The 72,089-nt window shown below is 36.3% G+C and overlaps 1 pseudogene across 1 annotated transcript; it reads right to left on the minus strand.

The window, feature by feature from the left end:
* Nucleotides 1-27,223: 27,223 nt before the first annotated feature.
* On the minus strand, nucleotides 27,224-53,692 carry LOC149191535 (putative protein phosphatase 2C 3; annotated as a pseudogene). Its single transcript, XR_016254278.1, has 10 exons — nucleotides 52,941-53,692; nucleotides 52,670-52,811; nucleotides 52,454-52,517; nucleotides 29,952-30,123; nucleotides 29,681-29,834; nucleotides 29,466-29,529; nucleotides 28,876-28,983; nucleotides 28,630-28,755; nucleotides 28,317-28,543; nucleotides 27,224-27,723 (listed from the first exon to the last, which is right to left on the minus strand). The product of XR_016254278.1 is annotated as a putative protein phosphatase 2C 3 (transcript).
* Nucleotides 53,693-72,089: the final 18,397 nt, after the last annotated feature.

Below are 72,089 nucleotides of genomic sequence, written 5' to 3' on the forward strand. Positions count from 1 at the left end.
ATAAGTTCAGTGAAATTATTTGTGCCTGACCCCAAACCCAATTGTATGCGAAAGGTATGGTTTTCAGATTGGTGCAACAATATACCCCCTCCACATCCCTATTCCTGAGCAGCGCCATCAAAATAGGCCCATGATATATTGTGGTTGATGACTTCGGTAGTCACTATTCGAACAAGGGATGTATTATCATCATCCGGAATGTCATGGTATTCAAATAATATGTGGGAAATAGAAATAGGCTAGTTTATAGCTTTCTCTTTGAATATATATCTGTTTCGGTTCAGCCATATGGACCAGCATATAATCAAAGGAATACAGTGATGCTTTTTGTTTGAGGTCCCCGATTGCCAATGGTTCCAAGCTTCCACAATGTTTTTCAAGTACCATCGAGCACTTATAGATAGGGATGAGAGTACCTATGTCCGCAATTCAATAACCAATCCACAATGGAGGAATAAATGGTTGTTTGATTCTTCAACCTCTTTTCATGATACACATCTAGAGGGATCGTGATATGACCTGTGCATGAGATTAGTACCTGTAGGTGTTTTGTTCTTCAAGACGTTCCACATGAGTAATCTGGTGTGAGGTGGGGCTTTAAGCTTCCATGTGTGTTGCCACAAATCAATGAGTACAGGTGGTGTAAGTGTGGCTTGTATGACAGGGTAACCTTCATTGGGTGTATATATTCCATGCCCAGCATGAGCCCAAATAAGTTCATTTTCCCCCCTATTTGATGCGAACATGGGATTCTAATAGGGCCTTTAATTATTCATCCCATGCCTGGTGCCATTGAGCTGGGACGCCTACATCCCCAGTCGATTTCCATTCTTATGCGAAAATGGTGGAGTTCTCCAGGTCTGCAATGGAAGCAAGCCTATGTATCTCATTTTGTTTGAGGTGTTGAATGAGATCATGGGGGAACTGATGCAAATTTCCACTGTCGGTCCACAGATCAATGCCAATCCACACTGATTAACCATCACAAATGTGCGAGATTAAACCATTTCTAACAATAGGTAGAGCATGGAGAACAACTCTCCAAATTGAATAAATTCTCATTTTATGCCAAGTAGGAAGATGGGTCCATTCCATGATCTGTAATGGCCAGATGTATTTGTAATGCACTACCTCTGTCCATAGATTTTTGGATGTGAGTATAAGCTAGCCCATTTTAGTAGCAAGTGCATGGGCGAAAGCTGATAGATCTTTTAATCCCCATCCCCCCCACTTCTTTGGTAGAGCGATTTGGGTCCATCCCACCCAAGCAAATGGTTTCCCTTCCTTATGTCTGTTCCAAAGGAATCTGCAACATAATTTTTTAATCTGAGCTATGATTCCCTTAGGGATCCATGATAATGACATCCAATACACCGGTGTAGCCTCTAGTACCGATTTGATGAGTACCAGTCTCCTTGCCCTTGAAAGAAATCTATGGCTCCAGTTCTACAGCCTCCTTTCTATCTTGGCTACCAGCCATGACCAATCCGCAATCTTGTACCCATGAGGTTTAATTCGGAAGCCAAGATATTTAAGTCCAGCCTCCCATTGAAGTATATGATAGGGGAACTTCTGAGAGGCTGTCTGCATTTCCTGAATTGAGCAAGTAGAGAAAGTAATAGTGGATTTCATCTTGTTGGGCTCCATACCTGTAGCAGCTGAAAAAAGTAACATGATATCATGGAAAGCAGTGGAGTCTTGGATACCTCCATTTAGAAAAATAATCACATCATCCACAAAAAGGAGGTGGGTAATGGTATAGTGATCAGTGATATTTAGACCAAGTATCTGCCCCTCCCTTCTAGCTTGGTGCATGAGTCGATTGAGCCCTTCCATAGGAGAGGGGACAGAGGGAATCCCTGCCTCATCCCATGCTCTGCATGAAAGAAATAGGAGGCAAAGCCATTTATGAGAACACTAAAAGATGCATTTGTAATGCAGCTCATGGTCCAGGTGATAAATGATAATGGGAAACCCAAGTGAGTAAGCAGCATTCTGATGTATAGCCAGCTAACCCTGTCGAATGCCTTAGATAAGTCAATCTTGAGAATGGTCCCTTTGAGCTTCTTCATCTTGATAGAGTGGAGGGCCTCTTGAGCAATGCCAACTGCTTCATGAATTTGATGATTTTGTAGGAAATCAAATTTCTTAGGAAGAATATGATTAGACAGAATGGGCTTAATACGGTTGGCGATAATCTTCGCAATGATTTTGTATAGGCATTTGCAAAGAGAGATGGGCGTGAAGTCATCAAAAGAGTTGGGAGAATCCACCTTGGGAATAAGGGTGATAAAGGTGGAGTTGATAAACTCATACATACGATTATTAAGTCTACATTCCTTCACCAGATTGAGAAGATCTTGTCCAATGATATAAAAAAAGGCAATATAGAATTCAATTGTCCACCCATCCGGCCCAGGGCTCTTATCTTTTTTAAACCATTTAATAGTTCCCTCTAATTCACCCATGGAAACAAGTTTGACAAGATCCTTAGAGTCTTCTTGATCCACATAACGAGGGAATAACCATACTATGTGGAAAATTTCATCTAATAATGCCCTATGAGGGGCCTTGAACAACTTCCAGAAATGTGAATTCCCTGGGTGGGCCAGTTGGTGAAAAGTCATCACAAATTGTCTATCTTCAATTGGAATTTTCCAAATAGTATTGTTGGCCCTTCGTCCTTTGGAAAAATTTTGGAAAAAATTGGTATTATCATCTCTAGCCTTTAACCAAATGGCCCTACTCCTTAGGCACTAGGTTTCCTCACGGTCTTTTAGAATCTTGGCTCTATGTGACTCTAAATTAGTAAGGTGAGTTTTTGCAGCATTTGATATAAACCCTCTACCATGCTTATCTAGAAGATCCGCCATCTATTTTTCAATGTTAGTGAGGGTTGCTTCATCTTTGTCTCTTGTTTCCTTGACCCATTTGATAGTAAGGCTCTTGATCTCAAGTAAATTATGACAGAAGCCCTCAGCTATAGATCTCCCCCTAGTTGGAGGGTGGGAATTCCATAAATCCATGATCAACTTGATGTAGTCGGGGTTCAATAGACAAGAGGAGTTGAATTTGAAAGGGCCCAGAGAGCCCAAGGTAGATAGGAGAGTGGTCAGAGATTCCACCCATACCAACCCACTGATGATAATTAGGAAGAGCCTGTAACAAATGTTCGTTTATGAGAAACCAAACCAGTCGCATGACTAATGCAGCATCTCTAGTCCTTCGGTTACACCAAGTAGGCATCAATTTGTGCATGGAAACATCGATCAAATGGTGTTGCTCCATTAGATGAGCCATGGTGTCCGAAAGTGGATCAATCTGAGCATTACTACCCCATGATTCCCCATATCCAATAGAGTAATTCAAATCCCCTCCTATGATAAGATTGTTATAATTGACAAGGGATAAATTAAGCAGATGAGACTAGAATTCAGCCCGATTGAGGTAGGGGGCGTAGATATTTAATATTCTGATCTCCATCCCTAATTTAGAGGAGAAGATGTCCATTCCAATCAATCCAGCTCCACCCCAGGTGGAGATAATCTTAATGGTGCACAGATTTACACCTAAGGCAATACCTCCAGATCTTCTGATGGCATCATGAGCATGGAAAGTCCAGCCCGGCTTCAGGGAATCAAGAATAGGGATGATCAAGTTAGCATTGGAAAGGGTTTCTTGTAGATAAAGGATATCGATGGACACAAATTCCAACAACCTTCTGAGGGAATATTTTTTGGCAGGGCTTGCCAGGCCCCTACAATTGAAGGATAACCATTTCATGATAGAAACTGATTAAGGGTATTCGATGCTCTAAGAACCCTATCGAGTGTGGTTTGACTCCCTAAAGCCACATCCACCCCAGCCTGGATGATCGCCTTGGAGATGAAGGAATTTCTGCCTCTGGTGGACTTGGATTATTTACGAGGGGAGATCATCCTGATCCCAGGTAGATCGAGTGGGTGGGATGCTCTTGACCAGAGATTGTATGAGTGTGAATGCCCCGAGGAGGTAGGAATCTCTGGGGGGGTCAGAGGGAAGATTAGGAATGGAAGGCAAAGTGGTGGTGATAGTTGGAGGGTTCAAGTCCAAAGGGCATGATAATGGGGATGATGAGATGCCGGGAATGGATGCAAATGCAACATGATGATGCATAATAGAAACAGTAGAAATAATAGGAGATGTGGTGCAGAGGGGAGAAAAAGTACTCGATGATCAAGCAATCGCAGTTGCAGCCCTGGATCTTGTCATAGGTGGTGAAGGAGGTCTAGGAGCAATCGATACAGGGATCTGATCATCTTTGCAGACAGTGTGACTCAGCCCCTGAGATCGTGAAGTCAACACTTCTGCAATAGATGGTTCTCCTGTGGTTGCTGCATCTGGAGCTTTGGTAGGGGAGCCGATAGGTTTAACCAAAGGGAATTCTTTGAATAGATGCCCCACCTTATGACACCTTTGACAACGAAAGGGCACACCTTCATAATCTAGGAGCTAAATTCGTGTGAATCTTCGCCAACACGGAGTAATATGTTCCTCCAAGCCTTCCATGATATCCAAATAAACCAAAATTCAAGCCATGGACTTGTTTCCGGTAGATTCATAGGACTTGTAAAAATCCAGATATGTTCCAAGAGCATTCCCGATGCGCATAGAAACGTCCTCAGACCAGAAATGTAGGGGGGGGCCAGTAACGTGACCAAAATTGGTCCAGCTTCCACCTGTTCGTGTTCAGGATCGAATAAAGGGCTCCATCGCTTTAGCAAGACGGGATCCATCTTAATATGCCAATATCGTGACAGGACCCAGGTTTTCTATTCCTCCCTTGAAAAACTCAGTGTGAATCATCCTCGAGCCAAGGTGGTTACAGATGGGACTTCCGTAAGGATATACCCCCAAATTTCCATGACCCATTAGCGAAGTTTGCTAGTGGTGTAGGTACACCCTCGAACCCTACCAACCAACACCATGTTAGTTGTGTCCACCACCTCCACCATATGCACATCCACCCCAAAGTTGACCTCCAATTTCTTGCAAGTGGACTCAACACACTTTTATTTTTTGCCAGTCCACGAAGCAGTGGGATGTTCCTGAAAAGGGTCTTGTGAACCTGATGTGTGCTGCCAAGATATAGGGGTGTTGGTGCGATGGTTGATAGCAGGAGTATCAAAGCACCCATATGAGGATGAAGAAAGGTCGGGAGTAGCCAAGGAATGAGGCAGGAAATGTTATGCGGACGCTTGGGAAGGAGAGGCAAAAATAGAGAGGTTTGTCTGGCCGCAGTAGGGTTTGAGGAAGGGGTAGTCAGATGGGGAATGTCTGAAGGCACGGAATCAAAGGTAGGGGACAGAGGTATGCAAGAAATGAGATAGTTTAGGGTTTCCGGCGAAAGGGGAGGGAAGTCGAGTCCCGATGATCCAATGGAGAAATTAGCATATGCAATAGGGTGTGAGGAGGGTCCAAGGTCAAAACGGTAGTGAGAGTAATCCTATGGAGATGGAGATACCATGCTCAGAGATCCATTATCCGTCCACACCAGTGTAGTCTTAGATCTTGTCCAGATGGACCCTTTGGGGTTTGGATCCTACGAATAGTCAACCACATCGACATCCATTGTCGACAATCCGCAGACAACTACAGTGACTGTGCGAGAAAGTAGGGTAGCAAGATGACAGCGCAGGAGATATGGTTACGAGGTTAGGATGTCAATCGTAGCAGTGATATCTGCACAGCGTAAGGCAAGAGAAACAAGCCTATCTATAACGAAAAAGATAAGGTATGCCCTAACCCTTCTCAGCCAAGGTTTTAGAGTTGTGTGACCGTGCCATCACATCAATTGAAGTATTTTATTTATGCTGTCTAATTCAATTCTACTTATAAAGAATTAGAACTTATATTTTTAGATTTATAACTTTTATTTAAGTTAAACTCTTTAGCTTGTAATAATTCATATTTTCAACTCATCTACCACTTTTGTTAAGTCTTCTTGATGTGTTCATATTTTCTTCATACTTTTCTCTACTTTCCTAAGGTGAGAAACCAATTTTAGCTACTAATTTCCTCAATTCTGGAATTTTTACAGGGTTTACTAGTGGCTTTCTAAATTTGGTGAACTGCCAGATTTGGTCGCACTACCAAATATGTCAGCAAACTGACTATGTTCTTCCAAAAAGCTTCCAAATCATTCATGGGCACTATCACAAGTTTAGCACACCACCATTTATGATGGAATCCACCAAATATGGTGCAACATACCTAAGTTGTCGACTCATTCATGTTGGACCCGTGCCCTGGTCACATTACTATATAACCAAGTCTTGGAGGAGACTCATTAACCCTCGACTTTATTTCCCTGGGAATAAAACTTTGTGCTATGATAGAAATCATCAGGTTGCAATCTTATGAGATTGTGTAACCTGTTGGGGCCACCTTTTGATTGGTCTACCACTCCTCGTCATCCATCAGTTGGTATTCCACTATGTCTCGACACTCTCTCATCCTGGAGATAAAATTTGCTACTTGTCTGTAAATCATTGGGGTGCCTAGACTTACATGGACTAGGATGATGGGTTCTCATTGCTGACCTATTTTCCACCTCAAAAAGGATGCCATGTGTCACTTGTTAAGTGGTAGGTGTCACCCATTTTCGGCCCACTAGGCCACCCAAAAAGTCCAAATCTACATGTCATTTGTCACATCCCTATTGGTTCCAGGTGTCTTGTTGACATCATGATGCCACTATGGAACCATTTCACTTCTTGTGACCAATAAAAATATACCATGTGTCTTTTGTTGGTTGGTCCACATGTTGTCAAGGGTATGGAGGCGAGGGGTTCCCAGACTTATGTTTCTAAATGATTTTCCAATAAGTTTTTAAAGTTTGGTATAGGAAATTTCATAGCACATTAAAAAAACATTCTCGTCTCTCTGACATCATCTCCCTAAAGAAAAAACATGAAGCTCCAATGGATCCTACCAAGGATGGATCACCGAAGTGGGCTATTAGTGTTGAAATGTGGTTTTCATTGATGTCAACCCAAGCAGCACTAGAAGATTCCTCACCTTTGTTGACCAAAATGACATGAAAAAGCATGGCTTTTCGATACAATACCATTTTTATTGGATTATCCTTGTCTTATCAATTCCAACAGTATGTGGCACGTCATGAGATTTATCATAGTTTAAGAGATATGCATGTTCAAAGATGAAACCCCCATCTTAAAGGTCAAAACCCCCCAAATAAGGTGACATGGAGGTTTATTATTGGTTCATGGGCTTAGAAGAAATTTAGTAAATTAATGTTGGCTCTAAACTAAGAGATTTGAAATTCGAATTTCATCTTCCTTCCTTCATTAAAGTCGGCCTAAGGTTAACAAGGGTTTTGGCTCCAAAAGAATTTTCATTTTAAAATTAAAATAGCCCCCCAGTTCAAGTCATCCTAAAATCAAATTAGAATATTTTCCCTCTCTTTGGATTTTGGCTAGCCCTCCTATACGTTTCTTTAGCACTGTAAAAGAAGGCCTTCACTCTCCTCAAAGGCATGAATTTGGATGCAAATATTCTGAAATAATGCTCTGTAATAACCCTACATCCAAGTAGAGTCCTGAATATCTTCTTGGAAGGTTGAATATCTGAATGGATTCAGGGTTTATGGCTCACATTCTTGGGATTTAAAACATTTTTTGCAAGTAGCTCTCAATAAATCAACGCCATGAGTCTTTCCATTCTTGAAATTGATCCTAAGCAAGCGCGTTGAAGATAGTTCATACTTCCTATTATGCATCAAGATTGCAAGAGAGAATTATGTGATACATTGTGATTTATTCATATTATCATCTCTTAAATTTGACTTTAGTTTCAGCCCTCTGTACAAATATCTAACTCTTTGATTTCTTCCTATCACGATGGATAAGTTTTGCTTTGACCTCTTTTAGAAATTGTGATCTAACTCCATCTCAAACAACTACATCTGATAAAGTGACTAGGTTCTTGTGATTGGTTTTGGCCTCCAAATCAGTGGCATAAGACTATAGACCTATTTTCATTTCAACCTTCCAAGGAAATTGTCTATATGATCATCTATATTATTATAATTCATCCCTATATAGTGCTTGGTACTATGCATATTTCAGTGATTGCAAACTTTTTGGTGAAACATTTGTAGCCAGAGGATCGAATTCAACTATAGGCATAGTATCGTTATGGTTTGGTGAAAAGGGATTTCTTAGAACACAATGACATCTATCTACATCATAATAAATGCATCTATAGCTTAAGGGATTTATTTGTTTAAATAACCAAACCACTATGCTAAGCCATATTAGTTAGGGTTTCAGATTTGCATAACGTTGTTTTGCGGCTACTCACTGGAGCTGATGAATTGAGAAAAAACCTTTTATTGTCTTTGAATTTTAGATTTGAGTAAGGATTTCATTGTCAATAGCCTGGTTTTGAAATTAGGGTTTTAATATTGTAAAGGTTTCATTATCAACAGTCACATCTTGCAACAGTAGGGGTTTCTGAAGCAACACTTTTGTTTTACAAAGAAGGCAGTATATAGAGTAATAAGAATACAAGTGAAATTTTGATAGAGGAATTAGTAAAGTAATTCTACTAAGAAGCAAGGATGGAAGGTATCATTACACATTATTTGGCAACAAGTTGAAGAAACTACAACAGTGAACCTCTTTCACATAAGAGGTATAGGAATTTTTCACTTAAATCAATAGTTGAAGAAGTCTAGTCTTTTATATTTGAAATGCAAATCAGCAGCAACGGTTTCTTTGTCATTGTTGAAGAATAAATTTTTCATTAAGGTTTTATGTGTCCTATCATTTTGTAGCAGTTGAAGAAGTCTAGTTTTCATTGTTACATCATTTTTCACTACTTTGGTTTGATTGGAAGTGAGGATTTCATTGAATAATCTTATAAATGGTTCATTGTCCCTAGTACAATAGCCCAAAATAGTTGGTCTATTTTATTATCATTTTCATGATGGTTGGGTGGTGCAAGGTAGGTGATTGAAGTCACCTTTGGGTTGTAGCCTGAAAACATTTCAAGGTGACAGGGTGGTGCTAGGGAAAGTTGGAGCTTGCAGGGTGTGGGAGTATCCTATCAGTAGAAATTGATAAAACATGTTGTTGGGGAATTTTCCCATTTGGATCTAGAAAATTGAATGATTTTCTAGAGTACAATGGAGTTGGGGCTCCCCTTTTCAGTTGGAGCTGAAGAATATTTTTTTTACTCAAATTATTAGAGAAGTGTTTGGTGGTTTTTCCCCCAAAAGTGTTTCCACCTAAAAATATTCAGTGAATTATTCATTGTTGTGTTGATGTTTTATGCTTATTGTTAATGATCTGAAAATTTAATAATTTATAATTGATAAGATATATTGATTCACCCCCCTCTCAGTATTTCTAGCAATTGGTATCATAGCATGTTCCTTCACAAGAAGATTAACCAATGGAAGGGAGATCATGGAGTGCACAAAGTCTGGAGTTCCATTGTTTAATGGAAAGAACCATGCACTTTGGAGTGGAAGGATGAAAGCATATGTGCAAGCACGAGGATATAATGTCTGGAAATCTATAAGGACTAGATACATGGAACCCGCAACACCTCTAGTAGATGATGTAGGTAAAAGGTTCTATGACATTAATGTTAAAGGTAGGAGTGTTATTTTGAATTCTTTAAGAGAATCATTATATGTTAAAGTGATCCATTGCAAATCACAAAAATAAGTTTGGGACAAGCTTCAAAATATATATTAAGGGGACAAGAAGGTCAAGGAGGCAAAGATCCAAGCTTATAGAGGAAATTTTGAGTAGCTGAAAATGAATGAAGATGAAAAGAATGCATCTTATTTTATTCAAGCTGACAAAGTAGTGAGCACCATAGAAGGACTAGGAGAACCAATGGAGAAAAAGGTATTTGTTTGGAAGGTACTAAGATCACTTCCAATGAGATTTGATGCTAAAGTTTCAGTGTTAGAAGAAATAGAGGACATAGAAAAAGGTTAGCATGGACAAGTTGCATGGAATACTTACAGCTTATGAAATGAGAACATAGCAATAAATTCCATCCAATAGAGAAGAAACCTTCACAACAACCAAGAAGAGTGGGAAAAACAAACAACAATTAAAACCAAGCTCCAGTTTCTATGACAATGAAATTTCAAATAAAGAGGTTGCTAACTTTGTGAGAAAGTTTAAAAGAGGAACATGTAAATATAAAGGTAAACGCCCCTTAATATGTTTCAATTATGGTGAGATTTATCATTTTGTTGCTAAGTGTCCTCATAGAAACTCATATGATGATAAAGAAGCTCCTAGGAAAGCAAAGAAGAATCAAGGAAACTACAACAAGAAAGGAAAAAAGAAAGGTTTTAAGAAAATATTCTAACCAAAGGAAGACAACTCCATTTCTAAATAAGAGAGTGATAATGACGATAGAAATGACACATGAAGTGTGTTATTCATGGAAAAGGACAACGGGAAGGAAACTCCTAAAGAGGAAGAAGATGATTAAAAAGGGGAGGAGGAGGTTGATTTTGAAAAGGAAATTGTCAGAGTTATAAAGGATCTGAAGGTTGAAAGAGGAAATGTCAAATCACTGGATGTTGAGCTAAAATAATTGAAGAAACACACCACAAGCCTCAATAAGAAGACTAAAGAATAAAAAAAATATCATCATCAATCTTAAGGTACAATCGGAAGAAGCCAAAAAAATTGAATAATCCCTCAAAAGAGAAATGGAAGAAAGAAATAAGGCAAGGGAAGATATAGAAGCAGAGATAGTCTCTCTACAAAAAGAAGCACAAAAAACAATTGTCCAGTAAAACTTTGCGAACAACTCCAAAGCATTGGAAGAACTCATCAGTATTCAAAGGCCATACAGTGACAAGACAAGATTTGGCTACAGGAAAACATTCATGAACGACTCAATCTCCTCAACGATGGAAAATGGATATGAACATAAAACTTATATAGAAATTACTAAAAGGTTTGTAAAGAACAAAGAAAGATTTCCAGTAGAACATAAGTTATAGAATCAACAACCCACATTGAAGAAATCTAAAGAAGAATGTTCTTGGAAAACAACATCACGAAGAAAATATCCCTCACTCAAGTATCAAACCATATTTCTTGGTGTTTTCTATTCTTGCAAAAATTTTGGGCATAAAGTTGTAAACTGGAAGGCCTATGATAGGAACAAAAGCAACTTTGGAAATTACTCCAGGAAGGATTATCTTAGAAAGTTTCAAGTTCATTACAGGAAAAATTATAACAGGTATGGATACTTAAGTAGTGAAGTGAAATTCTATAAATGCAGCAATTTTGGAAATTCGGCTAAATATTTTATGTTAACCACTCCTCCAAGGGAATCACAGAAAAATCAAAATGTCCCTCCAAAGGTTTGGAAGAAGAAAATGAAAATTGCGCACTTGCTCTAAAATCCCAAAGCAAGAAGAATGTATGGCATTTTGACAGTGGTTGCTCGATTCATATTACTGGAGAAAGAAACAAATTCATATCTCTGGAAGAAGGAAGCAGTGGAACAGTCTCTTTTGGAAATGATGGTGCTACAGACGTTATAGGAAAAGGAACAATTAAACTTGGAGGCAAGGAGGCTATAGAAAAATATGTGCTACTCATAGAAGACATGAATCACAGACTACTAAGCATAATTCAAATGTGTGATAAAGGACAAACGTTGCTATTTGACTCAAAGAAATGTGAAATAAGGAGAGAAAAATATGGAAAACTAGTGGCAATTACAACTAAGACTCCAAATGACATATATACATTGGATGAAATTAAAAATGATTTTTGTTTTGGTAAAATAGGATGAAATTTGGCTCTAGCACAAAAGGATGGGACACATAAACTTTGACAACATTTTTATAATCATCAAAAAGAAAGAAGTGAGATAAATGTTGCAGATTTCAAAACCAACCAACACTTATTGCAAGCACTGCAAGCATGGAAAACAGACAAGAGTTGAATTCAAGACCAAGGAACACTCCTCGTCAAAACCATTAGAGTTGGTACACATTGATCTATGTGGACCAATGAAGACCAAAGGACTAAATGGTGAACAATACTTCATGTTGATGATTGACGATTATACCAAGATGACAAGAACTAGTTTTCTGAAAAAGAATTCTAGAGCTTTTGAATGTTTCAGAAATTACAAGATAATGGTTGAGAATGAAATTTATTTGGAGATCAAATAATGGATGGGAATTCAACTTCTATGAGCCAATACAACAATGCATTTTGGGTCTATGTGGTAGATACAATAGTCTACATTCTCAACAGAGGAATTTTTAGAAGAAACTGTGATAAGACTCTATACGAACTATGGAAGGGAATATTAGAAAATGTCAAACACTTCAGAGCCTTTGGAATCAAATGCTACATCAAAAGGGAAGACTAGAAGATTAGAAAAATTTGACTCTTAGGTAGACAAAGGCATTTTTTTTGGGTACTCACTTAAAAGTAAAGCATGCATATGTTATAATATGATACTCAATCAAATAGTTGAAAGCACCAATGAAAATTTTGATGAAGTTCATGGACCAAAGGAAAAACAAGGAAATTAATCCTCAATAGAACTAGAAACAAAAGAAGTAGAACAAGAAAAAGTCAAAGAGAAGGAAGAAAAAACAAATGAGGAAACAACTGTCAACTAGGATGAGATAGGAAATTATCAGCAGGGACCTCCTAAGATTCCCAAAAGATGGTATCAAAAGAACCATCCTTCTAACCAGATCATTGGGGACATCAATGAAGGTATAGGAACTAGAATAAATCGATAGATATACATGCCAGAACAAACACATCTTGCACTTCTATCCACATTTGAGCATAGTAAATTTGAACAAGTCAGTCATGATGAACATTGGATAATAGTCATGAATCAATAACTGGATCAGATTGAAAATAATGACACATGGGAATTAGTTTCACAAACAAAGGACAAAAATGTCATTGGCACCAAATGGGTTTTTAGAAACAAGTTAAATGAGGATCGATAGGTCACCAGGAAGAAGGCAAGATTTGTCTATAAAGGTTATGACCAACTTGAAGGAATAGATTTCAAAGGGACATTTGCACTCGTCACCGGGATGGAAGACATCAAGATGTTCTTGGACTATGCTTGTTTGAGAAGGATCAAGGTGTATTAGATGGGCGTGTTGACCACTATGTGTCAAAGACCCATAGCAGTACACCCCCTTTTTTCGCAAAAGGGATAGCGCTTGATCAACGTGTCCGTGCCATTCGACTATCATCATCAGCCTGATCATGTTATATTGTAAACCCTTTCTGCATTTGTAAATTGTAAATAATCTCAGCAGATCCGTGTCGTGTATGTAATTGCCTATGTAAACCTAATTTTTTTATGATGATCTACATTCCGGAAGGTTTTTTGTCTCACCGATATATGTTCGACAGAGTTTTCCTTCAACCTTACCCTAAAGCAGGAATGGATTTTGTCACCAGAATGTTAGGGGAGTCCTAGTGTGCTAGATCGAGTCTATGTAAAATTGATTTGGGAATAATCCTAACTATTTGGTTAGGTTATTTTATTAAAAATTGCTTGATCTGCTAGATTATATTTGTGTCGTAGAAATGGGTAGTCTGTGAGGGTCTTGTTCAAATGGGTTTCCCCCTTGAGATATAAAAAAAAAAAAAATGTAAAAAATCATGATGTAAAATGTATTGAGGGTTAGAAAAATAATTTATCCCCTCATAGGTCCTAGGTCCTAGGTAAATTTAAATTTTCCAGAGGTAAAATTCGTGGATCCTCCAAAAAATTAAATCTTAACTGGTCTAGGGACTAAGGTTAGTTGATTATTTTGCTAAATTTTATGTCTTAGGTCCCTGGGGTTAAGTCAAAGTCAAAGTTTTGAGGAAATAAATGCAAAATTTTAATTTTTGAATTTATTAAAATTCATTTAATTGAAAAATTCAAAATTTCCTCAATATTTAAAATTTTGACGGATGAGATTAAAAGAAATTTTGATCCTCATCAACGGTCGAGATCACTTTCACAAGGATCACTCGAACTAGTCATTGGGAAATTTATCTTTAAATAGGGGATCAGTTGTCAGTTGAGATCTTTCGATCTTTGAGTCATGTGCTAAGTGAAAGCTCTCTTGTAACTTTTTTTCATGAGCAATAAAGAAAGACTTTGGGGTTAATTTTTGCTGGTGTTACTCTTCTTGGAAATGTTGTAAGACATGTTATTTTCATGCATAGATTTCCTTTCAACCATTGATGATAGCTTTATGAAGAGTGATTTAAGCATAGTTATCTTGTTTGATCACTGGGCTTTGAATGGTAATTTAATTTCTGGGTATAATGGCAAGTATCTCTATTAGATTTGAATTTTATTATTGTTTTCTCGCTCTACGTTAATGGTTGAATTGAGTTGTGCAGGGAAATTTGATTTTTAAGATCATCGGGCGTTCAGGGAAGTTTTCAGTTGGACCAACCAACTCCCGATTAGTATTTTCTGAAGACCCCAGCTTGATTGAATCCCGGGATTATCATAAGAAGTTTCATTGTTGATGCATGAAGGGTTTTTGGCGAAGCACCTCCTTTTAAATTTAGAATTTTGAAATTTTTCTGTGTTAAATTGATAAATCTGGTTTTTTTTAGAGCCTCAGATTATCAGATCTGGGAGCAGTGTTGGAATCATACTCGCCAGATCTGGTAGATCTGCTACTCCTATGCATAAATCTATAATTTTTATTTTTATTTTTTCTGACTTAAGGTTTCTCGGGCTTCATGTTTTTTGGTATATCGAGATTCTTGGTGTTTGTGTTTTCAGGAGCAGGTCAAAGATCTGAAGGTGAAGTTCAACTTTGAAGCCAGATCTAGGCCCTGGAGAGTAAGATTTGGCCTCAGAAACATCTATTGCAGGGGCATTATTTCGGCAATCCAGGGTTTTAAATTATTATTTTTTTTATTTGGAGACGATTTTGCAGTGGTTTCATTAATAAATCTGAGATAATATTAATCTGGAAATTTCTGGGGTTTATAGGGGTGATATTTTCTTTTCCTGTCAACTACCTGGGATCTTCATTTTTCTTTTTTTCTTGAAAATTTAAAAAAAAAAATTGGATCACAACCTTTTTGCTGCCATATACTTGCAAAACCCCTATGGTTTTCAAACCCTCATCTGTTTCCATAGCATATCTGCTTCTTAGGCCTGCAGTGTATAGCTCGGATTCCATTCTTGCAGCAAACCCTCACCGCAGCTGAGCTTCTCCAACTCTCACACAGATATTTCCTTCTGCTCTCTACATACCCTCTACTCAGAAACCGCACATCAAAATGCTCCTCCTCACTACTGAATAGTTCCCTCTGCCATCGTATCCTATCTTCTTCAAATGTTGTCCTAGCAGTCCCACCTTTCTTCCATTCTCCCGCAGCTCTCAACCTCACCTAGATCTACTGATCTCTTCACCCACAGATTTTTCTATTCCACGCATTTTTAGGCTACTCTCACCGTCGCTCCAAAACCTGCACGCACAACAAACAATTCGATTTTTTTTGTTGCTCATATCTCCTTGTTGATCTAGTATTTTTCAACCCTTGTTGCCAAATCCTCTCCACGCGTGGTCCATTTTTCAAGTTGTCTGTCTGCAGCCCTTCTCCCGTCAATCCGCACATCCAACCCTCTCCACGTTGCCTCATCGTACTGCCTTAAACTCCTCACGCAACTGCACACAGACTTGATCACATTCATCCAATCTTCCTTGCGGTTTTCTCACACAGCTGCCCATTCCACGCTCCTTGCCGTCAACTTCACCTATACGCACAACAGCGAAACGATTTTTTTTCTATTTTCATTTTTTTGTCTAATGTTAGGTTCTTAGGTTATGCCTTTTAAATTCTATTTGTTTGGGGGTTTTGGTCAGATACATATTTTAGATTTATGATTTTAGTTGTGCAATTTCCAATTTCTTTTAATTAAAAATATAAGCATTTAAAAAAAAAAACTTTTTTTTTTAAAATCATTAAAAAAAAATCTAAAATACTTCATTAAAAGTCACTAAAAACATAAATCAAAATAAATTTTCACACTTAAATATTTAAAAAAAAAATTGTGGCCTCTGGCCCATTAAAAAAATTTAAAAAATTATTAAGCCAATTCGATATGTTTTGGTCATTTTTTTAAAAATGAAAAACTTTTATTGATCCTTCACCGCATTTAATCTTATTTAGCACATTGAAAAAGATTTCCTACAAGACTAGCTAAATTTGTCAATTTTTAATTCCTTCTTGGTGTCTTTGGTGCTAAGGGTAAAACCTAAAAGTAAATTTTTGTGGTATTAGTATTTGCCATTTCTCTATAGTTAAATGTGCTTAAACTTTTATATCTGAAGATTAACTTTTTGAAAGTGGGAAATAATTCTAGGACCTAAACTGTTTGGCTTTTAAATTTCGTGGTTGATTAAGGTATTTGTATATTTTGAAATTTTATTTCTAAGGCATTGTGCATCTAGTGAAATTGATAGTCATTGCTTGAATTATTTAGTGCTCATTACATGTTGGACGTTTTGCAAATATTTTCAAGCGATTGTTAAAGATTTTTATTTTGGAATTGCAAATAGATTTCATCTTCCTAAGCAACAGTTGATAATCAACTACTTGGATCATTGAATCCATAAGGCACCGGTATTAATCATTTTTCTAAATCTTGTCGAGCCTTAATTAAGTATTCGATTGCCTCGTTTTGTCTCTTGAGCTGATTGATTTCCAGCTGGTTCTCCTTCATCCCGTTTGTCCATAGGGTCTACCCCCCTTAGCTTGTTGTAGGGAGATAGCTTAAATGGAGAGATCGGGGATCAGGGTGACAGCCCCCGATCTGAGCATTTTCACGGTGCCTAGACACTCTGTGCGACAACATTTTTTGGTGTCGTTGCCAGGGATAGAGTTTTTTCTGCCCTTGGTTTCTTCGAAATGCGTCTCATTCCTTTCTTCTCATCCTTTCGTCTCTTACCAGGATAAGTTCCTTGTCCTTGGCTCCTTGCTTTCGAGTTATTCTGAGTTAGACTTTTTTTTCCGAGTGGCGACTCCACCTCATCTATCTTCTGCAAGAGTGTATACTAGAAGACATCCAAGCAATTTGGTTAATCCTGCTCCTGATCCTGAAAGAGCTCTCAGAGTATGATTACACAAACTCTCTTCTCATACCCTTCTTGTTAATCTCAGACAAGAAGCCCTCTTTGATATCCATTTTCTTTTTACTAGCCCAGTCGAGCACGACATCATGGACATATTCACCCCTTGTAACTTTGCTAACATTCAAGGTTATCCCGATGATATTCCAAAGCATGGTATGGATAAATTGCCTATCTTTCAGGGCAATAATGGAGTTAGTGCTAACTCTCATCTAAAATCTTTTATTTCATGGTTGGGTAAGTATGCAAGGGTGACTGATTTTAATCATAAAGATGTAAAAATGACCCTTTTTGTTCTTACCTTGGAGGGGGATGCCTTAGATTGGTTTACGGAAAAGCCTCAAAAGTCATTTGATTCTTTGCAATCGATTGTTAATGCTTTTAAGGAAAATTATGGAGATAAGAGAGAAGGAAGGCATCTCGTAAAAGCCATTAGTATCATTAAAAAAAAAGAAAATGAGACTGTGGAAGAATTTAACAAGAGGTTCAATGATATCATTAAGGAATTAGCTCAAGATTATAAACCTACTGATAAATCTCTTCGGGATTTTTATATTGATGCCTTTAGCCCTGAGCCTTCATATGAGTTAAGATGTGCTAAACTTCTTGATTATAGGGATTGTCAAGCTTTAGCAGTAGAGCTTGAAAAATATATGGCAACATCTGGGAAGTATGAAATCCCAAGTTTTGATAGGGCTTCAACGAAATTGAAATAACCTAAACGAAAAGAGGTTCAAGAACCTGATAATGATCTTGTTCAAAAATTACTGCAAAAAATTGAAAGCATGGAGATTAACCAAACGAAATTAACCTTTAACCATGCTAAGGAAATAACTACTTTGCAGAATAGGTTGGTCCAAACAAAAAGAGCTCAAATGCAGAATTTCCAGCCTAGAAATAATAATAATAATCGAAACAATAATTGGCAGAAGAAAGGTCAATCTAGTGAGCAGAGACCACCTAATCCGCTTGAACATACTAATTTGGTCGATGATGCTCCGCCTTATTGTCAAGCTTGTGATGCTCTTCATGAGGAGGAAACTTGCCCCATAGGTAGAAGGATTTTGGATAATGGAATGTTTGGGGTAGGTAATCAAATAAATTGTGTGGGTAAAGAATTTTCTTTATCTATGAAAGATTGGATGGAAGTTAAGGAAAACAGTTGAGATGTTATGCCTCCCACATCAGCTTTTAGTATAAATAATTTTGAGAATGAAGATGATATGATGGTTAAATTATATGGTGAGAAGCCTTCTCCAGAGCAAATCATGAAAATTGCTAAAGATAAGGGTTTAATTTATCAAAGAAGGGATAAAGATCAAAGTGGGAATCAAATTCCCCCTCGAATTTTTAACCCAGGTTCAAACTCTGGATTAGATGTCGATTTGGGAAGTTGGTTTAATAATGCAAAAATCTGGGTTCCTGTCTCCGAGATTGTGAAAATTCCTTCCCAAAGGGCTAAGTTACTAAAAGTTATTGAAACTCCTCAAGTGAATGTTTCTCAACAGAAAGCTCCAGAAGTTGATTATCAGGATGCTCCTATATATTTGCAAAGTTTAGATTCAGATAATAAGGATCATCAACCTTTCTTTATCACTTTGATGGTTAATGGATATAAATTGAATAATTGTATGCTGGATTCTGGTGCGTCAACTTGTGTCATGACCAAGAGGGTCATGGAACAACTTAATTTAAGAGTTTCTAGGCCTTACTACAATATATGTGCCATGGATTCTAAGAAGATTGAAGTTCACGGTTTGATCAAGGATTTACAAGTTCATTTATCAGTTTATCATGACATTATGATTGTTATGGACATTGTCGTTGTTTATGTGCCTGATGCTTGGGGTATGCTTTTATCAAGAAAATGGGCCTCTGATCTAGGAGGGAGTATTCAAACGAATTATTCATATGCTATGATTCCTTCTCCTAGAGGTGATGGTTTTGTGAGACTTAATAGAGAGCTTGAGAGAAGATTCCATTCTGAAGATCCTAGGATACCTCATAATGAAATAATTAAAGAACAATCTGACATGGGGAATTATGTTATCCTATCTAATTCCATAGTTCTTCCCAATGATAAGGTTGATAAAAAGATTGGGGATCTCAATGATAAAGTTTGGTACATGTATTTTGATGGTGCATCATCTAGACGTGGTAAAGGTGCGGGAATTGTATTAAAATCTCCCCTTGGTCATATTTTCAAGTTTTCCTTTCAATTGGAATTCGAAGCAACCAACAACATTGCTAAATATGAAGCTTGTTGTTGGTTCTTGAGTTGGCAAAGGCTTTAAGAGTTAAGTTGCTTACTATCAAGGGGGATTCTGACTTAATTATCATGCAGATTAAAAATAAATTTAAATGTAAAAATCAAAGGTTAAGGAATTATCGAAATGTTGTATGGGATACTATGGAATACTTTGATGCCCTTGACTTTGAGGCTATCCCAAAAGAGTGGAATAGTTCGGCAAATGAGCTTGCTATCACTACTTCTACTTTGTTTTTATCTGATGAGATAATTAAGGATAAGATAAAAATGGAAGTTATATTTAGGCCTTCTATTCTAGATAACTCAGAGCATTGGTAAGTTTTTGATGACGAGAAACAGGTGATTTGTTTTCTTGATAATTTGGATGAGTTTGAAAATTTTTGGATAGATTCTAAGGAGGATGGATCTGATGATCATGAATATATCATAAATCCTACTCCTAGGAATGTGGTTTCTTTAGAACAACACTTTGATCGTCATGATGCCACAAAGATGAAAGAGGAAAATAAAATAGATCCAGGCAAATACATCAAGGTAAACATTGGTACTTCTAAGGATCCAAAGATCATTAAAATTGGTAAGGGTACTAACATTGAAGAAAGAAAAAAGTTAACCAATTTACATCGTGAATATCGGGATGTTTTAGCATTTTATTATGATTAATTAAAGGGTTATAGGGAAGATTTCATGGAGCATACTATCCCTTTGAAAGATGAAAATGATAAACCCTTTCATCAAAAGCTTAGGCATATTAATCCTAAGTTAGCCCCTTTGGTTCAAAAGGAGTTTTCAAAGATGCTTGCAGTGGGAATTATTACTCAAACGAGGCATTCAACATGGTGTTCCAACCTGGTGATTGTTAGGAAAATGAATGGTACAATAAGACTTTGTGTCGATTTTCGAAACCTTAATCTAGCATGTAAGAAAGATAATTACCATTTGCCAAACATGGAGACTATGTTGCAAAGAGTAACTGGTTCTATAATGATGTCATTGCTAGATGGTTTTTCTAGGTATAATCAGGGATGGGTTAAAAAATAGGATCATCACAAAGCTACATTCACCACACCATGGGGTACTTTTGAATATATTAGAATGCCGTTTGGATTAACTAATGTTGGGGCCACATTTCAAAGGGCTATGGATTATGCCTTCAAAGGTTTAATTGGGAAATTTATTGCAATTTATCAGGATGATCTTACTTTTTTTTTCTAAGGATGGTATTAGTCATATAAGGCATCTTAGGCAAGTTTTTGATAGATGTAGAGAGTACAGGATTTCTTTAAATCCGGCTAAGTCTGTTTTTGGAGTAACTGAAGGGAAATTACTTGGTCACATCATTTCTAAAGATGGAATCAAGTTTGATCCTGAAAGAGTTGAGGCAATCCAAAAGATTCATCTTCCCCATAATCTTAAGTCCCTTCAGTCTTTTCTTGGAAAAACAAATTTTATTAGTTCCAAATTACGCGGAAGTAGCTAAGCCTATTCAAAATCTTCTAAAAAAGACGTAAAATGTTTTTGGAAGGAAGAGGGCAAAAAGGCTTTTCAAGAGATCAAAGGTGCTATTGCAAAAGCCCCTGTTTTAGTCAGTCCTGATTACTCTAAGGATTTCATGATTTTCTCTTTCACTTATGAAGATACCATTGTTGGTGTCTTATTGCAGAAAAATAAGGATGGCCGCGAGCAGCCTATTGCTTTCATGAGTAGAGCGCTTCAAAATTCTGAGTTAAAATACAATACCATGGAAAAGCATGCCTATGCCTTAGTCAAATCTCTTAAGCATTTCAAGACTTATGTGGGTTATTCCAAAATCATTGCTTTTGTCCCACATTCTACGGTTAAAGATATATTAACTCATTGAAACTGATTGCTTAGGGACTCGTGCTAGGTGGGTTACTAAAATACAAGAATATGATTTAGACATTAGACCCACCAAGTTAGTCAAAGGCCAAGGCTTGGCTCAAATGATGACCGAAGGTAATGAAAAAGCTCTTGGTTTGATTTGTCTTAACAATCTATCTTCGCCTGAGTTGAAAAGATTAGGAGAGAATGAGTGGTACAAGGACATTATTTATTACTTGGTAAATCTTACATGTCCTAACCATTTAGTTGCTCATAAGATAAGGGATCTTAGATTAAAAGCCACTAAGTATTGCCTCATGAAGGATGGCCTTGGATGGAGAAACCCTGAGGGCATAGTACTTAGGTGTGTCAATGAAATTGAGTCCAAGAATTTACTTTCTGAGTTTCATTCGGGGTTTTGTGGTGGTCATTATGCTGCTAGATCTACTGCCCACAAAATCTTGAGAGTTGGTTATTATTGGCCTTTGATTTTTCTAATGTGCATAAGTTTGTTAGAAGTTGTCAAGCCTACCAACTGTTCACTGGGAAATAGAAGCTTGTTTCCCTACCCTTAAAACTTGTCGTTGTGGAGGCACCTTTTCAGCATTGGGGTCTGGACTTCATTGGGAAGTTTCATGAAAATTCTAATAATGGCTACTCATGGATTTTGACTGCTACCGATTATTTCACTAAATGGGTTGAAGCCATCCCTGCTAAGAATGCCACTAAAATTTTATTACGGATTTCATTGAAAATAATATCATTACTAGATTTGGTGTCCCCTCTAAGATCACTACTGATAATGCCAAGGCTTTTAGTTCTTCAAAGTTTTTGTCTTTTTGTTTCAAGTATGGCATTGTTTTATCTCATTCATCAAATTACTATCCTCAAGGTAATGGCCTTGCTGAATCAAGTAATAAAAATCTCATAACCATTATCAGATAGTAGGGGATAATAAGAGATCTTGGGATAGCAAAATCAAGTATGCTTTATGGGCATAAAGGATCACTAAAAAAAAAGCTATTGGTAAAAGTCCCTTTGAATTAGTTCATGGCTTGGATGTAACCTTACCTGTGCACCTAAAATTGCCAGCTTATCAACTCCTTCATCATTTTTCCACTAATAAAGATGTTGTTCAACATAAAATTGATCAGATTATGGAGTTGGATGAAACTCGTAGGGAAGATTTTGATAATATATGTAATATTCAATCTAACATTAAGAAAATATTTGATAAATCATCTTGATCTAGATCTTTGTAGGTTGGAGATATGGAACTCCTTTGGGATCGCAAGAATGAAAAACCAAGAAAACATAAGAAATTTGACATTTTGTGGTTGGGACCATACATTATCCGAGACATTGTTGGGCCAAACTCATTCCACTTGAGCAAATTGGATGGTGAACCACTTGACTTACCTATGAATGGCCAAATGCTCAAGCTATTCTTCAAAGATAACATATGATGCCATGGGGCATCCTCTATATTATATTTCTAACCCTACACCTTGTCATTTCAACATTTCATTTTTGTTTTAGGATTAGATTTAATTTTCATGTTACAAGATAGTTAATAAATGAAGAGCTTATATATTTCCTATGCTTAATGTTATATGATGATTTTTGGATGGACGCTACTTATGTTTTGTTGTGTGTTGTGTGGATGTAGATTCTAGATTCTCACATACCTACAGTGCAGCAATGTGTCCCCAAATAGAGCCAAATGTTGACCACTATGTGTCAATGATAGTACACCCCCTTTTTTTCGCAAAAGGGATAGCGCTTCATCAACGTGTCTGTGTCGTTCGACTATCATCATCAGCATGATCATGCTATATTGTAAACCCTTTCTGCATATGTAAATTGTAAATAATCTCACTAGATACGTGTCGTGTATGTAATTTCCTAGGTAAACCTAATTTTTTTATGACGATCTACATTCCAGAAGGTTTTTTGTCTCACTGATCCATGGTCGGTAGAGTTTTCCTTCAGCCTTACCCCAAAGCCAGAATGGATTTTGTCACCAGAATGTTAGGGGACTCCTAGTGTGCTAGATCGAGTCTATGTAAAAGTGATTTGGGAATAATCCTAACTATTTGGTTAGGTTATTTTATTACAAATTACTTGATCTGCTAGGTTATATTTGTGTCGCAGAAATGGGTAGTCTATGAGGGTCTTGTTCCAATGGGTTTCCCCCCTTGAGATGTAAAAACAAAATGTCAAAAATCATGATGTAAAATGTCTTGAGGGTTATAAAAATAATTTATCCCCTCATAGGACCTAGGTCCTAGGTAAATTTAAATTTTGCAGAGGTAAAATTTGTGGATCCTTTAAAAAATTAAATCTTAACTGGTCCAGGGACTAAGGTTAGTTGATTATTTTGCTAAATTTTATGTCTTAGGTCCCTGGGGTTAAGTCAAAGTCAAAGTTTTGAGGAAATAAATGCAAAAATTTAATTTTTGAATTTATTAAAATACATTTAATTGAAAATTTTGAAATTTCCTCAATATTTAAAATTTCGACGGATGAGATTAAAAGAAATTTTGATCATCATCAACGGTCGAGATCACTTTGATAAGGATCACTCGAACTAGTCGTTGGGAAATTTATCTTTAAATAGCGGGTCAGTTGTCAGTTGAGATCATTCGATCTTTGAGTCGTGTGCTAAGTGAAAGCTCTCTTGTAATCTTTTTTCATGAGCAATAAAGAAAGACTTTGGGGTTAATTTTTTGATGGTGTTACTCTTCATGGAAATGTTGTAAGACGTGTTATTTTCATGCATATATTTCCTTTCAGCCATTGATGATATCTTTATGAAGAGAGATTTAAGCACAGGTATCTTGCTTGATCACTGGGCTTTGAATGGTAATTTAATTTCTAGATATAATGGCAGGTATCTCTATTAGATTTGAAATTTATTATCGTTTTCTCGCTCTACGTTAATGGTTGAATTGAGTTGTGTAGGGAACTTTGATTTTTAAGATCATCGGGCATTTGGGGAATTTTTCAGTTGGACCAGCCAACTCCCGATTAGTATTTCTGAAGAGCCCAGCTTGATTGAATCACGGGGTTATCATAAGAAGTTTCATTGTTGATGCATGAAGAGTTTTTGGCGAAGCACCTCCTTTTAAATTTAGAATTTTGAAATTTTTCTGTGTTAAATTGATAAATCTGGTTTTTTTTAGAGCCTCAGATTATCAGATCTAGGAGCGGAGTTGGACTCATACTCGCCAGATTTGGTAGATCCGCTACTCTTGTGCATAAATCTGTAATTTTTATTTTTATTTTTTCTGACTTAGGGTTTTTGGGGTTTCAATTTTTTTGGTATATCGGGATTCTTGGTGTTTGTGTTTTCAAGAGCAGGTCGTAGATCTGAAGGTGAAGTTTGACTTTGAAGCCAGATCTAGGCCCTGGAGGGTAATATCTGACCTTAGAAACATCTCTTGCAGGGGCATTACTTCTGCAATCCAAGGTTTTAAATTTTATTTTTTTATTTGGCGACGATTTTTCGGGGGTTTCATTACTAAATCTGAGATAATATTAATCTGGAAATTTATGGTGTTTATAGGGCTGCTATTTTCTTTTCCTATCAGCTACCTGGGATCTTCATTTTTCTTTGTTGCTTGAAAAATTTTAATTTTTTTTGGATCGCAGCCTTTTTACTACTATATACCTGCAAAACCCCTGCGGTTTTCAAACCCTCATCTGCTACCATAGCATATCTGCTTCTTAGGCCTGCAGTGTATAGCTCGGATTCCATTCTTGCAGCAAACCCTCATCGTAGCTAAGCTTCTCCAACTCTCACGCAAATATTTCCTTCTACTCTCTACGTACCCTCTACTCAGAAACCACACATCAAAACGCTCCTCCTTGCTGCTGAATAGTTCCCGCTGCCATCGTATCCCTTCTTCTTCAAACGTTGTCCTAGCAGTCCCACCTTTTTTCCATTATCCCGCAACTCTCAACCTCACCTAGATCTGTTGATTTCTTCACCCACGAATTTTTCTGTTCCATGCATTTTTAGGTTGCTCTCACCATCACTCCAAAACCTGCACGCACAGCAAACAATTCGATTTTTTTTGTTGCTCATATATCCTTGCTACTCCAGTATTTTTCAACCCTCACTACCAAATCCTCTCCACACATGGTCCATTTGTCAAGTTGCTTGTCTACAGCCCTTCTCCCATCTATCCGCACGTCCAACCCTCTCCGCGTTGCCTCATCGTACTGCCTTAAACTCCTCACGCAACTACACACAGTCTTCATCACGTTCATCCACTCTTCCCTGCGGTTTTCTCACACAGCTACCCATTCCACGCTCCTTGTCGTCAACTTCACCTATACGCACAACAACCAAACGATTTTTTTTCGATTTTAATTTTTTTGTCTAATGTTAGGTTCTTAGGTTATGTCTTTTAAATTCGATTTGTTTGGGGGTTTTGGTCAGATACATATTTTAGGTTTATGAATTTAGTTGTGTAATTTCCAATTTTGTTTTAACTAGCATTTGCACCAGATGTTGCAAGGAAAACGCCGTAAGGCATAAAGTGCGGAAATCCATTATCCATGTAGTGTGTGCATTATTCAACAAAGTGGATCTCTCTAAATTTGTTGCAAACATTTATGTTGTTGCATTGCTAATTTATTTAGAATAATCTACTACCTCCTCTTCTTGGAATATTAAATTTCTTATCACCCCATGATGACAATCTCTCTAATTATTGGCATCACAATTTTTTCCACTTTAGTGGGTTTACCTTCAACCTAAAGAAACATGAATTTGAGTCACTCAATTAAAAAGAAATTGCTAAATTGTTGTTTATCAAGTTTTGAGTAAAAACAATTAATAACTCATATTTACAACCCTTTAAATATTTACAACCTTTTAAGTCTTGTATTTATAACTCATATTTATAACCCTTTAAAATGAAACTAACTATCTATATTTTTATTGATAATAAAAAGCATCTTCTTTATAAAAATGACACTCACATGCTGCTACTATATATTTATCTTATATTTAATATTCAGTGTCCAGCAATTGAATGACAAGATGAAAGCTCAACTTAATTGCACTTTTAAAACGTGACTTAAAAGTTTAATTGGTAATTATTTATTCAATAATTTGTACATTGTTAATTGCAATTTCTCTTGAAACCAATGTTTATATCAAAATTTTAAAAATTAACACTCGAGTTTAGTGCTGATAATTAGTATATTATATGAAATTTTGAAAAATGTACTAATATATTATTGTTGTAAGGCACTACACTCCCAATGGAACTCATATACTGAGTGGATAAAGAAATGATACGTTTTTCAAATAGTGAAATAATTTTCATATACGTGATATTGTGATCTAGATAAATAAAACCAAACTCTTCATTTATCATGTGTCTCAACTCTTTTATATCTCCAGTGTATTTTTCGTACAAATAAGAAGCATTTGTTAATGATGCATCATGTAATATGATCTCCAATCAGTAGAAAAAACTTAATATCAAAGAAAGAAATACAAAGGAAAATGCTTTTAATTTCCACAAATGACTCAATGTTACAAAAGAGATGCTTGCTAATGAACGGGATAAGGTAGCTTGGGAAAAGTGTAGTAACAACTTGTATTTGAAGATTTGGTATATGTTTATTAATTCACTGTTGACCAAATATTTAAAATTTAAAACCAGTGACAGTTTGTACAATAATTATATTAACTTTTTTATAATTTTCAAATTAAAGTACTTTCGGAAAAGATATAACTTTTATTTTTATATTTTACTTTACTTTGGGCACACTTTTGACATGGAACCCAACCTCATTATTAAATGAATGATAGCCATTATACAAATATTGCATTAATCACTTTCATCACCATGTTCTCCCATGTGAATATCTACTTCCAACTTTTGTTGAGGTAAATATTATAATCAAATCAATCTTGTTGATTAAAATAATTGGATACTAAAGTCAATTTATAGTTTAAAAAGTTAACTCTTAACACAATTATTAATAATAACCCAATTGTTTTAGCAAATTATCTTTTCTCTCATCACTACCATCTCCATTGAAAGTCATGTGGAATGGAGTGCATTAGTTTATACTCAACCAATTTACAACAAAACCAGAACTGTGCCTCCAAAGTCTGGAAGTTGAGATCACATGAGATGGTCATAGGACGTGCATTCAGCCTAACCCGAATGATATTTATGTTGTTGTCACTCTTGATGATCGCTTGCCTTCCATTGCATCTTTCTTCAATTTACAGCTTGAACATAGAAAGGGGCCTTCACAAGAGCGCATATTTCCTGAAAAAAAGGATCCAGCATGCACAGAAATGCCCTCACTAGGTGTGATGTCAGTTTGATAGACAGCACAAGCGAACAATCCTGATACTGTCTGCACCGTATATTCTGAGCCCAAACTGCAATGTCAAATACTCAATCATTAGCATGACAGACTTGCAACAAGATTCATTCTACAATATTCTCTACAGCTAGTTTATTTTTCAGTACATCACATAGAAAATCAAGGATTTAATCCTTCGTAGCTGAGACAAAGATATACAAGGACATAACAGAAAAAGGCCTCCTTTGGACTTCTCTTACCTCAGTATAAATAACATACCAAATCCTAAAAGGAAGGAAACACCATTCTATATTAAATGCCTAGAACCAAAAAAACACATAAGAAATAGATTAATGCTTTTACTAAGGCTGAACCGAGTATAAACTAAATCTGTTAATAGGAAAAAGATTATTTAAAAAAAAACCAGATTGAAAAATTGAAAATTCAAAAATGCCAAAATATAAGCAGGCATTACCCATGCATAGCCACAATTCAAATTTGCAACACAATTATCCAATTTTAATAAAAATTTGTAAACATAGATTGTCCACATTCAAGGAGAAGCAACTCAGATATAGTTTATCATGCTTTGTTCTTAATCCAATGATAATTCTGTTTTTACAAAACATAATCGACTGCAAGGATGCTAAGCTGGAAATGGCTATCTACCTTTCAGCGAGCATTGCTGACCCCTCCTCAAAGATTTCCTAGACAATGTCTATATTTTGCTTCTTTTCAACTGACTTAGACGATGAATGAGTGGATTTCCTTCTGAAAAAATTCTTAAATTTGCCTTCCTTCTTAACTGGAGCTAGTGGTGCGGATTTCTCAGGTGGGATCAAATCCACTACAATGCATGTAGTGTCGTCCCTAAGTCCTCTCATCCTCAAAGCCTCCTACAGCTAAATCGATTAGGCTATGATAGCAAATAAACTTAAAGATGGTGAAATTGATCGCTTATCCTTGTCAACAGTATTTGTACCTTAACAATTTGTTTTGTAGCAAGTTCTGCTGGCAAGCCTTAGCAGCAATTTGCAGCCTTCTCAGAGCTCAATGCATCCCAAACACCATCAGTTGCAATGATAAGCCTTCCTCCAGCATTCGATAGCTATTGAAACAAAAAATTACCAGTCTAAATCAAACAGACACATTGTGACCAGGTATTTTTTTCCTCCAGTAAATGGATAAAATCGGTAAAGGATTAGAAGGGAAAAAGATGTTGGTGCACCTTCACTTGTTTTACATGAGGTATAGGTACAATTTACTCGCCCACATCCATATCCCCAATAGACCTAGACAGACAGAGACCTCCCAGCCAACATCTCAATGGTCCAATCTACAAGTACAAAGAAAATGTTCCAAATTACAGTTGTTGAAAAATTTGTTGATAATTCTGGTAAGAGAACATTCCAGTTTAGAAAATGGATTTGAAAGCAAGCATGACCATTAAAAATGAGATAGATAAAATACAAGAGCTTTTATGTCAAGCCTAATGGAGGCCTTGTAGATAAAATTTAAGCACAGTAATTTTTAAATTATTAGTACTTTTACGAAAGAAACTGCAAGTGTAAGTCTAGGATAGGCCATTTTGTAGCAGAATGGTACACCATATGTAAATAACTTTGATGCTTATAAACTCATCAAAGCTAAAACGAACACTTATGACACACTTTAGCGAAGATAAAAACATCCTATTGTGACCAGCAATCATAAATTTGCACAAAAGAAGCACGGTCAAGTTTTACGAGCCTTTATTGTAGTATGTAAATTTACTTCTTTATGTCTATATATCCCACAAAAGATTGTGCAGATTCCTACCTCGGCTCCACCCACAGTGTTCAATCTACCAATCTCACCACCACTGGCCATTATGCGCTCTCTCCTACAATATCATATATCAATACAAATCAAGAGCTTGAAACAATAAACTGGCTAAACAAAGATTGGTTTCTACAATCACCGACCAAAGGAATACAGACACTCGTATAGCAAAAAGGGTCATGGTTTGTTCTGCATCATGGCAATAATCTTACTCTTCAAGATTGGCCCCAAGCCTGTGATCAGCAATTAAAAGAGAAACCAACCCTCTAGGCAATTCAAGAATGCAGCGAGAATCACCTACAGATGCTACCGTGACTGTCCAGCCATCCATTATCACAAAAGTAACGGTGGTTCTCGATGTTTGTTCTGGTAAAACCAACAGATATCAGAACAAGAAGGATAGGAAGTGCCACTGGTAAAGATATACAAGACATGCAGCTAACAAAATATTAATGGCACATCCGCAAGCATATATCTATATACCTTTGACCTGAAATTCTTTGTCGGTTTTGACAAAGCCTGCGACCATGGCTCTTGGCAACACTGATAACCAGTCTTCTCTACTCAAACTTGTTGGCATGGCACTCATAATATCTTTCAGTAGATTTTCCTTTGAATATAGAGCTGTCGCTGATCCATTATGCCCGTCGAAGATCTGAAATGACAAAACAACATTTATCACTCCATTTGCTCATTTCATTTCTTGATTCACACACAATACAATGCAATTTTCAAACATGGGAAAAAAATATGCGCCTAAATGCATTTAAGGGCCCGTTTTCTCTCTTTGTCCTAATAAATCAACAACCGACAAAATTTCGAAGAACAGAAACCTGAAAATTAGACATCGCAAACCAAATTCACAACTTCTTTTACGACCCCCCTCAACCCTTGTGTTTTCCCACGGTGAAATACTATTTAGTTATGCACAAGGTACGAGTTCAAATCTCTTTGCTCGCACAAAGAAACCCCTAAGATTTAAATGGTAAACAATAAATAAAGACCAACAACCGAGGAACCCTGTTAGAGTCGGTCTGGTCAGCCCTCCGTCAAAGATCAAAACTCTTTATGCATTTCATTTTTAGGTGTCCCGCTCCATTCACTCAGCTACATTCTGCTAGGGGCATGCCATAATCTGACGGAGAAGGTCATGCTAGTTATTTCCCTCTTGTCTGGTTCCTGCTGGCTTAAGTCTTTGTGTCAAATAATCAAAAAATCCATAACAGTCAAAGTCTGGTCCTTCAACGGACAAAAGTCATTTCTGGTCATTATGGTCTGGGAATTGATCAGTTTGGTCTTGAAATATGTCCAGTAAAGCCATGCAGGCCAGAATGATGCTCTTGCAAAGTAATGATCCGCAGCTTTCCATCATCTTATTGATAAAAATCGACGGTTCTTCAAAACTCTGTTTTGAAGAAAAGTCCAACAGTGCTATTAGTGACAAAATTTTCAAACAAGGGGTCGACAATCGATTTCTTCAGGTGCAGTCATGGTTTCCGTGGCCAAAGTGCTCTGTCATGCAATCCCTGCGAAAACACTACAACAAAACATGCAATTTGCACCAGATTTAGCACCAGATTCTAGTGCATTTTTTTCTCAATTGGGATGAGCAACCTAGCGCTAAATCTGGCTCTATTGTACAATTTTTAAAGCGTCCTTTTTTGCACCAAATTTTGCATCTTTTTATGCCAAATTTTCCATCATTTTCTGCATCATATTTTGCACCAAGTTTTTCATTTGGTTTTACAACAGGTTTTGCTTCTAGTTTTGTGCCTTTTTTTGCATCTATTTTTGCATCATTTTTTGCTTCCTCTTTTGTGGAATTCTTTGCTTCTATTTTTGTGTCATAATTTGCATCGATTTTTACACCATCTTTGACATCTTATTTAGCGCCTTTTTTTACATCCAATTTGTGCCAATTTTTGCATTTGGTCTTATGCCATCTTTTGCTTCTAATTTTGTACTTACTTTTACATCTATTTTTGTGCCAATTTTTCTGCCTTTTTTTACACCATCTTTTCCATCCAATTTTGCACCATATGTTGAATCTGATTTAGTGCCAAATTTTGCATGCATTTTTGCACCATTTTTTGCATCCACTTTTGCATTTTATTTATCTCCCTTTTTTGCATCCTATTTTGCACCATATTTTGCATTTAATTTTGCATCATTTGTTGCATCCAATTTAGCATCATTTTTAACACCATTGCTTGCATCCAATTTTTCATCCTTTTGAGCATCTAAATTTGCGTCCTATGTTGAACCATATATTGCATCCACCTTTGCATCCCATTTTGTGTCTATTGTTACGTTCACTTTTGAGCCATTTTTTCGTCTACTTTTGCATTTGTTTTTGCACCAAGTTTTGAATGATTTGTTGCATCATTTTACATCCAATGTTGCATCTCAATTTGCATCCAAAATTGAGCCATTTTTATGCCCATTTTTGCACCATTTTTTCTTCTTTTGTGTCCAATTTTGCACCATTTTTTATGTCCAAATTTGCATCCTTTTTAGTATCTAGTTTTTCATCCTTTTTGGCTTCCAAATTTGCATCCTTTTTTCTGCCACATTTTGTGTCCACATTTGCATCTCATTTTGCATCTAGATTTTAGTTGGAATTTTCATCTAGTTATGCATCATCTTTGACATCCTTGGTTTCACCATTTTTTAGTCCCATTTTGCATCTTGTTTTGTGTCTTTTCTTACATCCTTTTTGCACCCTAATTTTACACCATTCTTTGCATCCTCATTTTGGTGTCCATTTTTGCATCCTTGTTTGCACCCAATTCGGTATCCTTTCATATGCCCTATTTTGTTCCCTTCTTTGTGTCTAGTGTTGCACCCTTTTTTAATTTTACTTTAAAAACATTTTTGTGTCATTGTTTGCATATTGTTTTGATGGCTAGTTTAACATCCAATTCTACTCCCAATTTTTCATCCATGGTTAAATCCACTTTTGGCTTCTTGTTTAGAGTTTTACTTTTATTTCCATTTATGACCACCTCTATGGGTTCATTTTACTAAGTTCATTTACATAGTGAAATATATTAAATTTTCTAAATATCATTTTGCTGTAGGATTTAATGCATGGTTAGATGAAAACAAAACCCTCTCAGTTTATCTCAGAAACCTAGGACAAACCAATTAAGAGAAAGGTTGTTCTAAGGCTTAGGATTCTTAGTAGATCAAGATGTAGAGTATAGATTAAGAAAAAGAGAATGAATTCTTGTGAGTCCTCGCATGCAGGTCTTCTTGGATTTTTTCGTATAGCCAAGAAGCGCTCCTAGCTAGCTCCAAAGCTTGGTCCTACACATAAGAGAGAGAATAAAGCAACCTTCACAACATAATATCTTAATAATCAAAACTATAAAAAACATATAAATATTATTGAATAAATAAATATAAACCAAAAACCCATGCATACATTAGTTAAATAGAAGAAGTAAAGAATGAATAGAAACATATGGAAGGAAGAACAACTGATCTATATGAATAAAGGAGTTGGAGGAAAGTTACAACAATCAGATATAGTTGCAACATCACCTCCCCCAACTCATAGCTCCAAAACTCTCCCTCTCAAGACAGATCTCAAGAGCGTGACAATACAAAATTCCCATCATTTTTTCAATGGCCAAGCCTCTAATATATAGGAAGGTGGAGGCTATGAAGATTTCCAAAATTCCTCATTAGTTCAATTTGGGAAAAATCTTTTGGGTGAATAATGTTTCCTCATATAAAAAAGGAATTTTCCACTTTTTAGATGCTTTTGTGCTTAGGAAAAAGCTTCCCCATGCTTTATGGCTCTTTCCCACTTTTGTATGCTTTTATTTTTTAGGAAAAAGCTAAAGATGAGGATAAAGAGATTACATTCCACCATATGTTTCCGAAAGTGACCAAGAATGTCAAATTCAAATTCTAGTTTGCTTATGTTTTAGTTTTTTTTTAAATATATATTTAGTTTTAGTATTTTTTTTTTCTAGAAAAATATATTTAGTTTTTGGTATATTTTTCTATAAGAAAAATTATATTTTGTTTTTATAAAAATGGATTTTAAACATTCCATTCATGCTAAATTTGTGATTTTATGATAGGAGTTGAAATTATATATAGTAAAGTAACTTAATGTCATGTGTCGTGTTGCTGAGATGGGTGTTATACATCTCTTTCTTGCTAAGTTATAGAATGTGCTTGGGTTTTCTTAATGCAATAAAACTAATTATGTTCTTCATGATATCTTGAAATGTTCATCTTGAACCAGGCTAATAAAACAATAAAGTTAAAATAGGTTTTCCTTTGTCCTTTATAGATCTTTGTCCCCATTAATCTTGGTCTTAATAGATTAATTGTCTTGTGGTGGCCTTGAGTGGTCACTTCCATTAGTTGCATGCTTTGTAGTTTTCAGTTAGTGACATTTTTTAGGCTTGATAATATGTTATTTAATTTATCAAAATGTGTTATTGTCCATATTATTGTTAAATATTAATATTAAATATGCTGATTTTTAAGCATGTTTTAGCAAAACTTTCCCAAAATGTTTATAGATTGTATTTTATAATGCAATGATTCTTTGCTTGATGAAATTGTTTTGGATATTTTTTTTAATGATTCATTGATTGTTTAAATTGTTATGGATATTTTTTTTAGTATATTAAATTGTATGTGATAAAGTCAAAAATCACCTCTTTTTTAGATTTTCATTGATCAATTTCCCTTAAGGCCATCAAGTTCACCATTTGGTCCTAGGTTAAGGAAATATAGGAGTCATGAAGTGGAATTGTCCAAGCACTTAAATCTTGATACATGTTTCTTTTTAGTCACTTTATACTTTCTTTCTATGTAAATTTTTGATGAAAATAGTCTTGGAACATGAGGGGCGTCAATAGTAAGCGAAAACAAACTCCTAAAAGAAAAATGGTATGCAAAGCACCCATAAATAATGTTGATATAAGAAGCAAAAATATTAAGTGAGGTTCAACCTCATATAATTAGAAAATGGGGGAGGAATTTCCAAGTAGTAGTGATTGATGCTTAGAGATACTTGGGTGGAATGGTTATTATTTGAAATGATTAAGACATCAAGGTTACCAATATGTTTACCTCTTTTCGCATTATGACAATACAATTTTAGTTAATTGACATTGAGGACTACTACCATGTATCCAATGTCTATGACTCCAATATCACAAATGGAAAACCTCTATTTCTCAATTCTATTTCTAGCACAAGTAATTTATACTCCCCATCTCCATGGATTGTTGGGAGTGACTTCAATATTATAAGTGTCTCGAGGAAAAGAAAGAATGAATCGAAATGTTTAACAAGATATTTTGTAAGCTATACCATTAAAGCCACAAAGTAGTCTCCATTAAAGTTGTCAAGAAATGAGTCTCCAACCCACACATGTGGATCAATGAGATGTAATACATGTGTGTGTGGTTACGAACTCAATACACCTCTATAATAACTCCACAAACTTATGTATTTCACTCTGTCACATAAATTGACAGTAGTGTGACATAAGTAAACCAAGAGTAGACATGAAAGCCTTAGGAAACAAACATTCCTTAGATCCTCAATTAGGTGCTTAAATGATGAAGTGAAAATGCAAGGAGAAAAGAAGAATTCATGATTTAACCATCACATACATGTGATCAAGTGTGACTAGGAGTGTATATATTCATATATTTTCCAAAGAGGGAGTGAATACATGAGTTACCATTTATTGGCCCTTATTTTTCTTTATTTTTCATTTTCTTATATATATGACTTAGGGAATACGGTTTTCATAAGTTTGGCACAACTCATAGATATAAGATTTACATGAATTTTCACTTCAACCTTAGAGTTTAGACTTAGATAAATCGATATAGTGTATGTTTAATGATTTTGGCTTTCACTTTTTTATTGTATTTCATCACAAATACAAAAGGGGAAATATGTTGCCACAAATCTATGAATGCTTAATCATAAAGTCATCATGTGATGAAAACAAATTAATGATGTTATTCTCTACGAAAATGATGGGTATTCTTGAGAAAATCTTATGCTTGTGGATGTTTCCTCCCTGGTTGAGAGGGAGTGAGGGTAGACACCATGTTATCCATGTGTCATGTACTATGGCTAGGATTAACAATCGTAAGCCTAGTAAAGGCACTAGTAGGGATAATGGTGATTTGGATAAACATCTGGGACCAATATTCTTTGAGAATTTGGACATTGACTAGGACTAATCGCCATAAGTCAAGTACATTAATCCAAGATAAGAATAGTCATGAGGATTGACATTTTCTGGTGTCAAATATTATGATAGTGGATTAGGAAATGATCATGTGAGGACATACCTGGTAAACATCTTGGTGGGGTAAGTGCCTTGAAAGGTAGTGGTGTCCAAATTTATGCCTCCCAACATTGTGCTCTGATCTAATGGAGAGATAAACTTGTTAGTCAAGGCCTTACTATTTTGAAAATCTTGGCTATGATGATGTAAATCATCATTGATGCTTATCAATCTAGATCCCTTCTTATATGAATATTTCAACTTGAGAGTACTTTTTTGTCTCATTATGAGTACCTCGCTAGTTTAGAGGGAGGGTCATCATCTTCATTATTGCCATCATCACCACCATCAATGTGATCATTATTGTCATCATTTCATTATCATCATAATCACCATTCATGTCTTCTTCATGATCATCATCATCATCATGATTTTGTATATTGTCGTCAATTGTTCATAATTATAGGTATCATAAGAAATATCACCAACCTTAGGACACATGATATATGAAAGAAAAATAACCACTTTATTTTTTAGAAATGATTGATGATCATCAACATCACTACCATTATCATCGTCATTATAATTGTCATCATCCCCATCATCATAACTAATATAAGTTTTATCATAATTTTTATCATCTTCATCATGAACATCATAATCATCATTCATGCCATTATTTTTCTTGATTATGACCAAGATGAAAATAATGATAATGATGATCAGATGATGATGACTTGGAAGATGACGCCAAAGATAATTATTATGATTTTTACCATGATAACATTTAAAAATTGGGAGGAATGGCCAAGGTCATTAGCATCATCATCATTGTCATTGTAACTCCCATCGTCTTTATCATCATTGTCATTATCATAACAATCGCAATTCATGTCATCGTCATCATCTTCATTATCATCATCGTTATAATTATTGACATTGTCATCAGTTGTTCATAATTTTCAATGTCATAAGAAATATAATCAATGCAAAAGATATGATGTGTGTTGGAAAATGGATGCAAAAGTAAACAAAAAAATGGGGGTAAAAATAGACGTAAATTTGGATGAAGAGTGGACACAACATAAGTAGATGCAGAACAAGACAGAAAAATTGAACAAAAGTGGATGAAAAAGTAGATGCAATAGTTCATACAAACTTGAACACAAAATAGGACTCAAACATGGATGAAAAAGTGGAAGAAAACATGGGTACAATAGTAGGCATAAAACTTAGCATGAATTATGGTGAAACAAATGTGGATACTCCAATGAATGTAAAAAAAAAGGGACACAAACTTGAATGCAAAAAGGAGGAAAACTTGGATGAAAAAAGGGATGTAAACATGGGCCAAACATGGGTGCAATAGTGAACACAAAATTAGTTGCAAAACTAGACAAATCAAAAGTGGATGTAAAAGTAAATTCGAAATGGGATGCAAAAAACATAAACAATATTTGATGCAAACTTGGACACAAAAGAGGATGCAAATATGGATGCAATAGTGGAAGAAAATGTGGGTTGCAATGATAGGCATAATATATGGCACAAATAATAGCACAAAAAAGGTGGATGTAATAATAGACACAAAAAAATATGCAAACTTAGATGCAAGACAAGATGCTATAAGGGATGTAAAAGTGGATGCAAACACGGGTGCAACATGAGAAACAAAATTGGATGCAAAATATGGATGAAATGGAAGTACATGCAAAAGAAGATACAAAATGAGATGCAAAACCCAACACAAAAGTGGATGCAAAAATAGATGAAATATTTTATGAAAAAGAGGATGTGAAGATGGATGCAAAATTGGAAGCAAACGTGGTACAACAGTATGTGCAAAACATGGAACAAAATTTGTCACAACAAAAGTAGATGTAATGATAGATGCAAAAAAAGAAGCAAATGAAGATGAAAAATAGGATGCAAAAAGGGATGTAAAAGTGGGTGTAAACATGGGTGCAACAATGGATGTAAAATAGCTTTTGCAACTTATTTGAAAGAGCAATTTTGTCCCAACAATTAGACTTGTAGCATAAAGAACATGGTTAATACATATGATTCGACCAAAAACTATTTACTACCAAAATTCAACCAAAAAAAATATTACTGCATAAAAATAGAATTAAAAACAAAAAAAATAAAAACAAAAATTTCCCAAATTAAAAATAAATAAATGATAAACTTTTTTTTACCAAAATTTAGTGATTTTTTTAGTGCTAATACTAACATCACCATTACAACAAGATATTTTTTTAGTGCTAATACTGCCATTACAACAAGATATAAGAGGGATATAATGCAAAAAGTTTAATAATAATATGTATGTAGAAGATGGTCTTCAGACTGGTGAATTCATGATAATCAATGGGACTACAGTCAAAATAATTGGATGTTATTTACTTTTTTACATAGATTGTCAAAATAATTGCATAAATCGATTTTTTTTAACCAAAATTTAACAAAAACTTTGCTAGTGCTAACATTAGAACCACCATTACAACAAGATATCTTTCTAGTGTTGACAACACCATTATAGTAAGATACCTCAAGAGAGACAGAAAATTTAAAAAGTATGATAGTAATATGTATCCAGAAGATGGTAGTGAAACTAGTAATTGTTCATTCTCATTATCATAATCATTGTCATCATCATCACCATCATCCTTGTCATCGTTATTGCCATCATTACATTATCATCATAATCACCATTCATGCCATCATCATCAGCTCCATCATCATCATCATTATGGACATTGTTTGCAATTGTTTATAATTATAGACGTTGTAAGAAATATCATCAACCCAAAAAATGTGATCAGTGCTAGAAAAGGGTTGTTTAGGACACATTGATATACGTAAGAGAAATAACAACTCTATTTTTGAGAGATGATCGATGATCATCATCATCACCACCATTATCATCGTCATTGTCATTTTTATCATCCCCATCATCATCATTAATGTAATTTCTATCAACATTGTTGTAATCATCATCATCATTCATGCCATTATTGTTTTTTATGATGACCTAGATGAAAATGATGATGATGACACCAAAGATAATGCTTATGATTATGACAATGACAACATCTAAAATTGGGAAGATTCGCCAAGGTCATTAGCATCGTCATCATCATAATCATTGCCATCATCATCATTAATGTCATTGTAACCACTATCGTCTTTATCATCATAATCACAATTCATGTCATCGCCATCATCTTCATTTTCATCATTGTCAATATTATTGACATTGTCATCAATTGTTCATAATTGTCAATGCCATAAGGAATATCATCAATGTAGAAAATATGATGTGTTGGAAAAGGGATGCAAAAGCGAACATAGAAATGGGGGCAACAATAGAAGTAAAATTGGATGAAAAGTGGATACAACATAAGTAGATGCACAACAACATGAAAAACCTAACACAAAAGTGGATGCAAAAGTAGATGCAGTTGTCAATGCAAACTTGGATGCAAACATGAAAGCAAAAGTGGAAGCAAACATGGGTCCAATGGTAGGTGTAAAACTTGGCACAAACTGTGGTGAAACAAATGTGGATGCAACAACGGACACAAAAGTAGATGCAAAAATGGATGAAACAGAAGTGGATACAATAGGGGATGCAAAAACATACACAATATCTGATGCAAACTTGAACACAAAAGAGGATGCAAATGTGGATGCAAACGTGGAAGCAAATGTGGTTGCAATGGTAGGCGCAAGATATGGTGCAACAAAAGTGGATGTAACAATAGACAAAAAATATGAAAAATAAGATGCAAAAATGGATGTAAAAGTGGAAGCAAACATTGATGCAACAGGCAAAACAAAATTGGATGAAAAAAATGGATACAATGGAAGTAGATGCAAAAGTAGATACAAAACGAGATGCAAAACCCAATGCATAAACCTGACACAAAAGTGGATGCAAAAATAGATGCAATATTTGATGCAAAAGAGGATGTGAACATGGATGCAAAATTGGAAGCAAACGTGGATACAATAGTGAGTGCAAAACATGGTGCAAATTATGGCATAACAAAAGTGGATGTAATGATAGATGAAAAAAAAGAATCAAAGTATGATGCAAATGAAGATGTAAAAAGGGATGCAAAAAGTGAAATTTAAAATGGGTGTAACAGTGGATGCAAAATTGTATGCAAAAGTGGATGCAATAGAAGTCGATGCAAAAGTAGATGCAAAACGAGACACAAAACCCGATGCAAATCCTGGTCCAAAATTGGATACAAAAATGGATGCAAAAATATATGTAGTAGTTGATGAAAACCTAGATGCAAATGAGGATGCAAACGTGGATGCAAAATTATAATCAAAAGTGGGTGCAAAAGGAGGTGCCAAAATTGGATGAAAAAAATGGATACAATGGAAGTAGATGCAAAAGTAGATACAAAACGAGATGCAAAACCCAATGCATAAACCTGACACAAAAGTGGATGCAAAAATAGATGCAATATTTGATGCAAAAGAGGATGTGAACATGGATGCAAAATTGGAAGCAAACGTGGATACAATAGTGAGTGCAAAACATGGTGCAAATTATGGCATAACAAAAGTGGATGTAATGATAGATGAAAAAAAAGAATCAAAGTATGATGCAAATGAAGATGTAAAAAGGGATGCAAAAAGTGAAATTTAAAATGGGTGTAACAGTGGATGCAAAATTGTATGCAAAAGTGGATGCAATAGAAGTCGATGCAAAAGTAGATGCAAAACGAGACACAAAACCCGATGCAAATCCTGGTCCAAAATTGGATACAAAAATGGATGCAAAAATATATGTAGTAGTTGATGAAAACCTAGATGCAAATGAGGATGCAAACGTGGATGCAAAATTATAATCAAAAGTGGGTGCAAAAGGAGGTGCCAAACTAGGCGCCAATTGTGGCACAAAAATATTAGATGCAATAGTGGGTACAATAATAGATGCAAAAGAGGATGTAAATATGGATGCCAAACAATATGGAAAAGTGGATGCAACAAAAGTAGATGCAAAATTATATGCAAAACTAGACACAAAACTCGATGTAAAACGTGGCGCAAAAGTGATGCACAAATGGATGAAAAAATGGATGCAAAAAATGATTTAAAAATGGATGCAAAAAAGGATGCAAAAGTTGATGCAAGTGTAGGTGCAAAAAGTGGATGAAAATGAGGATGCAAAAGTATGTCAAACAAAAATAGATGCCAAAATTGATGCAAAACCTGGAACAAAACCTGGTGCAAAGGATGACACAAAACTTGGCATAAAATTTGGTGCAAAACGTGGTGCAAAACCTATTGCAATACCTGGTGCTAAACTTGGTGTAAGATTTGGTGCAAAACTTGATGCAAATTTTGTGTCAAGTTTTGCACCATATTTGATAAATGGATGCAAGTAGCACCAAAAATGGGCTCTAGATGCAAAAAAAGAATTAAAAAGGGACGCTAATCTCTGGTTTTGTTGTAGTGAAAGTGTCGAAAATTTCATCATTTGAGCCCAAAAATTCAAAGAAAAAGTGAAAATCAGGGTGTATTAGAGTCAGTGAAAAAGGTGTTGAAACAAGACATTAGAAAGGTGGGTTTTTGAAAAAGTTAATTTAAAAATGACCTCCAAGCCTATATACACAAATATCACCATAAAACAAGCTCATTGTGCAAGCAAGGCGTTGGAAGAAGGGTGCAAGGTCGTGAGTTGAAGAATTAGAGCGATTTGGAGCAACTTTGGGTGATCTCAGAGCGTGCGGCGCACACAGGCAGGAGCGCAGCACACTCACCAGGCGCGGCGCACAGAGCTTTCCCACCATTAAAAATCATCACTAGAACGGCGCACAGGGGTAAAACGCCCAGAAACCACCCAATTCACCCTAAATTTTTTGTGGAGCTCATCCAATTGAAAGGTAGGCAACCTACCTCCACTTTTGCATCAAATTTGAAAGGAATAGCATGGTTTTATGATTATAAATCAAATGCAAAATTTTTTATAAAGCAAACAAAAGAAGACATCAAGAAAACCATGATGCTAGGGTTTGTGCTACAGTGATATTGCTGCCAAGGTGTTTTTCCTACCCTTCCCTTATTACTCATTCCCCTATGCCATTTTCCCCATAATCACTACCCTAACACTACTAAAATCATACTCCCTTTCCCCCTCCTCCTATTGCTCAAAAAACCCAAACCCTACCTTGCCAACAACACAAACACTACCATATCAAAATAACCCAAAACTCCTTGTATATCCCTAAATAAAATTTTCCTATAAACCCCTATTCCCATTATATTATCCCCCATCCTAATGCTCCCTCTTTAATTGTCCCCTTGGTGGCAGATTGTCAAAGAAAATACCAGCTTCATTTAATCAAAGGGCAGCCTAAATTCAGTTTACAAAACAGCAATTATGGCATCCGAGGTTTCGTCAGAATATGAGGAGGAGACCCACAGTGATATAGCTTCAGGAGAACAGGCCCCCAGGAGACATCACCGGAGTGGCAAACATGTTAGAGATCAGCCAAACACCCTCACCGAGTTGCAAGCATGCCCTCTTTCTATGTCATGTTTCCAGCACTTAGCATGTTTCGAATTTTGTCAAAGGGTGGCAAATGTCAAAGTTCATCATGAGTTGGCCCATGTTTCTGCACTTCACCTACATGGAGGACAGTCTATCTTGGCTGGGGTCACTTTCACATTGACACCCGAAACCATATCAGTGGCAACACGCATACCAAACATTGGAGAACAGTGGCATAAGAGGAAGAAGGTGGAGAGGCATCATTATGAGCCTTACATTAAGGCCAGCTGTTTGAGCCAACTCATGAGAGTTTTTCCATTCAAATTTTTGAGAGATGAGTATGCTCCGCTCATGAAATTGATCATGAAATACTTCAGTTGTGAGGGGAGGTTTTCTCGCCTTTATGCCTATCACATCAAGTTGCTCATGCACTTTACGAGGGCGCGGATGATGAACCTCCCATTCTTCATTTGCGGGAACATAGAGAGGATGAAAATTTTCATGCAACACAAGACCCCTCGACAGCAGCTCAACAGTGTTTATCACTTTGCTCTTATCTGGATTTTGGTGGACCATCAGTTGGGATTGCAGGGTATTGCTTGGGAGGACTTCATCTCCCGTGACTTCTTCAGCACTCCACAGGTAGTATCAGAGGCAGAGCATGAGATAGGTGGCCCATCTCATCAGTATGAGCGACATGAGACTGCTACTATGCCAGTATACATCACCTATCAGAGAGGCAGTAGACCCTTATTTGCAGCGGCAAAGCGAGTGTTATCTCCACCCAAGGTGGAAGGGCCCTCGCTTCTGACATCGGCATCACATGAGTAGGGCAAGGGTAAGAAGCTAGTGTAGGAGGAAGGGCCAGTAGGTGAACGAGAGACCAAATTCATTCTCCTCCATGATGATGAGACAAATGCAGAACCAACAAATGCAGAGCTTACAGAGATCATCTAGGAGCAGCAATCTGTGTTTGAGTCCTTGTCCTTTGACTTGGAGAGGGCCAAGTGGAACATGAAGTACCTGGAGTAGAGAAACAAGCAGCTTTAGGACCAGCAGGCGATCATGGAGCTGCAAAACATTCGTGAGCATCGCCAAGGTGTTCAAAGAAGAAGGGTTGAGCTCACATCTTTGGAGCAAGAAATCAATGATGATCGGGAGGCCAACCTTGAGAGGGTCAACATGCATTTGGAGAGGTTGCTAGACAAGGCCGACTAGGACCTTTCTCTACTGAGACACATGGCTTTCTGTTACAGGGTGCGAAACATGAGTGCACAAGCCCGAATAAAGAGTTTGAAAGCGAAATTGAGGAAAGCAACAAGAAAGGCAAAAGAGGCATAAGAGCAAGATCAGCTTCAAATCTTGGCTGAGGCTTCCTTGGCCCATCATAACACCCCATAGGGAAACTCCAGCCCAAATTTCAAGAAATTTGGGGAATTTTTGGTCACATGGTAATTTTTTGGGCAAAAAACAGGGATTTTCTCCTTGTAATTCTAGAGCTCCAAATGAGGAATGGTTTGAATTTTGGATTCAGCATGGAAAATCACAACTACTGGTGTCTGAACAAGAAATTTTGGCAAGAAATGAGTCTCCAAAAGGTCAAAAAACACCCAAAAATGGCCTCTCTGCCACTTTTTTGACACACAAGAAGCAGTCTTGGGAGAATGAATATTTGGAGGGACAAATGAGCACCAAATTCAAAAATTCCAGTGGGGTTAGAAAGTATACAGGACAGGATTTCCAACAAGCCCACTTGGGCACATTTTGGACACCTACAAGTGCCCCAAAACAAGCCCCAAAGTAGCGCGGCGCACAAAGAAAATGGCGCGGCACACAGAGGAAAAATTGCCCAATTTGCTTCCGTTTCGCGAAATTTCGGTTCGCGACTTCTCCAATTGGACCCGCTCATCTACGCTTCGGTTTTTTGGCACCAAAGGCAGCATTTAAAGTGTTTTTTCTCCAGATTGGCTTCTATCCAAGTGGCGAAGGAAGGCAAACAGTCACCCAAGCCAAATGTCATGTTTGTAGCACTGCACCTGTAGCTGATGATTGGCTCTCCATCTCCATTTTGAAATGATTTGAGTAACTCCCCAACCCTTGGGTGTTCTATCTCTTCCTTACACATTCTATATATTGTATGCAATTTATTTGCAAAGGGTTGGTTGGCTTGTAACTTCTGAGAGACTGTGGGAAAGAAACTCTGTTTCTTCACTGTGTATTTTTGACAGAGAATTAATGAAAGGCAGCAGCTCTGTTTCATGAGATATTTGTGGTTGTGAGTTTAGAAAATGTGTCTCTTATGTTTTCATATGTATTTCGTTATGTTTCATAATTCAATTCATGCTCATTTCCAGTGAAATTTTCTGAGTGAGATTAGGTAGAATTCAATTTTATTGCTCTGCCTGTGGGAAAATTTCATGTTCAGTGTTCTTCTTCTGTTGAAAAGGATTCATGTTCTTATGCCCTTTTCACACTCCTCAGAAATCTCTCCGTTCCGCTTTATCCCAAACTAAATTGCTACACTTTCCGCCTGCCTTGCCTCACGACATAATCTGTGTCTTTGTATTAAATTCTCTGTTCTTTGCTGACCGTTGGTCCCATACCATCCCAGAAGCTCGGTCATTCATAAAAATTGTTTCTTGTTTCCATTTTCACTTACTAGCCTAAGGTAAATATTTCATTGTAAGTCATCTCAGACCGTTTTCGATTATCTGTTCACTGAGCGTGACACGGAGAGAGCCCTCTCCTGCTCTGATAGGGCTAGCTACTAGACTGAGCATGGTTTGTGGTTACCCTAATTTTTGCCTTCCTTCAGCCTAAGGCAGATTTAGGTTCTAACAGAACCTCAACCATAAGCTGAACAAAACAAAATAAACAGAAAATTTCTAAATAAATTGCCACAAGAGGATAAGCAGAACATACCGCAAAAACAACAAAGGTAGAGGACCCGTCCCCTGGAATTTTCTGGCATTCCAATTTCAATTCCTTTATTTTCTTATTCCTGGTGTTTGTATCCTTCAGAAAATATAGAAAATACTTTCGAGGTCTACAGTTTCATACACGGTCATTCTAAAAGGAATGGAGAAATCAGCCTTACTGGTGATGGCTTCAATTTCAGGGACTTGTGCAATTACCAAGCAAGTGGGATACTTCTGAATAAGCCTGCAGACTATTTGGAATAATAGCAAATGAAAATTCATTATAATATCAAATTCCACCAAGGTTAGTTGATAACAATCTAGCAGAGATAGCCCCAAGGATTAGCTTGGTTAGAAGATGCTTGAGTGCAAATACTCAAGGAGGTCTCGGGATCAAATGTCATTAAATATCTAGTGGTTACCAGCAGTAGCTAAACAGAGGAAAAGTGTGGAATCCATAAGGAACTCATAATATGCAGGCTTGTGATTACCAACAGTAGCTAAACAGGGGAGATTATGGAATCCACAAGAAACTCATAATATGCAAGCGATTGAAGGGCTATCTTTGTAAAAAAAAATATAAAAAAACCATGCAGAAACGAATTGAACGAGATTTCCTGCAGATATACATGAAATGGAAAAAAGAGAACAAGAGAACCCACCATAATAGGCATTTGCTAAGCTTCCATGTGGAATGTAGTCATAAACCAACAGTTTTTCCTCTATACCCCAATAGAAAGCTCGGAGGCGAACAATGTTGGGATGTTTAACCCTACCTATTGCTTTAGCTACTGCTTCAAAATCCTTGTACCTTTCCAAACCACCATCACCAAGTCGCCTTACTGCAAAAGTCAGCCCATCTTCCAGAACTGCCTTATACAATATAGTATAACCACTGGCACCCAATATATATGCAGAGGCTCTGAGTAGCTTATCTAATTCCATGTCAAGATCTCCATTTAATGTCACAAAAGTTCCTTTTTGTTGATCTCCATTATCCGAGACACTTCCATCTGAGCTCTCATCAACTTTTTTAAGGTAGAGCCATCCAACTCTACCCGAACTGGAAGAACAGTCTCCATTGTCGTCCAACTGAATATTCCTGGCATTAGGCCCATCCTCTGACTCCTTCTTTCTTCTTGTTCCCCAGTAACGGTACATAAAAACTACGCAAAGGAGGCTTATCCTTGCAAAATCGCCAACTACAATCATGGTTTTGATAAATTATCATTTGTTGCTGAGATGAACATGTATATATAAATATTCTAACCTGGAAAAAGAGCAGTTTCTTCTTTGTATATGCAAACTATAGCTGAACCAATAAATCTAATTTTTATTATTGATTTGCATCAATTTCTTTTGGTCCAACCAGCAATTAAAATCCATCCCCTGCCACTGCAACAATAATACACCATATATCACCTTCCCATTAAAACTGAGAATGAGCTGCAAGTAAACTGTGAGAACGCGGATGCCTCATAAGCATGGAGTTAAGTTTGATCCCTGAGCTTTGCTACAATCCTCAACTGTAGAAATATTGAAATTTTTAAGAAGACTCTGGCAATGTCAAATACTCAATTATTAGCATGACAGACTTGCAACAAGATGCATTCTACAATATTCTCTACAGCTAGTTTTTATTTCAGTACATCACATGGAAAAGCAAGGATTTAATCCTTCGTATCTAAGACAAAGATATACAAGGCCATAACAGAAAAAGGCCTTCTTTGGACTTCTCTTACCTTAGTATAAATAACATACCAAATCCTAAAAGGAAGGAAACCCCATTCTATATTAAATGCCTAGAACCCAAAAAACACAAAAGAAATAGATTAATGCTTTTACTAAGGCTGAACCGATTATAAACTAAATTTGTTAACAGGAAAAAGATTATTTAAAAAAAAAACAGATTGAAAAATTGAAAGTTCAAAAATGCCAAAATATAAGCAGGCATTACCCATGCATAGCCACAATTCAAATTTGCAACACAATTATCCAATTTTAATAAAAATTTGTAAACATGGATTGTCCATATTCAAGGAGTAGCAACTCAGATACAGTTTATCATGCTTTGTTCTGAATCCAATGATAATTCTGTGTTTACAAAACATAATCTACTGCAAGGATGCTAAGTTGGAAATGGCTATCTACCTTTCAGCGAGCATTGCTGACCCCTCCTCAAAGATTTCCTGGACAATGTCTATATTTTGCTGCTTTTCAACTGACTTAGACGACGAATCAGTGGATTTCCTTCTGAAAAAATTCTTAAATTTTTCCTTCCTTCTTAACTAGAGCTGGTGGTGCGTATTTCTCAGGTGCGATCAAATCCACTACAATGCATGTAGTGTCGTCCCTAAGTCCTCTCATCCTCAAAGCCTCCTACAGCTAAATCAATTAGGCTAGGATAGAAAATAAACTTAAAGATGGTGACATTGATTGCTTATCCTTGTCAATAGTATTTGTACCTTAACAATTTGTTTTGCAACAAGTTCTGCTGGCAAGCCTCGACAGCAATTTGCAGCCTTCTCAGAGCTTCATGCATCCCAAACACCATCAGTTGCAATGATAAGTCTTCCTCCAGCATTCGATAGCTATTGAAACAAAAAATTACCAGTGTAAATCAAACAGACACATTGTGACCAGGATTTTTTTTCCTCCAGTAAATGAATAAAATCGGTAAAGGATTAGAAGGGAAAAAGATGTTGGTGCACCTTCACTTGTTTTACATGAGGTATAGGTACAATGAACTTGCCCACATCCATATCCCCAATAAACCTAGACAGACAGAGACCTCCCGGCCAACATCTCAATGATCCAATCTACAAGTACAAAGAAAATGTTCCAAATTACAGCCGTTGAAAAATTTGTTGATAATTCTGGTAAGAGAACAATTCAGTTTAGAAAATGGCTTTGAAAGCAAGCATGGCCATTAAGCATGAGATGGATAAAATATAAGTATCTTCCCCTCATAAAGCCAGTTTGTTATTTACTTACAGTAGCATCTTGCATTTTAGGCTTGGCCAATAATTCATACGACACGAGTTGCGTCATAGGCCTCTAGTTAGAAACAATGCCCATGTCTTGACTCTTCTACTTTAATAATTAACTTGAAATCCCTTTAAAATAAACTTTCTTGATTTAATTTGTTATTTAAAATAATCTATGAACTTCTATCATACTGTTCTCTTGTTTTACAGAAAACACTATGATGTAGGGGTTGCACAAATGATGTTTGGAAAAAGCCCCCTTGACAAAGATGGAGATGGAAAAAGACTAGGAAGAATAATATTTGATAGTGGTAGCTCCTACACATACTTCACAAATCAACCTTATGGTGCTTTCCTCTCAACTGTAAGTATCACAAATTATCTTTCCCTTGTACTATAAGGACTTTGTCCCGTTCTAATAATGCAATGTTAACATGTTAAAGAAAACCTACCTAGGAAACAGGTGGAGCAAGATTCATCAGACCGATTCCTACCACTCCGTTGGAAAGGGAAAAATAGGTTCAGGTAAATGGCTTAGGTTGAGTTTTGAAATTCAAGTGTGAGTTCAATTTCAACAATTCAATCTCAGGCCTATTTAGAGGAAACATTATAAAAAACTATGGCCAGAGAGTCAAGTGCAAGTCCAGTTTCAAAATTTTAATCTCAGACTTATTTAGAGTACAAATTATAAAAACTATGGTCATTGGAAGGATACTAGTATCCTGAATGCTACCTGAGTTTTGTGAAATGTATCAGCTCTGTTGCAGAGGCGGCACAATATTTCAAGTTGTTAACACTCAAATTTGGAAGTGCCAGAGCAAAACATATGGAAATTTGTCCAGAAGGTTATTTGGTTATCAGTGTAAGCATGCATAAGCTTTGACATACTCTATGACAACTATCTTTTACCACCAGATGAGATTGTAACATAACATTCAAGGATCAACATTATGAGTCTGCCAAAGAATATATTGTTGTAGAAGCTATTTATTGATGAAGCTTAATGATTGTTGTGATAAAGAAAGACTACTGATGAATGAGTTTCAATGCATAGAAGAAAGGTAACATCTACTTGGGAATCATAAATGGTACTGCAATGGGTTATGTGGACACAAATGTTCTTGGAGGTGATGAAACAACATAGTATTTTGCTGCTTTTTGGTTGTGTGTTTGTCAGCCTGATTTTTCTGCAAGCATGGCATGAATGACCTTGGGTGGGCTTGTATCTAGAACAGTTGAGGCACGCTCTTAATCTACATGTTGGTGATGGTATTAAGATAAAGTAACAAAAGTGTGCTACATTTTGCATATATGTCTTTGCAAGGGCACCTTGTTGTTTATGACAATGAGAAAAACCAGATCAGTTGGGCTCACTCAGATTCAGATTTCCAAAAGCTTCCGAAGTTCTGAACCTTCTTCTTTTACCTATGATTCTTATTCTATAGGATTTAGTGCAGTTTTTATTATTTTTCATATGAATTTGTATATGAAATGTATATGGCAAGCTGAGAGCTAGTAACTGACTCTTCCCAAGTACATCATTGATTGCATTTTTTTATTTGTCAAATAAGGGAGTAGTTGCATCTACATTTTTATGAACTTTCATTTTGGGAATCTTTCATCATTTATACTTGGTACTAGTAACTACATCACTACTTCCTCTTTTTTGTGCCCTGCTAGTCTCTCTGCTCAAAACGCTGCCAGTAATGCCCATGTTTTGGAGTTGAATACAGAGAAACTTATTCCCTTTCTTGTCTTTACCTCCTAAATATACTGAAACGGAAGAGATTGGTGAGGTTGCTTAGATGATGTCATTGTACCCATATTTGATGATGTTTAATATAATCTTGGCTCCACAAAAACACTTATGACACCAAGAATCATTTAAGTATTAGAGATATTGATTATATTTCCTAACTCGAATTTTTTCTTTCCTTGTGGGACTGACAGATTGTGAACCTCATTAACCACAAAAGAAGTAATCAGAAATGAAAAACCTAAAATCTTTGAGTTGCAATCAAAATACATTCTATAATGTATATGAAAAGAAGGCACAGAAACTTTGTACAATTAATTACTTAATAAAGCACCGAAAAGTACACTTCAAAAAAACAAATTGCATTCAACAGCCCATTAATAGTTAATAGTCTTCTCCAATAAAAGGATATAGAAACAAAAAGCAGACTTGAATCACATTTAACAGCGCCCATGAAGAGCAAATAATCTCCTCCAGAAGAAATATATAGCATTAGAAACCTGGAAAGTTACCCAAGCAACCTTAAAGCTGAAAAAAACAGACAACTCTTAAAATTTCTTAATTTGCTTCAAGGGCAGCACTCTTCACTAGCAAGGTTCGGCAAACAAATCCCAAATTTAAATAAGTTTGACTTGAGGATTGGGCCTTTCTTTTCAAAATGCATCCTAAACTTGACCAGAAAATGTTTAGAAAACTTTTCCTAGAAAAACAAGGGAAATGTTTCAAGATTTAGACACTCCAATATGAGAAAAATGGTTCCCCTGCATGATTCTTGATGGCAATGTCAAATACTCAATTATTAGCATGACAGACTTGCAACAAGATGCATTCTACAATATTCTCTACAGCTAGTTTCTATTTCAGTACATCACATGGAAAAGCAAGGATTTAATCCTTCGTAGCTGAGACAAAGATATACAAGGCCATAACAGAAAAAGGCCTCCTTTGGACTTCTCTTACCTCAGTATAAATAACATACCAAATCCTAAAAGGAAGGAAACACCATTCTATATTAATTGCCTAGAACCCAAAAAACACAAAAGAAATAGATTTATGCTTTTACTAAGGCTGAACCGAATATAAACTAAATCTGTTAAAATCTGTTAAGAGGAAAAAGATTATTTAAAAAAAAAAAGATTGAAAAATTGAAAATTCCAAAATTCCAAAATATAAGCAGGCATTACCCATGCATAGCCACAATTCAAATTTGCAACACAATTATCCAATTTTAATAAAAATTTGTAAACATAGATTGTCCACATTCAAGGAGCAGAAACTCAGATACAGTTTATCATGCTTTGTTCTGAATCCAATGATAAGTCTGTGTTTACAAAACATAATCTACTGCAAGGATGCTAAGCTGGAAATGGCTATCTACCTTTCAGGGAGCATTGCTGACCCCTCCTCAAAGATTTCATGGACAATGTCTATATTTTGTTGCTTTTCAACTGACTTAGACGATGAATCAGTGGATTTCCTTCTGAAAAAATTCTTAAATTTGTCTTCCTTCTTAACTGGAGCTGGTGGTGTGGATTTCTCGGGTGGGATCAAATCCACTACAATGCATGTAGTGTCGTCCCTAAGTCCTCTCATCCTCAAAGCCTCCTACAGCTAAATCGGGTAGGCTAGGATAGAAAATAAACTTAAAGATGGTGACATTGATTGCTTATCCTTGTCAACAGTATTTGTACCTTAACAATTTGTTTTGCAGCAAGTTCTGCTGGCAAGCCTCAGCAGCAATTTGCAGCCTTCTCAGAGCTCAATGCATCCCAAACACCATCAGTTGCAATGATAAGTCTTCCTCCAGCATTCGATAGCTATTGAAACAAAAAATTACCAGTCTAAATCAAACAGACACATTGTGACCAGGATTTTTTTTCCTCCAGTAAATGGATAAAATCGGTAAAGGATTAGAAGGGAAAAAGATGTTGGTGCACCTTCACTTGTTTTACATGAGGTATAGGTACAATGAACTCGCCCACATCCATATCCCCAATAAACCTAGACAGACAGAGACCTCCCGGCCAACATATCAATGGTCCAATCTACAAGTACAAAGAAAATGTTCCAAATTACAGCCGTTGAAAAATTTGTTGATAATTCTGGTAAGAGAAAAATTCAATTTAGAAAATGGCTTTGAAAGCAAGCATGGCCATTAAAAATGAGATAGATAAAATATAAGAGCTTTTATGTCAAGCCTAATGGAGGCCTTGTAGATAAAATTTAAGCACAGTAGTTTTTAAATTATTAGAACTTTTAAGAAAGAAACTACAAGTGTAAGTCTAGGATAGGCCATTTTGTAGCTGAATGGTACACCATATGTAAATAACTTTGATGCTTATAAACTCATCAAAGCTAAAACGAACACATATGACGCACTTTAGCGAAGATAAAAACATCCGATTGTGACCAGCAATCATAAATTTGCACAAAAGAAGCACGGTCAAGTTTTACGAGCCTTTATTGTAGTATGTAAATTTAATTCTTTATGTCTATATATCCCACAAAAGATTGTGCAGATTCCTACCTCTGCTCCACCAACAGTATTCAATCTACCAATCTCACCACCACTGGCCATTATGCGCTCTCTCCTATAGTATCATATATCAATACAAATCAAGAGCTTGAAACAATAAACTGGCTAAACAAAGACTGGTTTCCACAATCAACCGACCAAAGGAATACACACACTCATATAGCACAAATGGTCATGGTTTGTTCTACATCATGGCAAGAATATTACTCTTCAAGATTGGCCTCAAGCCTGTGATCAGCAGTTAAAAGAGAAACCAACCCTCCAGGCGATTCAAGAATGCAGCAAGAATCACTTACAAATGCTATCGTGACTGTCCAACCATCTATTATCACAAAAGTAACAGTGGTTCCTGATGTTTGTTTTGGTAAAACCAACAGATATCAGAACGAGAAGGATAGGAAGCACCACTAGTAAAGATATACAAGACATGCAGCTAACAAAATATTAATGGCACATCCACAGGCATATATCTATATACCTTTGACCTGAAATTCTTTGTCAGTTTTGACAAAGCCTGCGACCATGGCTCTTGGCAACGCTGATAACCAGTCTTCTCTACTCAAACCTGTTGGCATGGAACTCATAATATCTTTCAGTAGATTTTTCTTTGAATATAGAGCTACCGCTGATACATTATGCCCATCGAAGATCGGAAATGACATAACAACATTTATCACTCCACTTGCTCATTTCATTTCTTGATTCACACACAATACAATGCAATTTTCAAACATGGGAAATTTTCAGGGTTTCATTCCTAGAATATACTTTATAATGACAATAGAATAGAACTAATCGGAATTTTAAATATGCCAAAGATCTATATTTTCAGTGATTGATTCTGTGTCAATGATCTGTAAATCGATAAAACTTATCCACAATGAGTATTCTGAAGTGTCTGCAGAAATGCTTTACCAGTATCAAGTTCAAAAGAAACAAAGATTAGCGGCTATAATATGCATTTTCTGTAAACGAGGGTTTAATCAGAAATCTAAAAGACTAAAACTGCAAATTCATAAGATGTCGAGAGCCACAGAAAAGTAACTAGATAAATAGGAGGATCTGCTTTGTTACTAAAATTCCATGGATGAAATTTGCCCCAGAGATTTGATGGAGCCCGTTTCAGAAGTATGTCAGGGCAGCACGGTAAGCAAGAGCAGAGAAGACGAAAAGGGTACCCATTCTACTACCTTCCCTTCATCCAACGATTAACAATCTTCTAATTGTCTAACACATAATCTAACGGCATACAGGCATGACAAGTAGATTTTAGGGAAGTTCATTTCAGAGGGAAACGCCTTACGGCGTAATTAAAAATATAAACATTTAAAAAAAACTATTTTTTTTAAATCATAAAATAATAATAATAATAATAATAATAATCTAATATACTTCATTAAAAGTGACTAAAAACATAAATTGAAATAAATTTTCACACTTGAAGAATTAAAAAAAAAAAAAAAAAAAAAATATATATATATATATATATATATATATATATATATATATATATATATTTGTAGTGTTTGGCCCATTAAAAAAATTTTAAAAATTATTAAGCCAGTTCGATATGTTTTGGTCATTTTTTTAAAAATGAAAAACTTTTATTGATCCTTTACTACATTTAATCTTATTTAGCACATTGAAAAAGATTTCCTAAAGGACTAGCTAAATTTGTCAATTTTTAATTCCTTCTTGGTGTCTTTGGTGCTAAGGGTAAAATCTAAAAGTAAATTTTTGTGGTATTAGTATTTTCCATTTCTCTATAGTTAAATGTGCTTAAACTTTTATATTTAAAGATTAACTATTTGAAAGTAGGAAATAATTCTAGGACCTAAACTGTTTGGCTTTTAAATTTCGTGGTTGATTAAATTATTTGTATCTTTTGAAGTTTAATTGCTAAGGCATTGTGCATCTAGTGAAATTGATAGTCATTGCTTGAATTATTTAGTGTTCATTACATGTTGGACAGTTTGCAAATATTGTCGAGCGATTGTTAAAGATTTTTATTTTGGAATTGCAAATAGATTTCATCTTCCTAAGCAGCAGTTGATAATCAATTACTTGGATCATTGACTCCATAAGGCACTGGTTTTAATCATTTCTCTAAATCTTGTCGAGCCTTAATCAAGTATTCAATTTCCTCGCTATGTCTCCCGCGCCGGTTGATTTTCAGCTAGTTCTCCTTCATCCCGTTTGTCCATAGGGTCTACCCCCCTTAGCTTGTTGTAGGGAGACAACTTAAATGGAGAGATCAAGGATCAGGGTGACAGCCCCCGATCTGAGCATTGTCGCGGTGCCTAGACACTCTGTGCGACAACAGGGCGTAAAGTCAATGTTCGTTAACAAAGAATTAGAAGAATAGGTCTACATAGAACAACTTGAAGGATTTTTTCTTACTGACAAGAAGGATTATGTTTTCAATTAAAGAAGCATTTAATGGTATGCCCATCTAGATAGGTACTTGTAGAAACAAGGGTTCAAAAGAGGAAATATCGATAACAACCTTTATGTAAAGGTTGAACATGACACTTTGACTATCATCGAAGTATATGTGAACGAAATCATCTTTGGAAGAATTGATGATAGGCTAAGCAAGAAGTTTGCATTAGATATGCAAAGTGAGTTTGAAATATCATTACTTTGTGAGTTTACTTTCTTTCTAGGACTTTAGATATCTCAAGAAGACAATGGCATCTTCATTTGTCAAATCAAGTACATTAAAAAAATGTTGACGAGGTTTTAGATGGAAGATAGAAAACCAGTTAGCACTCTAATGGTGATTGGTTGCAATTTGAGCATGGACAACATATCGAAGGATGCAGACAAAGAATGCATAGGTCAACAATTTGTAGTCTGTTCTACATGAAAGCTTCAAGGCTAGATGTGATGCAGGCAGTTGGAAAAATAGCATGTTTTCAAGTAGCACCAAAAGAATCCCATGTTGTTGCAGTGAAGAGAATGTTTCAGTACCTAAAGGGAACAATAGATTTTGTCATATGGTTTCCAAAATAAAATGACTTAACCATCACATATTATACTAATGCAGATTTGGAAGGCAATTGTGATGATCGTAAAAGCACTAATGAAGAAGGCTTATACTTAGGTGGTTTTCTTGTATCATGGCTAAGCAAGAAGTAGTCTTTTGTCTCCTTATCCACAATAGAATCATAATACATAGCAGCAACGACATGTTTTACTTAGTTCCTCTAGATGAAACAAAATTTGAAATATCTTTAGGTGAAATTGATGAGGCCATTCTGATGTTCTGCAACAACACTAGTGTCATAAGCATCTCCAAGAATCCTTTCATTCATTCGAAAACAACAAAAAAAATCCTCTCTAATATCACTTTGTTTGAGAAAAGGTTAATGAAAAGAACATGAAGGTAGAGTACATTGGGACAAAGGAGAAAATAGTTGACATCTTCACCAAACCTATACCACGTGATACTTTTGAGTATCTTCAAAAAATTCTTAGAATTCTACCAAGTTCACGTTGATATAGATTTTATCCAACCAAGTAGACAGGGGGAGCAGAGGCATGTTACAGAAATAGAGATGCAAACATTTTTTCAAGGGGAGTCACCCCTTTGTCATTGATGTCAAAGGGGGAGAGAAAATATGTTAGAAATATCAAAGGTATGAAGTCAGGGGGAGAAGTGATTGCAAGGGGAGTACAAGTGTTGCCATCAATGATAAAGGGGGATAATGTTGAAATGCAGTTGTCATTGATGTCAAACCAAGAAGCACCAAAAGATGCTTCACCTTTGTTGACCAAAATGACATGGAAAATCATTGTTTTTCAAGACAAGACCATTTTAATTGGATTATCTTCATCTTATTGATTCTGACGGTATGTGGCATGTCACGAGAGCTATCACAGTTCAAGAGATATGATTTTTCAAATATAAATCCCCCGTATTGAAGGTCAAAACCCCCAAATAAGGTGATTTGGAATTTTATTATTAATTCATGGGCATAAAAGAAATTTGTTAAATTAATGTTGGCTCCATACTATGAGATTTGAAATTCAAATTCCATATTCCATACTTCATTAAAGTTAGCCTAAGGTTAATGAGGTATTTGACTCTAAAAGGGTTTTAATTTTAAAATTCAAATATCCCTCCAATTCAATCAGGCCTAAAATTAAATTCAAATATTTTCCCTCCTTTATTTCGACTAGCCCTCCTAGATGTTTCTCTAGCACTATAAAAGGAGGCCTTCACACTCCTCAAAGGCATGGATTTGGATGCAAATATTGTGAAATAAAGCTTTGTAATAACCCTAAAGCCAAGTGGAGTCTTGAATATCTTCTTGGTAGATCGAATATCTGAACAAATTCTTAGTTTATGGTTCACATTCCAGGGATGGGATTCATTGGGGTTTAAAACTTATTTTTGCAGGGAGCTTTGAGGAAATCAATGCCTTGAGTCCTTCCATTCTTGAAGCTAATCCTTGTTAATTTGGAATCTCGGGGACAAATTCCCTCCTTTGGACAATATTCCTCATCAAGAAAAAACCCTCCTAACCCTTGGAAGAATTTAATTTTGTTAAGGAAAAATGTATTTTTAATATAGTAACCCACATGTGCACAAAATTTCAAGGCAGCATTAAATAGAAATTGGGCACCCTTGGAAGCACATAAATATAAGTCAAGTGACCCTGATTTGGACATCATCATCAAGCATCTCTTTCTTTTCTCTTATTTGGTTTGGCTCGCATAGATATGAGATTGGTTTGTGAAAGTGGTTCGTACAGGTCTGAAAGTATAGGGTCTAAGCTCACATATGTGAAAAGGAAAATTTGATCTAGGGCTACAGGGTTGCAACAAAAAAATCTCAATTGTAGCCACATGCATATAGGGTGCTCCTTGTGGCCAAAGAGTTGTAGCCACACTAATGATTGCTAACTCCATGTTGTTCAGACCTAGTGTATTTTGGCAGTTGACTACAAGCTTTGATCGTTGACCGTAGTCTTGGGAACTTTGATTCTGATCAATATTGTTGTTGGGCTCGTCTCTTGGATATTGTTTACTTGGTTTTGCTGGATAGTCTTGTGATTGAAGAACTAGAACATTTCACTCTCTCTTTTTTAAAATTTTATGACAATCTAATAAGAAGAAGAATTTAAAAGGGTTTTCCCCCTTATGGGGTTTTTCCCTGGTCTTTGACCAAACATGGTGTCTCTTATTGTTTATTGCATTTATTGTTTTATCTATAATTTCTATTAATCATTGGAGGATTAAATTTTGTTTAAAGATTGCTAATTGAAGATAAGAATTGGGATAAAGTAATTGTAACAATGTAGAATAGCATAAAATTAACATAGTATGAGAGATAAGGTGAAGTCAAGCCCAAGGCGACAAGAAACAAGAGAAATCATCTTTGTAAGAAGCTGAAGGAGCCTATTTGATTTGGTCAAGATGTCCACCTCATACTTCAAGGATAATGAGAAGTTGGGTGACTCATTTAACTTTTTTGCATGGAATATCAGGTTGGAATTTATATTAGATGACAACGATGTTTTGGAATATGTGCAAGGAAAGGTTCCTGAGCCTCTGGTGAATGTTTCTATTGCTATCAAATCTAGGTACAAGAAATATGCTCCAAAATCCAACTGAGGCTACAAAAAAGGTACAATGTTAGGAAAATAAATTATGATTGAAGAAGAGGAGATGATAAAAGAAGAAGGGATGATAGAAGGATAAGGAACACTCTGGATGACTATGAAAAATGTAATCATCCTCAAAAAGAGCAAGAAATTCCAGGTATGAAAACAATGTAGTTGTTAGTCAATCTGAATATATTCTTATTTCTTCTCTTTCTAGTTCTTCCCCTCCAGATTCATATGATATTTGATTGGTAAATAGTGTGGCTTCTAGACATTTCTCTAGGTACAAGGAATTCCTCACTAACCTGGTTGAGAGGGAGACAAGTTTGATAATTATTCTTGTAGATAACTCTACTCATCCTGTGAAGGGTTTTGGTTCTGTCAAATTTCATTTGAACTCTAATGAATCCATTATTCTTCATGATGTGATGTATCTTTCAGGTTTAAAGAAGAGCTTGATATCTATTTCTGATTTGGAAAAAAGTGGCATAAGAGTAGCTTTTATAAAGGGAAAATTCCTCACTTGGCCCAAGGAATCTCGCATTTGAGATGCTCTTACCTTGGGATCTAGAGTTGAAGGACTCTATAGAGTCCGTTATGAATATAATATATAAAGATAACGTAAAATAATGTAAATGATAATAATCATAAATAATGATTAGTTAAACTAGTAATTAGGTTGAAGAGGCATGTCTAAATGAGACATGACTCTTCATGAAGAGACACTTACCTAATATAAAAGCAAGCCTCTCATTCTCATTGTAATTCATTTCTCATTCTTATTCACATTTAATATAATATTTGTATCCAAATGGATATCTTGATATTCCAAGTCTTTTGGAGTAATTAATTCATAGAAGGAACTTTGTTCGCTTCATTTGGTATCAGAGGAGTCGAACCTCTAGTTGGTCACCACTGCACAGAGCCACGCTCTTTGATCCAGGCCCTTGGCCATCAACATTCGTCAGCGTTGTTTCCATATAATTGAAGTGATTCGCTACAGCAAGCTTGGAGTTTCTCCATCGCTAATTTGTCAGTTGGCCCTTAGCCATTAAAAAAAAATCAAAGTAAAAAATAAATAAATAAATAAATAAAATAAAATAAACTATATATATAAAAATTTAAAAAAAAAAAAACATTACATACAAAAAAATAATAATAAATAATAAATAAATAAAAATAAAAACAATAGTAAAAAAAATACGAAAAAAAATAAAAACCAAGTCGTCGTCATTGTGGCCTTCTCCCCCAACAACTAGTCGAACCCACTGTCTCCGCCAAATGAAATCCTAGGCAGCCTACCCTCGTGGCCACGCTGTCTGCACCTCCGCTCCCCCGTTGCATCTATCCCTCTACAGCTCCATCATCCTCAGCCACCTCGCCATTTCCGTCATCCCATCCGTTGTCGTGCCCACGTCATGCCTTGTCTGTTGTCCCTTCCCCCATCACTGGCCTCAATCTCTTCTTTCGTCCACTACCCTGGTTCGATATACAAAGCTCCTATAAATCCTATTGTCGAACCAGCTACCATCACACACAGAGTTGTCACACATAGATTTCCCCACATTGTTGTTCAGTTTCGTTTCCTCCGACAGTCATTGCATAATCGACTGTTTCCATGCCACCGCAAGATCAATTGCCAAGCCGGTGTCCCTGAAAGATATGTATGTATATATGTATGTATGTATGTATGCATAATTATATATATATATATATATATATTGAGAAAAAAATATTTTAAAAAAAGGAGAATATTTGAAATATATATATATATATAAAAGGGAGATAAAAGAAGTGAAAAAAAAATATGGAATCTCTAAGTAATGAACAAAAACAATTCCAAAGAGATGTAGAACAAGTAATCACAATACTTGAGCGACAATATACTGAGGAGAAAAAGAGAAGGGTATCCCTATTCCATTCTCTACATCCATCATCACTCCCACAGAATGATGTAATCCAGTGTACCGAGAAAGTGCAAGAAGATCAAGAGAATAGCAAAATAGTCAAAATCCAGCAAAACAAGAAAGTGTTAGACCACAAACAGAAAGATCTTGTGGATATGCATTACAAAGAAATAATGGAAAAGGACAAAGAAATTTCTCGTCTCAAGGACTGCGTCGAAAAATTACTAGCGCAAGTGAAGAAGACTAAGGTCACAAAAAAAGAACTCAAGAAGCACTTATCAGAACAAGAAGAGGAAACTTTGCATTTAAAGAACCTTAATAAAAATTTATTAGAACAAATCAGAGATCTAAAAGATGAAAAGCTTAAATTTCAAAACACTGAAAATAAAGTTGATAAATTAGAAATCAAAGAACTTTTACGTTTGAGAAACCATAATCAAAGTCTTCTCACTCAAATTAAGAAGCTTAAGGATGATAAGAAAGCATTAAAAGATAAATTGGAACAATTCACTCAAGAAGTATCGAAATCTCCAGTCAAAACAGTTCAAGTTGAAAATAAGGGAACAAATATCGATCCAGTGAATATGACTACTCAAGAAGACAAGTCAATTGGAGAAACAACACGCTTAGATGTTGCAGTTCAAACAATGAACATCCCAAGTGAATGTTCCATAACAAACTCAGCAACATCTTCTCCAGAAGAAAATATAAAAATTGCCACATGCCCAATAAGGGAAAGTCAAACCAAAAAAGTTCCATATCGACATCTGAATCATGAGAATAGACAAATCAACCATGCTACATATCAGTACCATTCGGAATCGAAACAACAAACTAATGTTCCAGAGAATAATGACATAACATCAATCCAATCTTATACTGACAAATCGTTACAAAATTCCAGTAATCACAACACTACACAGAAGATTAATCTAGGATGGTTTGATCCCTTCTCAGTGCGACAATTTTGTTTGTCACTTAGAAGATCATATCAACTTGTATCGACAAGGATGACTATTCCAAGAGAGAAAGACGTTCGAAGCGGAAAAAGAGATCAAACCTTTTTCATCGACAAGCTTTGAGGACAAAGATTTTTGAGGAAGGAGGCAATGTTATGAATATAATATATAAAGGTAACGTAAAATAATGTAAACGATAATAATCATAAATAATGATTAGTTAAACTAGTAATTAGGTTGAAGAGGCATGTTTAAATGAGACATGACTCTTCATGAAGAAACACTTGCCTGATATAAAAGCAAGCCTCTCGTTCTCATTGTAATTCATTTCTCATTCTTATTCACATTTAATATATAATATTTGTATCCTCATGGATATCTTGATATTCCAAGTCTTTTGGAGTAATTAATTTATAGAAGGAACTTTGTTCGCTTCAGTGTCAATGGAATACCTCTTTTGGAAATGGTCCATGACACTAATCATCAAAGTGAGTTATGGCACCGATGGTTAGGACATCTACACTATGAATCCTTACTAAAATTGAAGAAGTTAGTCTCTGGGATGCTTGATGTTTAAACCAGTCATGATGGAGTTTGTCCTGGGTGTGCCAGTGGTAAGAAGACAAGGGGACCATTCCCCTCTAACAGGAATAAGACCAACAATATTCTTCAACTTATTCATTTTGACCTATGCGGACCCATGCATGTGCACTCTATTGTTGGACATCTCTAATACATAATCTTCATTGATGACTTCTCCAGGAAGACATGGACATACTACTTAAAGCACAAGGATTATGCTTTTGATATGTTCAAGGAATTCAAGGCACTGATAGAAAATTAAAAAGGGAATAAGATCAAAGTCTTTTGATTCGACAATGGTGGAGAGTACACATCAAATGAGTACATTGAATTTTGCAAGAAAGCTGGAATCAAGAAGTAAAATATTGTACCTTACAACCTCAAACAAAATGAAGTGGTCGAAAGAAATAATAGGTCCATCATATAAGTTTCCCGAGCTATGTTGCATGATCAAAAGTTGTTTAAATTCGTCTGGTGAGAAGCTACAAATATAGCATTATAATTTCAAAACAGGGTTCCTCGCCAAACATTGGCCAACAAGACTCGCAAAGAAGTATTCATAGGTGTGAAGCTCGACATTGAACATCTCAAGATATTTATTTTCCCCATGTGCTTTCATTTTCCGAAGGACAAGAGGAACAAGTTGGAAGCCACTGAAAATAAAGGTATGTTTGTTGGTTATTGTGAAAATTTTAAAGCATTTAGAATATACACATCAGGAAAAGGAAGATCCAATTTCACAGGGATGTAACTTTCGATGAATATGCCACTCTTGGAAAATCAAGGGACCTTCCTCCTACTGTGAATAAAGATGATGATGACATACTAGAAGGATTGTTTGTACTTGAATATGATAAGGACATAGTTGTTGATCATATAGAGCCTATGGACCCCTTGGATCCTCCTCCAAGTGATCCCCCTGCCAGGAAGAGACTATTATGGCTTCGTGATACTTTACAAGATGTTGAGAAATATGTTCTTTCCAAAAGGACCTTTAGAGAAAGTAAGAAGCCATGCTAATATCAAGGATACATTGCAGCTATGAGCACTATGATATAGGTTGATCCTTCTACATTTGAAAAATTTATGAAAGAACAAGTTTGTAAGGATGCCATGACTGAAGGATATGAATCGATTATGAAGAATGATGTATGGGATATTGTGTCAAGATCTAAGGTAAAGTTTGTCGTAACTTCAAAATGGTTATATAAGATCAAACATGGAGCTGATGGAAGCATTGAGAAATACAAAGCAAGGTTTGTGGACTAAGGTTTCCCCTAGAAAAAGGGAGAAGACTATGATGATATATTTGCTCTTGTTTCCTGCTACATTACTATTAGATTGATTATTTCCCTTGCTACTAACCAAAGATGGACACTTCACCAGATGGATGTAAAGACAACATTTCTTCATGGCATAATATAGGAAGAAGTATATACTGAGAAAACTCATGGATTTGAAGTGAAGTACAGGAATATTGATGCTTATAGGTTGAAGAAAGAATTATATGGTTTGAAGCGAGCTCCCTGATCTTTTTATGCCCATATTGATAGTTATCTGGTGAAGCTTGGATTCATAAGAAGCAGTGTCGATCTAAACCTCTACTTCAAAGTGGTCCATGGTATGCCTTTGATTTTGGTTTTATATGTTGGCGATCTATTCTTGACAGGTAGTGATCCTCTGATGATAGAATTTAAGAGGTAGTTAGCATCTGAATTCGAAATGGAGGATCTTGGTATGATGCATTACTTTTTGGGTCTATAGGTTTGGCATAAATATGGAGAGATTCTCCTTTCTCAAGGAAAGTATGTGTTAATTTTTCAAAGGGTTATATTGTTCTTTGCTTTGATAATTACATTTCTTCATTAACACATTAAGTTCACCCCATAACATCATAACGTTATTCAAATTTACATCATTATTCAGCAACATATGCCACTATGTAGAAAGAAAAATAGCATCATCATCAATGTAGTGGAACAAAAAGGAACAATAGAAGAAAATCATTCACACATAGAGACACCAGGATTGGTCAGAGACCAGGGAAAAACCCATTATGGGGAAAACCCTTTCAAGTTATTATTCTTATTAGATCGTCATCAAATGATTCAGAAAAAGAGATTATAATGAACCATATATTTATCTATGCAACTATCCAACAAAACAACTACAACATGCATGAATTGAACCCAACAATATTTATACTCAAAACCTTGATTCTGAAAACTGTAATGAATTGTCATTGTTTGCGGTCAACTGCTAGACTCTAAATTCAACGAGAAAAAACTTTGGAAGACTAGGATTTCATCTTTTAGGTGTCATTTGCATGGAGGAGGAGTTATGCGAGTGAATATATCTTCCCAGTCGCTCCCTTATCCTGGCATGCAAGCGACTAGGGTCAGATCTGGACTTTGAAAACCATAACTCCCAATCACATGGATGGAGAGTTTTCCATGCAACTAGAAGGCTCCAGTTGCACAGATGAGCTTTTGTGCGAGAAACTACGATTGAATTCTTCCTATGTCATTCCTATGACTAAGGCCCAAACCCCTAAATCAAATATGCGAGTTTCAGACCCTGCAATTTCACCTCAGAGTGAACATATTCCTCCGTAGATAAGCCTCAAACCTGTGTGAGAAAAAAACCAATATAGAAGAGTATCTCATTGTAGTGTCTAAATGAGGTAGAGGTCACTTGTATTTATAGTCTTCCAAGGTGGTCCACTTTGCTTTAGAGTCAACCTTGACAAATTTGCAAGTGTGGGATTTTCTTCATAAGTACACTTTCCCTTATCCGTTTTGAGTGATCTTTAGGTCAATTTTGGTCTTGTCAAAAAGAGGAAGTCAACGAAATTATTATCTCCATAAATTGAACTTTCCAACGTGGAATTTGACCCCAATTTCATATTTTTAACAGTATGTTGTGAAGTTATTGGAAATATTTGGAATGACTGAATGCAAGTCCATAGCCACACTAAAGGAGATGAATTTCAAGAAGTTAGGTGGATACGTTGTTGGCCCTAACTTGTGGGACCCATCTAAGTACCGACAATTGATTGGGGCATCGATGTTCCTTGTGAACACCTATATGGATATATGCTTTACCATGAACACTTTGATTCAATTCATGACTGAGCCCCTTCATGCACATTGGTTTTCTTCCAATTTTCATGGGACGATCAATCTTGGTTTGAGATATACTTCCATATATGTGATATTGCATGGATACCCTAATGTTGACTGGGTTGGAAACATTGTTGATGGGAAGAGCACATCTAGGTGTTGCTTTAGCTTGGGATCTTCCATGATATATTGGATGAGCAAGAAAAAAATTATGTGGCTCTGAGTATGGCAGAGGCAAAGTATATTTTTGTTAGCATGGCTATCTTTGAGGCACTTTGGTTGAGCAAGCTCTTTGGAGATTTGTTTGAGTAGATCCTAGATACAACAGTGATATATTGTGACAACAAGAGTGGAATCTGATTAGTAGATAATCTTGTGTTTCATTACAAGTCCATGAATATTGAGATTAGATATCATTACATACGTGCCATGGTGTAGAGAGGATATGTGAGACTTCATATTTCAACTAATGAGTAGATTCTATACATATGCACCAAGGCTTTTCTGAAAGGGAAATTCTTAGTCTTTAGAGAGCAGCTTGGATTGATGGATGTGACCCACCTATTTAAGGGTCCCAATTAATCGAGGACACTAAGCAATTCTCTTCCCCCCTATCTAAGATCCTAGGGTGAGGAATTGAGTCAAAGAGCTTTTGGGGTTGAGGGAACTCATGGACAATAGGTGTTTTTTATCCTTACCTCACGATAAGTGTGTATATCCCTTATTTTCATCTCAGGGCTTGACTGGTCCTTAACTCATGGTAAGTGTGTATCTTCCTCTGTCGAGTATACCCCAATATGCATCCTACCCACAAGTTGGGCTTGTTGGGATTGTTCCTCCCCATCTAGCCAATGGGTTGAGAATATGAATTGTGTGTGTCTGATCCTTACCTTGCAAAGTAAGTGTGTATCTCCCCCAAGTGCCTTGGGTTGTTTCTAATCCTTTCCTTATAGGGTAAGTGTGTATCTCCTCCCAAGGTAGTAGATGCAAGTATTCTACCACTTGACTCTTCATTAGAGAAATTTTGAGGTCAAAAATGGGCCTCAAAACAAAAATGTACAATAGAAGTCAACTTTAATAGGATTCAATATGATGATGTCAGTCATGGGGGATGATTCAAAATTTTTGGGGTAAAAGGTAACAAAATAAAATAAAAAATAAAAAATAAAAACTACTTTTTCAACTCATATTTTTAAATTATCTCCCTACGATTGTTCTCAAATTTCAAGCAAGAGCACTCGTTGGATGAAAAATTTATTTTTTCATCCAGGAAGTACCCATGTTGCATACTTCCGATGGACCCTACTACATGAAAAATGTGAAATACATGAAAAAATGTGATTGCAATCACATTTTTTCGTGTATTTCACATTTTCGTGTAGTAGGGTCCATCGGAAGTATACAACATGAGTACTCCTTGGATGGAAAATTAAATTATTCATCCAACAAGTGCTCCTTCTCGAAATTTGAGTAAAACTATAGGGAGATAAGTTGAAAACATGAGTTGAGAAAGTATTTTTTTTCTTTTTTCCCTCTAAAACTTGATGAGGTAATCTAATCTTATTTTGTTATATCCACTATTATTTTATATATTCCTTAGGAGGCCAATTTTAGACCTCAAAATTTCTCTGATGGAGGGTACTAATGGGAAGATTAGTATACAATAGGATAGTTGTGATCCTTATCTCATAGTAAGTTATATCTTGCCTATTATCTTTGGATAGTGGGTTGAGTTGGGCTCCCCTATGATGTGGGTTGTGTTGGAACTCCCCTTCCATGATTAATAGATAGAGTTTGTTCTCTTTAGCTCCCCTATGATGTCAAATTATTCTTCTTTTAAATTCAAGAGTGTTCAACATATGACCAGAGATGATCTGAGATGATATTCGATTTGATATTTGAGATGGGATACATGTTGCAGCAAGTAATTTCTCCCTAGCTGAGAGGGAGTGTTAGTTTGGAAACTCGAGGACAAATTCCCTCCTTTGGAAAATCTTCTTCATCAAGAAAGACTCCTCCTAACCCTTGGAATAATTTCATTTGGTTTAAGGAAAAATGTATTTTTAAATGGAAACCCGCATGTGCACAAAATTTTAGGTAGACTTTAAAGAGAAATTAGGAACCCTTGGAAGCATATAAATATAAGTCAAGTGACCCTCATCTGGACATCATCATCAAGCATATATTTCTTCTCTCTAATTTGGTTTGGCACACATAATTTTGATATTGGTTCGTGAAAGTGGTTCATACAAGTCTGAAATTATAGGGTCTGAGCTCGCATGTGTGAAAAGGAAAATTTGATCTGGGGCCGCAGAGTTGAATGGGAAAATATCAATTGTATTCGTATGCATATAGGGTGCTTCTACTAAGAGGAAAGGATGGAAGGCATCATAACACATTATTTGGAAACAAGTTGAAGAAACTACAACAATGAACATCTTGTAGATCATAGGTATAATATTTTTTTAGTTACATCAACAGTTGAAAAATTCTAGTCTTTTATATTTGGAATGCATATCAAAAGTAAGGGTTTCTTTTGTTGAAAAGTGTAACTAGGTTCAATCTTCATAATGACATATGTAATTGTGATTTTATGTAATTGATGAAAAGGAAGAAAATAAAATTATTTTTATAAGTACTTGAATCTTGGGTTTCACGATCAAGGAATTTTATTTTAGTTAAGGTTTCCATTGTGAACCTTTAGGTTTTGTCATCTAGTCATAACAATCAAATTGATTCAATGTCATGTATGAATGACCCTTCTTAGGCATGTTACATTTTTGTATGAGTCATTAAATATATAGGAAGGCCCTCCAAGGCCAAGAAAGACTCCTCCTTCAAGTCGCCTTCAAGAATAATAATAATGTCTCTCAAATAGACATGTTAGCTCGCCCTCTCTCAAGTCATCTTATAATGGAGGCTCCAACAACCATAAATAGGGAAGCTCAACCTCATTTCAGAGGAAAAATTTTGGTCAAGTTCAAGTCTGAAATCAGAGGTGTGAACGTCACGTGGAAGAGGCCTAATCATCAGTGAAGAGAGAAGGAAGAAGAAAAAATTATTTGGGAGTGTTTTGGGAGTGTTTTGGGGTTGATCTCCACGCACACGTGTGAAGGAGAGAACTATTATTTCTGAAAAAAAGGTCGAACTTTGTTTTTCCTGATAGAAGTTGATTCAAGAAGAATATAAGTCAGTTCATCTAGCCGAGTTGGAGGAGAAGGTCATTCAGTCCAAGTGAAGAATATTGAGGGTTTAATTCACCATATATCTCTCTTATGTGCTACAATTAGGGTTTCCAAGGAAGTTGAGAAAGTTATAGGTCTGAAGCAGAAGGAAACTGAAGTTGAAGAGAAGCCGAGAAGGAGGAAGGAGTAGGAGGTTGACTATACTTTACTAAGGATCTCATTAAGGAATTTTTGTATATTGGTATCAGAGTGGAAAATAGGTCAAGGGTCTTGGTCCTGGTATTCGTCAATTGGATTCTTTATAAGAAGAAGATTTTGTTCTGGTTTTCCTCTCAAGTGGGAGAGGTTTTGGCCCTGGATGATAGCCTACATTGTGTGTCTCTTTGTTGGAAATAATACTGAGAGGGGGGGGGGTGAATCAGTATTATCAGAAAAACTTTTTCATTTTATGCTCTGAAACATATACACTACTTCTGTTAAGTGAAACAGCATGTACACGCAACTTTGTCTAAAGAAACCAGCGTATAATAATAAAACTTATGATTTAGTAGCTTATCTTCAGTAAATGCATCAGGACATTATTAACCATGATAGTAAAATAGGTGCAGTATAACAGAACAGATCATCACATAGAAAGCACACACATGAACACCATGATATAAGGTGGAAACCCAATGTGGGTGAAAACCACCTGTTGCAAGTCGTCTCTATCTTTCTTTAATATGAAACTTCAGTTTACAATCTTTTGTACTGGTGCAGCCTTATACCAGTACGCAGGCTACAACCTGCAGAAGGCTACAACCTTCTCTCGTTCTCCAAACTTCCTTGGAAGGGAGCTCCAACCCCCTTTGCTCTTGTACTAGCTAAGATACTGGTACGTAGGTGCCGGCCTACAATCTTCTCTCTTTCAGGTACCACATTTCATCAATTTTCAAACTGGATACTCCTGAAGCACAACATTACAACCATGATTCATTCACAAATCATATAAAACAACCAATACTAGCATCATCAATCTTTGAATCACTGAACCACTGAAACCCTGTCAAACCCAGTCACCAGAACACAGAGCAGATTACAGAACTCTGCAATAACAGTCAGATCCAGCTGCAACCCAAAAATCAAGCTCCAAAAGATATACGCTACTACTATGAAGGCAACCCGCGTATACACGCGGTTTTACCGAAGACAACCTGCGTATAGATCTAAAAATAAATTCTCTTAACTTGCAGCTGTACCAGACATCAGTTAGACCCAGAACATAACATTGCGTCAGTATGCAGATCTAGAAATACGCATAATCAACCATATCATAATAGTGCATTTCAAACTATTAGATCCCGATCTGTCCTTAGATCTTGTCTTCCATCAACCGGTGTGACTTCTCCTTAGCATAGATCAAGCAACCCAGAACCTGCATACTGGATCTAATACTTCATCAGATATTCAAGACATTTTAGATGCACTTGCCTAATGATTTCCTTCTCCTTATATAGCCTTAGGCCTTGTTCAATACCAAGAGCCAAAACCATAGAAATCCAATACCATCATCCTCAAAACTAGGGATCGACACGTCCGTCGAGACACCATGGTCCGAAACCATAGGCACAACTTCCAAGGAATAACCGCCACGGAGCAAAAATAAGTTTTCCACATACACGCGCTTTTACTGAAGCCAACCAGCGTGTACACGCGACTTGGGCTTGATGAACCTGCGTATATGAATTTTCTCTTCTTCTTATAGTCTGATCCTCAATTCCTTGTTGCTGATCTTCTGCACTATGATTTGTCATCAGTGTGGTTTGCCATCAAGGACAACACTTGTCTCATAATGCCAACAATCTCCCCCTTTGGACTTGATGGCAACCCCAAGATCCTTAGAATCATTCTCCCCCTTTGTCATCAAGGGCAAAGGGCTGTGCTCCCCCTGAGTACATCCTGATTTCTCTGCTCTGCTGTGCTGAACATGCTCCCCCTGACTGTAGGCAAGATCTGCAAAAGATGTTCTTCAAACGAACCAAGACTTATACATCATAAAGGACCTTCCTATCACCAAAAGACTCAATACATACATCCATACTCCCAACCAAGAGGGGATACATTAGAACCAACCAATTATATTACATCATTCATCCCAGGCATAGTGGGGAAACCAACATAGGCCGTTACATGACCTTGACACCATAAAGGAGATATCACAGAAGAGATACATGACATAGAGACAACAAATCTAGACCAAGACTTATAAAAGTCACAAGCAGCATCTGATACACATCTTTTAGATCAGCAACCAAGATTTCCTTCTGAGCTCCTTCTCCTGAAACCAACAACAGTTGAGTACTAGAACCAAAAGCATCTAAATGCCAACAATGCTTTATGAGACTTTCAGCTGCTCCCCCTGAATCTGTGCCTGTTGCTCCCCCTGAACCTGTGCCTAAAGAATTCTGGCATACCCATCTCAGACCTTCTCCGACCAGAGTCTGCCCTTGCTGTTCAGAACTCCATATACGCGACTTCTCCTGCAAAAAACGGCGTATGCACGCGAATATGCTTTCTGCAACATGCATTCATCATACATGCGACTTTCCCACCATAAAACGGCGTATATATGCGGATATCCCTTACGTAACTTGCGTATACCAAATTTTCTGTAGAACAGACAAGCTTCAACAGCAGGATGAAGCATCAACTACTCCCAGCTTTTGTCTGAGATATTCAAAAGTTTCCCTGGGCAGTGGTTTTGTGAGAATATCAGCAACTTGTTCCTTAGAAGGAACATACTCCAACTTGACCTTCTACTCAAGCACTTGTTCCCGAAGAAAATGGTACTTGATTGGTATGTGCTTGGTCTTTGAGTGCATGACTGGATTCTTTGAAATGCTTATTGCACTTGTATTATCACATAAGATAGAGACTGGTGGAGTGCAAGTGATTTGAAAGTCCTGCAAGGTCTGCATCATCCAAAGAAGTTGTGTGCAACAAGATGCCGCAGCCACATATTCTGCTTCAGCTGTAGATAAGGCAATCGAACTCTGTTTCTTGCTGAACCAAGATACTAATCTGGAACCCATGAAGAAAGCACCACCACTTGTGCTTTTCCTATCATCCACACTTCCAGCCCAATCTGCATTTGTGTAAGCATGAAGAGTGAGATCTGTATTTCTAGGATACCATAAGCCATAGTTTTGGGTCCCTTGAAGATACTTGAAGATTCTTTTGACTGCCTGAAGATGAGTTTCCTTTGGGTTGGCTTGAAATCTTCCAACAATTCCTACTGCATGTGTAATATCTGGTCGGGTACCTGTCAAATAAAGCAAACTCCCAATCATGGATCTATAAGTGGGTTGGTGAACTGCTGCTGATTCATCACTTGCACTGAGGTTACATCCTGTAACCATGGGTGTACATACTGGCTTTGACTCTTCCATGCCATACTTCTTCAAGATCTGCTTGAGGTATTTGGTTTGAGATAAGAAGATACCTCCTTCATTTTGTTGGATTTGCAATCCAAGAAAATATGTCAATTCTCCAAGTAGTGACATTTCGAATTCTTTCTGCATAACCAAGGCAAAGTTTTGACTCATAGTCTCTTCATTGCTGCCAAAGATAATATCATCTACATAAACAACAAGAATTAGCAATTTGTTATTTTCAACTTTTATATAGAGATTGTTATCTGCTGATCCCTTTGAAAAGCCTTGTTGGTGAAGATATTTGTCCAACCGATAGTACCAAGCCCTTGGAGCTTGTTTGAGTCCATAGAGAGCCTTTTTCAATCTGCATACAAGGTTTGGATCATTCCCAAGAATGAAACCATCTGGCTGCTCAATATATACTTCTTCTTCTAAGTCTCCATTCAGAAAGGCTGATTTCACGTCCATTTGAAATACCTTGAAGTTTTGAAAGCTTGAGAGAGCAAGGAACATTCGGATGGCCTCAAGTCTTGCCACAGGAGCAAAGGTCTCTTCAAAATCTATTCCTTCTTGCTGCGCATACCCTTTACAAACAAGTCTGGCCTTGTTTCTAATTACTTCTCCATTTTCATTCAATTTATTCTTGAAGACCCATTTTGTTCCTATTACATTCTTATCTTTTGGTCTAGGAACTAATTCCCAAGTGTTGTTCTTTTCGATCTGCTCAAGTTCTTCATCCATTGCTTTGACCCAACATTCATCTTTGCATGCCTCTTTCACGTTTTGTGGTTCAGTGGAGGAGAGTAATGCCAAATAGCTTGAAGCTTCTGCAAGTGTCCTTCTTGTT

Source organism: Pinus tabuliformis, chromosome 2_2 (genome assembly GCF_031772625.1).
Source record: "Pinus tabuliformis cultivar Carrire ecotype Pingquan chromosome 2_2, CPIR1, whole genome shotgun sequence".
Taxonomy (NCBI): domain Eukaryota; kingdom Viridiplantae; phylum Streptophyta; class Pinopsida; order Pinales; family Pinaceae; genus Pinus; species Pinus tabuliformis.